At 57.4% G+C, this 68,955-nt stretch overlaps 2 protein-coding genes, 1 long non-coding RNA gene and 1 pseudogene across 3 annotated transcripts; 3 read left to right on the top strand and 1 right to left on the bottom strand.

The window, feature by feature from the left end:
* LOC107968381 (dynamin-1-like) overlaps window positions 1-107 on the top strand; it is a 6,965-nt pseudogene extending 6,858 nt beyond the window's left edge.
* Window positions 108-1,227: 1,120 nt separating this feature from the next.
* LOC107968382 (uncharacterized) lies at window positions 1,228-5,106 on the top strand. Its single transcript, XR_008539357.1, has 2 exons — window positions 1,228-1,761; window positions 2,319-5,106. It is a non-coding gene; the product is annotated as an uncharacterized LOC107968382 (long non-coding RNA).
* Window positions 5,062-8,893, bottom strand: CIMAP1C (ciliary microtubule associated protein 1C). The gene is made up of 4 exons (XM_523118.6): window positions 8,430-8,893; window positions 7,529-7,639; window positions 6,576-6,689; window positions 5,062-5,691 (listed from the first exon to the last, which is right to left on the bottom strand). Exons 1-4 carry the CDS (start codon window positions 8,545-8,547, stop codon window positions 5,210-5,212), a joined length of 825 nt encoding a protein of 274 aa, XP_523118.2. The 5' UTR covers window positions 8,548-8,893; the 3' UTR covers window positions 5,062-5,209.
* An 11,000-nt stretch (window positions 8,894-19,893) lies between these two features.
* On the top strand, window positions 19,894-58,113 carry CSPG4 (chondroitin sulfate proteoglycan 4). The gene is made up of 10 exons (XM_024349291.3): window positions 19,894-20,090; window positions 39,521-39,684; window positions 41,957-45,493; window positions 47,064-47,546; window positions 47,853-48,029; window positions 49,689-49,887; window positions 49,989-50,123; window positions 50,271-50,437; window positions 54,850-55,033; window positions 55,352-58,113. Exons 1-10 carry the CDS (start codon window positions 20,003-20,005, stop codon window positions 57,184-57,186), a joined length of 6,969 nt encoding a protein of 2,322 aa, XP_024205059.2. The 5' UTR covers window positions 19,894-20,002; the 3' UTR covers window positions 57,187-58,113.
* Window positions 58,114-68,955: the final 10,842 nt, after the last annotated feature.

Below are 68,955 nucleotides of genomic sequence, written 5' to 3'. Positions count from 1 at the left end.
CAGCGGAGGTGGTGTGAAAGGAGACTGCGGCCACACGGACCTGGCTGGGATCCTGGTCCCCTCACCTCCAGCTGTGTGTCATCGGGCAGGTCACCCACCCTCTCTGAGCCTCAATTGATATAAGTGCTGAACACATGAAGTCACCGCTTTGTTTCCAATAGAGTTTATGCCCCAAGAGTGCAAAGACATGTCTATCACTCACCTCAGCGCCCCCAGAGCCTGGCGCAGGGTGGGATTCGAAGAATAGCGCCTGCCTCCCAGGGCCTGCCTGGCACTCAACAGACACTGTGTCTCTTCAAACTGCAACCCCCCCAACCTGGCCCCAGCCCTGGATCAGCCTCACCTCGCCTCATTCCCCTCCCATCAGTCCTTCCTGCAGGACACCCACCCACCTGGCCTTGAGGGGGGGCTCCTGCTTACCTCCCCACCCCATCCCTCTCGGCCCCCTTTCTCTGTCCCAGCCTCTCCCTCATGTCGCTCTCTCCTGCCGAGCCCCTACTTGGCTCTACGCTGTTTACAAGACAATGATGACAGTTTTTATTTCTCTGTTTTATCTCCCTTCCTCCCCTGAAGGGAAACGTGCTTCCAATCTTCCAGGAAAAAATGAAGGCTCCGGATGAGAAAAAGCAAACAAAGGACAGTGGGACCATGGGCGTCCCCACCCCCACCACCCGCAGGCCCCACACTCAAACCAGCGCCTGTGCCCACGCCCATGCAGCCGTCCTCCGCCAGGCCCCAAGAACGGCTGTTACTTTGGGGGTAATTGAAAATGTTGATCATTATTCTAGAGGATAAGTAGGTCACAGGGACACAGGGAGCGAGAGAGAGAGAGGGAGCGAGAGAGAGAGAGAGAGAGAGAGAGAGAGAGGAAACCTGGTCATGGGAGAGGATCTGGGGGAGAGAAAGGCCAGCTGGGAGGATGTGGGTGTGGAGAGGAAGAGGGAGCAGAAGGAACGGCAGGGCGGGCAACTCTCCACCAGTGAGCAGGGCCACGGACTCAGGGGGATGTGTCCTCCCACCAGCCCCCCACCGCACCCCGAAAGGAGCCGGGTGGCAGGAGCTCCTGTTTAGTCCTCCCGTACCTGAGCAGCCCCGAGAGTGGGTGTCTCTGAGTGCTGGGAGCAGGAGTGGGGACCTGGCTTGTCTTCATGGGGGTGCCCTCTCACGACCACGTGCACAGCGCCAGAGGCCAGGTCCCAGGCTGGTGGGCTGAGAGCAGCCAGCGGTCCCCTCTCCTGGGGGAATGCAGGGACTCTCCTGACCTCCCTCCCATCACCCATCCCACCTCTCTCTGCATGTCGGGACATCTCGTGGTTTGTGGATTTACTACTCCAGGGCAGTGAGGGGCGCCAGTGAGCCTGGGTGGGCGCGTATCTGTACATAAGATGAGATGCCTGGGAGAGAGGGATGGGGCGGGGTGTTTGAAGGCAGTGGTGGTACCAGGTGTGTGTGTGTGGAGTAAGGTGTGGGTCTGTGCATTTGTGTGTGTGTCTTGCCCCACGTGTGTGCAGTAAGGGACATGTGTGTGTGCACAGCCCCTACCTGTGTGCCTCCAGATGGTGTGTCCATGTGTTCCTGCAGGCAGGGCCCGTCTTCTGCTCCTGGCCCAGGGCCACCATCCCCCCAGGTCCTGGGAACCCGAGTGGTGATTGGCCTTGGGGATCCCTCCAGCAACAGTGGAACAACAGAGACCAGCCCCCACCCCAGCCAGTGTCCAGGAGGCTCGTGGGACTGTGATGTCACCACCAAGCCCTGGCTGAGGTAACCCAACATGGAGCCAGGCCTGTCTTGCCCCCTAGAGAGAAGGGAGGAACCTCAGGTGGGCCTCCTGCCAGGCACTGAGCCTCATCCACCCTCCAACATCTGCTCGTGGCGGGAGAGGGTGAATTCCCACCCTCTCATTGACACAGCCTCAGACCTCCTGGAGGCCAGGGCTCCAGGTGAAGACCAAGTCTTCGTACCCCCGGACCCAGCCAGAGCCTGGCACAGGGCAGGAGCTTAGCAAATGTTTGTTGAATGAATGAATGCACGGATGGGGGCTTTGTGTGTGATCAAGTGCCAGGCTCTGGAGTCTAGTGACCTGAAGATACGGATTCAAGTCCTGCAAGGATCAAACCAGGGCTTCCTGCAAGGTCAAGCGAGAACCCCCTGAGTTGTTCAGAAGGGGCCACGCAGCAGTCGGCCAGACCTGGGAGGCCGTGCCTGACCTTCTGCAAGTCACCTCTCTGGGGGCACTACCACAGGAAAGGCAATGTCAAGCAATGGGACTGCTTCATCCAAAGGTCAATCCCAAGCTAAATAACCCTGTCATTTTGCAGGCCGAGGCACAAGGGAGGCCCCATTCATCTTCCCTGGAGTCGGCATCCCTTTGATCGCGGGGCCATCTCATCTGAACATCTTCACCCGCCCCACCGCCAATATTCCTTCTGAACCCTCCATCCTCCTTCTCCCCTTCCCTTGGGACCATAAACCCACCCCAAGAGTGAGTCCTAGCTCCAGGGCCAGCTCCCAATCCTGCCTCTGTCTGGTGGCAGCTGGGGCCAGGCTGAAGGTCTGTCCTAGACTGAGCCATAAAGGCAAAAATAATACTTACTCCTAATAGAAGTAAAGCACCTCACCCTAGATGAGCCCTGGTCCTGGTCACACACAGAACCTAGACCTTTATTTAGAGATGGGCCATTAATTTGTCACGTGGGCTAGGTATGGTGGCTCAAACCTATAATCCCACTTTGGGAGGCCCGAGCAGGAGGATCACTTGAGGCCATGAGTTCGAGACCAGCCTGGGCAACATAGCAAGACCACGTCTCTACAAAAAGATTTAAAAATTAACCAGGTTTGGTGGCATGTGCCTGTAGTCCCAGCTACTGCAGTGAACCAAGATTGTGCCACTGCACTCCAGCCTGGGCAACGGAGCAAGATCCTGTCACAAAAAAAAATTATCACATGGCCAAAGTTATTTCCAGGCTCTGAGTGCCAGCTTCCTCATCTTTCCAACAGAGGGCCTTCACCTGGGCTAAGTGTTAAATCAGAAAACCCCTATTCAGAGGTTGGCCTGCAGTTCCCTGACCTGGTAACACTGGGGAGCATTGGCTGCTGTCACCTGCCAGCTCCCACCCCCACCCAACACTTACAGACCAAGCATCACTAATTTTTGCAGCTGCCATGATAAATGGCACTGTCAGCAAAATGACATCTTTCTAATCTGCCACAAGACAGACGGGTCCCCGAGCTCCCGCAGCCTCCCGAGAGCCAGCCCAGGCCATCCTTGTTGAGAGGATGGGCAGATGCAAAGCCCAGGGCCTGGGGGCGGGTGGGATGGAGAGGAGACCTCAGGGCCCAGAATCAAGGACATCCCTAGTGGGGTTTACCACAGGCTCTTTTCTAAATATTTAGTTGTATGTGTGCTTTTAAAAATATTCCAAAGAATATTATATGCTCTGTTCCTTTCTGACCAAAGTTAGGGCTTCAATTCAATTTTCTTTTCTTTTCTTTCTTTTTTTTAGACAGGGTCTTGCTGTATCGCCCAAGCTGGAGTGCAGTGGCACAATCACAGCTCACTGCAGCCTTGACCTCCTGGGCTCAAGCGATCCCCCCACCTCAGCCACCTGAGTAGCTGGGTCTATAGGCGCCAGCTACCATGCCTGGCTAATCTTTGTATTTTTTTTGTAGACACGGGGTCTCGCCATGTTGTCCAGGCTGGTCTTGAACTCCTGACCTCAAATGATCTGCTTGCCTTGCTCTCCCAAAATGCTGGGATTTCAGGCTTGGGCCACTGCACCCAGCCTCAATTTTCACTTTAAATTAAAACCTGGAAATTGTTCAGGTTTATAAGGATGAACCATTAGACACTGGTTCTGAGGCGGTGCTCTCTTCCTGTCACCCTCTGCTCTGCGGAACAGTCTGCCTCTGCCTGAGCCATTGGGTCTGGGGGCTTTCTCACCCCCCTCCTCCCTCCCACTCCCTCCCTGCTCCCACCCTCCCACCCAGCCTCTTTGCTGACCTCAGCCGCATCCCCTCCATGCCTCACGCTGGCCTGGGACTGCCAGGTTCCTGTGTCCAGGAGTAGAGGTGAATTGGGGCTCTGGATGCCAAGAACAGAGGAAGGACAAATGCCAGCCCCAGAGACCCTCACCTCCTCAAGACCAACAGGAGCTGGCACCTGTCCGCCCAGCAGCAGCAAAGCCAGAGCAGGTGCCAGCCAGGGTGGGTAGGCACAAGCCTGGGCTTGAAGATTGAGACAGCGCTGCCCCCTCCTGGCTAATTCATGGCTGCTCCTCTGACAGGTACTGCCAGGCTAAGCTGTTGAGGTTGGGGACATAGTGACCCCAAAAACAGCATGTGACAAGCTGACCTTCCCTGCAGTCTGCCCAGCTGGGAGCTGCCTCCCACTCTGCCCATCCTGTCTGAGCTTCTCCCAAAGCATCTTCCGGCCCTCACTCCTTCAGGGCAAAGCCCGAGGCCCCTCCCAGCTGCCCACAATGTGGCCCCGGGTAGCAGCCTCGCCCCCTGCACCCCAGGCCCCTGCTGCTCTGTGCCTCCCCAGTTCCCTGTCACTGCACCTGCATGCTTTGCTCTCACCTTGACCTCCACCTTCGCCCTCCCCAGCAGTCTCCTCTTGTCCTCTTAGGTCCCTCCCCGAGGAAACTCCTCTCCCAACTCCCAACCAGAGGGACTCCGCTCCTCTGCCTGCACCCCGACCTGCCCTGCCCCTGTCTCGGGGACTGCACAGTGTCAGCACAGTCCCACAGTTCTGGAACTTGGGGGAACCTAGACCTCTTCCAGGCCTACCCTGTGCACTGTCTAAAGGGCAATCCTGAGCCCAGAGAGGGGCAGGAGCTGCACAAGGCCACACAGCCTGTAGTGGCAGTTAGGACTGGAATGCAGCTCTCCCGAGTCTCTGCCTGGGGCTCCTTGGAGGACAGACACATGGCTTCCCCACCTGGTGAACCAGAATGGAATTCTTCAAGGACAGGGACTGTATCATTCCTTCCAATGTCCCCAGCCCCTCACCCAGAGCAGGACCCACAGGAAGCAACTGTGAACAGAAAAGGAAAAAACAAATACATGGAAATATATCTCTAATGTCTTCTGTGTGCTGGACACTCAGCAGGTTCCGGCTCTGCTACTAGAAATCTTGGTCAAATTGCTCAATTTGGTGTAGAAAAATAATTTCTGGGGATGAGGGGCAGTGAGTGCCCCAAGAGGGACCTCAGTCACAAATGTCGATGACCAGTGGGCACAGGTGGAGTGAGTGCTTGATGCCCATGGTGAAAGCAGGGATGTGGGGCTTGTGAACAGTGACCTGCTGGACCTCGTGGGAGCCAGGGCCAGGCCGTGGCGTGAGGTCCAGAGGGTAGGCGAAGCGCTTGGCCATGCTGTAAGTAGGGCTGCGGTTCTGATAGATGGATGGCTCAGGTCGGGCGTACGTGGTAGGTCCAGGGCCTCCTGCCACATCCTCCTTGTAGAACCAGTTCTTGTCCCTGGAGGCCAGACTGTAGCAGGGAGCAGCTCGGCTGACAGGGGTGTTGGGCCCCAGCAAGAGTGGCATCTGGTACTGGTTGGGAGCCGGGTTGGGGTCCATCACTCTGTATGGGCGCCGGTAGCCAAACGTGTACTGGGGAGCCCTGCGTTCCCCCGGTGGGTGGATCTTCTCAAAGTAGTACTGGCAGGATGCGAGGGTGGGGTTCAGGCCTGAAAGGGAGTGGCGGGAAGGGAGGGCTCTCAGAGCAGGGAACAGACCTCATTCTCTGCTAGCCAACTGATGGTCCTGGTTATCCACTGTGACCTCAGGCTGACCACCTCAGCAGCAGGGCAGGGACATCCAAATGGTCACTTAGGCCGGGCGCAGTGGCTCACACCTGCAATCCCAGCACTTTGGGAGGCTAAAGCAGGCAGATCACAAGATCAGGAGTTCGAGACCAGCCTGACCAACATGGTGAAACCCCATCTCTACTAAAAATACAAAAATTAGCTGGGCGTGGTGGCGTGCACCTGTAATCCCAGCTATTCAGAAGGCTGAGGCAGGAGAATCACTCCAACCCAGGAGGTGGAGGTTGCAGTGAGCCGAGATCACGCCACTGCACTCCAGCCTGGGCAACAGAGCGAGACTCGATCTAAATAAATAAATAAATAAATAAGATGGTCACTTAGGCCATCCTGACATCAGGATGGCGACACAGTGGTCATCATGTAAAAAAACATAATGTCATCATAACATCCCCCTTGGATTACCCCCAGATGCTACAGTGTCAGCATCCAGACATTGTCCCTCTGACAGCGACACAGAAACATCCTGAGATCACTACAGTCTGTGAGCTCGTTCGCATGACAATATTGCATCCACAACGGGAGCTCCATGTCATCATAACGTCACCTGGTGACATGCTGCATGTCATAACATTGACTTCAAGACATGGTGATGTCAGCATTGCAATGTCGGTGTCTTGCAGGGAGATACCGGCATCCAGACATTTCCAAGGAGGAAGTCTTGACCCTTTGCCCCTGCCCAGGTCCTAAGGGTGCACCCCACACCCCAACCTCCCAACCCCCAACATCTGTCCATAACCCCATCTTACGCAGGTTGGAGATGCGCTCCTCCATGGGGACCTGCGGGCAGCTGGACATTCCAAACCGAGTTATTTTGGGATCCAAGAGATAGCAAGGCCCAGGGCTGCTGTGGCACACCATCCCTGCAGGGCAACCAAGGAGAGGGCCTGGTCAGCCCCAAAGGCTGCCCCACTGAACACCTGGCCTGCCTCCAGGCAAGATCTCCCTCCCACTTCAGATTCTGTGGCTCCTGGGTGTTTGGGGACCCTTGATTTCCTCATCTGTAAAATGGGACTTTTAACACATGACCTGGTATTTTCAACAACTTGCTCAGAGGAACAGTAAAATAACAGCTGCCCAGCAGCTTGGGCAGCCACCCACCCAATCAGGGGTTGGGGCCAATGGGGAGTAATAGCCCTGTGGCTGCTGTGGGCATTCAGAAAAGGCCCAGCCAGGCCAGGGGCTTACCTTGCTGAGGTGGGTATTCTCCCCAGGGAAAGGCCTGACAGGCGCCCCATATCTCAGACCCCTGGGTACATGCCACCACACCCTGCCCAGCAGCATAGGTCATCTGTGGCCTCTGCTCCTGCCCTTCCAGTGGGTTCTAGGCCACCTGGGGAGCTCTGGGGGCCACCACTTCCCCACTGGCCTCCTAGCTGTTCCTGCCTGGCCACAATGGCAAGTGACCCTAGCAGAGCATGGCGACCGGAACTGAAGGGCCCCAGCCAAAGGCCAGAAAAAGGAGACTCTGCTGTGCCAGCTGGACAGGGCCAGGATCCCCTATAGGCTCCCTTGGGAGAGGCGGCTAGGGTATGCCCATGGAGTTGCCCCACCCTCAATCCCCGCTGGCTTCCTCTGGACCCAGGGGGCCCCTTGAGTGTCTCAGATTCCCAGTGGCTACAGAGAATGGCTCCATGTCTCTCCCCTCAACCTCCAACAACAGCTCCAACCCCAGCCGGATGACTGGGGTGGCAACGCTCACGCTTCTCTGAGTGCCGGCTATGCAGGGTATAAGCTGGTGCCTTGAACATGGAGATGTCATGATCTATGTAGCCCGTGCAGGATGGCCGGAGGTACTTGGCGGGCCCCGGACCTGTAAGGATGGACAGGACAGCCCTCAGCCTGGGCCCACCAGGTCAGAGGCAGGGGAAGCCCCAGTACAGCGCACCATGGGAACATTGGGGGTCTTTGTTCTTGCTGCTATCACACTGCCACGAGCCCAGCATCCATCCAGCTGCTTCGTTTGGGGGAAGGCAGTATTTCCAGATAAAATGCAGTTTCCCTTGGACAGACAATGCATAATAAGAAGCTAATAGTTACAGTTAATTGAGAACTTATTCTGCTCCAGGTTCTCCACTAGGCATCCGACGTGGATTATTTCCGTTAAGCCTCCGAACAATGCTGTAAGGTAAATGCTCTTGTTTTTCCCATTTTACAGAATATTGAGGCTTAGAAATATCTACCCACATATCACAAACTAGTAGTGTGAAGATTCTAAGACAATCACCCAGTAGAACCCAAACCTTTAATCCCTGCACTAAACTACTCCCACTTAGAGCACTAGTCAGTCATTACCAACATAGTAAGAATTAGTGTCTGCTGTCCCTTGAGAGTAAAATTGAAGGGAAGTGAGGAAAGCTAAAGCTGAGACAAAGGCTCCTAGTCTTTTTCCAAAGCGGGCCTCACTGCAAGTCCCATGCTCCCCTCCTCCCCCACCCACTTGGACAATCCCAGCAGCCAACACTGCCTGTGAGGGTCAGCTTGGAGGCTCAGGTCTTCTGTAAGGCTTCAAGGAAGCTGGAAGGGGCTTTGCAGGAGGTAGGCTGGAAGGAGTCCTGGAGAGAGGGGAGGGGGCCCAAGCCCAGGGTGGGGATGGCTCTCACCTTTGATCTTGGCCATGATGACAGGGGTCTGCTTGACCTCCTGCCGCGAGGGCAATGGCTCCTTTTCTGGGTGCTGTGCAAAGTACACAGAGCTCCTGGTCCCCTTGGGCAGTTTCATGGCTGGGGCTGGGGAGGGAGCAGCAGCAGCTACAGCAGGGTCTAAACAGCAGTCAAGGGGCTAGAGTATCCCTGCCTGAGACCCCCCACCCCCCACCCCAGACACGGAGGAAGCTGGGAAGGAAGACAGTTCTCCAGCTTGAGCAGCTAAGGCTGTCTGGGGCACAGTCAGCACAGGCCCCAGCAGGCTGGAGCTGGAGATGACGTCACGGCAGAGCTTGGACTGTGAAACTCGTAGTGTTTATTTCCCCTGGTTGCCATGGCGCCTGAACTGCGGCGTGGAAATTCTATGCTGGGAGCTTAGTTATGGAACCCTGACTATCCCACTGTCCCCCATCACCAACGAGGCCAAGTGGCCTGGGGGTCCCCAGGACCCTGGGTCAGGGAAGGGAAATGGAGAGATGGTGTTACGTATCAGCCAGCGCTTCTCTCCCAGTGGGTGCCCTAAGGTTGGGGAAAGGAATGGAAAGGGTTGGTGGGTCATGGGTGAAGGGTTTGTGCAGCACACACAGCCCCCTGGGGGCTCTCTACCCCCTGCCTCTCCCACCTACCTCCCAGGCTCTGGACATGCCCTCCCTTCTGTCAAGTCTGTTTTTCCCCTGGCAAAATATCAAGTCAATTATCACTAAGGTGTGACTGATAGCTCCTCCCCAGAATCCTATCCCAGGGCGTGGTATCTTTAGAGATCCATGTCTAGGTCAATGGATACAAAAAGGAGTGGGAAGCAAATAAAGGAGGACAGAGGGGTGGTGCTGAGCCTTCAAGGGGCTGCTTCCTTTGCCTGTGACCAAGAGCACTCCCTTGGCAGGGGAGCAGTTGGAGTTGGAGGGCGGTATGAGAGGACACATGGAAGGGGAGGGAAGGCAGCCAGCCCCATCTGACGGATGGATGAGCCCCAGGCCTGAAAACATGCTGGGAACCTCTTCATTCCTAAGAACCCAGGAGGCTTTTGGGGGCCTGGGGCCTGTCACCTCCACTGGTTCGTAACAGACTGGGGATTTGACCTGAACCGGGTCAGTGGTGTCCATCTCAGGAACCAGATTACTGCTGGCTTTAGACAGGGTGTCTGTCACCACCCCAGTACACAGTTAAGAAAACTGAGGCCCGGAAAGAAACAAGGACTTGCCCAAAGTCTCCTATTACATCAAAATAGCAGAGATGGAACCAGGACACAAAACCCAGGGCTCTCCTTGGATCATAGTCTCTGATTGAATAGAAACCAAGCCATGCTCTGAACACATTCCAGCCAGCAGGCACAGCGAGGGCTCAGAGCAGCAGGTAGGACAGGCATGCAGGGTGTCCAGAAGCCCCTGAGGGACCACAGGCCTCAGAACAGAGGACAGGGGCCCAGTCCCCCCAGCAGCAGACCCTGTGTGCCCCCGCATGCCCATGGGGCAAGTAAACCTCTGATTTCTGGGTAAGGGAGGGCTGAGCCAGGCTGGGGGTGACCCAGCCTCACTGGCCTCAGGCCAGGGCCAATGCTATGTCCTCAGCCCCATCCGCGTCAGCTTTTCCTGTAGGAAGCTGCGAGCCCTGATGGTACCCCAGTGCTGAGAGGGGCCGGATCTGGGGCTGGGACCCCCACCTTCCTGGTGAGCGGGCAGTCTCCAAGTATTTCAGGCCCCGGGAGCCTCCTGCCTTCCTCCCTCACTGCTTCTGCCCCATCATCCTGGTGCACAGCTCTTCGGGAAACTAGGCCACCCCGCACCCCAGCAGGTCACAAGTCACTCCAATTTGTTCCAAATGCTCCCTTTCCTCCAGCTCTGATGGAGACCCAGCTCACCCCTGGAGGTGGCCCTCGGCCCTCTCCGAAGCTGGCTGCTCCGACATTCACATCCCTTGTGCCTCAGAGTCCACAGTGGCGTGGGTCTCTGGCTGCCTTGGTCCCCAGACTCTGCCCTCCCCATCAAATGCCCCATTCCTCTGGGGCACTGGCATCCAGGTGTGTCCCCCTTCAGCTCCTCAGGGCTGCCCTGGGTCCCTACTCATAAACCTAGTAGCCGTGGCTCGAGGCCACCTCCACCCCACCCCAACTCCTGCCATTACCCTGATAGCTCAGGCCTCCCCAGGGACCACCACCAATGCCCTGGCCTCCCCGTTCCCAGACCTCCTCATGTGCAAACACCTCCACTCCACTCCCTCACAGGCCGGTCCCCCACTGCAATCCTGGGCTTCCCACCACCTCCCGCAGCACTGACAGCCAGTCTCCCTGGGAGGCCATCCCCTGCCCCCCATCGCGGAGACCCCAGTGCTGACCCTGCACTCCCTGCACTTCTGCATCATCCTTCAGGCCCCTCCAGCTTTCACCACCCTCCTCATCCAGCCCCTTTCCTGGAACATCCCAGCCCTGCGTCCCCCAGGTCTGCGTCGTCCATCTGCATCAGGCAGCTAAAGCTGTCAGGACAGTCTCATGCCCAGAACATTGGACCTGCCCTCCTCGCCACCTGCCACCCACCCCCACCTCTGGGCAGCCTGCCCTCCCCCTCTCCCCCACCCCCAGGGATCATCCCCTGCATGGCTCACTCTCCTCTGTTTGCCTGGCCATCCTTCCGGCCCCCCCATCCACCTGCCCCATCAGGCTGGGCTCTGACAAGTACCCCCCATCACAGCCTCAGAACCGCCGTGTCTTTTGTCATCGGCTCCCACTTCCCGCCTGGGACACTGTGGATTGCACCCCTCTCTTTGGACTTGCGCCTCTCATCTGGCTCCCTCCTGTCACACTCTAGATATCCTAAGTCCCCTCTATCTATTCAAACTGTCCCCCAAGCCCACATGCTTCTCCATCACTGCCTGTCCCTCTCTGCCCAGCCCACAGACCACCTTCCCCACAGAGGTGTTTTCCAGTCGTCTCCATTCTCACCTCCCTCTCACACTTGACTTAGCCTGAGTTGGCTCCAGGCCCACTGCTCCACCCGAAAGAGGCTTAACTCTTGCAGGTGGCAGCTGCTTCCAAGGGACACTCTTCATCCTCTAATGCACGGCTTCTCGGCAGCACTGGCAATAAATGCCAGCCCTGCCTCACTCATGCTGCCTGCCCCTCCTGCCGGCTCCAGGACGCCCTCCTGCTTTCCTTCTGTCTCTCGGCTGCCCCTGCACTGGCTTTCTTCCTGGCTTCCTTCCTTCCTTCCTCAACCTGACCTTTCAATGTTGGCATATGCTTATTCATTGCAAAGGGGAAACAGTAACTTTACAGAAGAGAGGCCTGGCAGGCATCACCTCAACCAAGTGATACGAGTCAACATCCCAATGATTGCACAATAGATGTTTGCCTCTTGGTTTTGTTTGTTTGTTTTTTTTGTGGGGGATTTTTGGGGGAGACAGAGTCTTTTGCTCTGTCACCCGGGCTAGAGCGCAGTGGCGTGATCTCAGCTCACTACAACCTCTGCCTCCTGGGTTCAAGCAATTCTCCTGCCTCAGCCTCCTGAATAACTGGGATTATGGGAGCCTGCTACCATGCCCAGCTAATTTTTGTATTTTTAGGAGAGGCAGGGTTTCACCATGTTGGCCAGGCTGGTCTCGAACTCCTGACCTCAAGTAATCTGCCCTCCTTGGCCTCCCAAAACGCTGGGATTGCAGGTGTAAGCCACCACGCCCAGCCAGTTATGTGTCTTTTGATAGGCTGCGTGAGAAGGGCACGGCATCACTTCCTAGGCATTCCTGCCACAATACAGAACCTGAATTTAATCATGAGGAAAACAGACAAACTCAAACCAAAATTTACCTAAAAGAACTGGCCTGTACTTGTCAAAAATGGCAACATCATGGAAGACAATGAAACACTGAAGAACCATGCCAGATGAATAGACACGCAGAAGAAAGCTGAGGTTTTCTTTTGTTATAAAGGATATTTTTGGGAAAATTGGCAAAGCTGGGGAGAAAAAAGTCTATGGCTTAGTTCAAAGTATTGTACCACTGTTAATTTCCCGGTTTTGATCATTGCACTCCAGTTATGAAAGAGAAGGCCCTGTTCTAGGAAATACTGCTTGAGCCCAGGAGATCGAGACCAGCCTGGACAACACAGTGGGACCCTGTCACTACCAAAAAAGAAAAAAAAAATAGCCAGGCACGGTGGTATGTGCCTGTAATCCCATCTACTCAAGCAGGAAGCTCCCTTGAGTCCAGAAGTTTGATGGTGTGGTGAGCTCTGATGGCACCACTGCAGTCCAGCCTGGGCAGCAGAGCGAGACCCTGTCTCATTTTTAAAAAAAAATTTAAAAAGAGGAAAAACTCACTGAAATATTTAGGAATAAAGGAGCATTATGTCTGCAACTTACTTTCAAATGGTTCAGAAAAATAGAGAGAGAGATGGCCGGGTGTGGTGGCTCATGCTTGTAATCCCAGCACTTTGGGAGGCCGAGGCGGGCAAATTACGAGGTCAGGAGATAGAGACCATCCTGGCTAACACAGTAAAACCCCATCTCTGCTAAAAATACAAAAAATTGGCCAGGTGCGGTGGCTCACGCCTGTAATCCCAGCACTTTGGGAGGCCAAGGCGGGCGGATCACAAGGTCAGGAGATCGAGACCATCCTGGCTAACAAGGTGAAACCCTGTCTCTACTAAAAATACAAAAAAAAAAAAAAAATTAGCCGGGCGTGGTGGTGGGCGCCTGTAGTCCCAGCTACTCAGGAGGCTGAGGCAAGAGAATGGCGTGAACCCAGGAGGCGGAGCTTGCAGTGAGCCAAGATGGGGCCACTGCACTATACTCCAGCCTGGGCGACAGAGCAACACTCCATCTCAAAAAAAAAAAAAAAAAAAAAAATTAGCTGGGCTTGGTGGCACATGCCTGTGGTCCCAGCTACTCGGGAAGCTGAGGCAGGAGAATCGCTTGAACCTGGGAGGCAGAGGTTGCAGTGAGCTGAGAATGCACCACTGCACTCCAGCCTGGAAACAGTGAGACTCCATCTAAAAAAAAAAAAAATAGAGAGAGAGAGAAAAGAATTTAAAATGTGGTAAACAATTAACATTTGGGAAATCTAGGTGGAGTATGTGGGAAACATTTGTAATCATCTTGCCACTTTTATCTAAGTCTGAAATTATGTCAAAATAAACATTTTAAGGAAGAGACGTTGGTGTCTCAGGGCTCAGTTGCTGGGTCTTCCTCTCATTTTGCACCACGCTCCTCTCTCCCGGGCAGTCTCATCTCCTCTGGTTGCTTTAATTCCTTTATCGATACCCCAGCAATCCTGAAGTAAAACTTCCCCTGGCTAGACCTTCTTAGGAGCACTAGGCTCACATATACAGCCGCCTGCACAGTGTCACCTGGGTTTCTCACAAGCACCTCGAAATCAACATGCCCCAAGATTTCCTTATGAGATACCCCCCTGGTCCCTGTCCATCTCAATCCATGACACCACCACCCACCCTTCTAAGTGCCCAAGCCAGAAACCGGGGCTTGTCCTGGACACCTCCCTTATCCCAACTCCCACATCCAACCCATCGCCAAGTCACTTTGGGGAGCCTGTAAGTTCCCCAAAACCAGGGTCCTGTTTATTCACCTGTGTCCCCAGCCCTCAGCATCAGCATAGTGCCTGACATATGATCTGTGCTTAAGAAATATTTGTTGAATGAATGAATTTGTTGATCAAGGAATGTCACTTCTTTTCATGGAAGCAGAGTCCTGCTTTCTGAGCCCCAGGCACGTGCCAGGTCTGACTCACTGGACTGCCATCTACGATGTGCTGGCTTCTATCAGTAATCTCTTGCTGCATAACAAATTACTTTCAAAATATAATTGCTTGAAACAGCAACCTCCTTCTGTTGCACACAGTTGCTGTGGGTCAGGAGTTTAAAAGTGACTTTGCTGGGTGGTTTTGGCTCCAGGTCTCTCAGGAGGTGGCAGTCAAGGTGGCAGTCAAGGTGTCAGTAGAGGTCAGACACGGTGGCTCATGCCTGTAATCCCAGCACTTTGGGAGGCCGAGGCGGGTGGATCACTTGAGGTTAGTAGTTCAAGACCACCCTGACCAATATGGTGAAACCCCGTCTCTACTAAAAATACAAAAATTAGCTGGACATGGTGGTGCATGCCTGTAATCCCAGCTACTCGAGAGGGTGAGGCAGGAGAATCACTTGAATCCGGGAGGCAGAGGTTGCAGTGAACCAAGATCACACCACTGCACTCCAGCCTGGGCAACAAAGCTAGGTTCCATCTTAAAAAAAAAAAAAAAAAAAAAAAAAGTAGAGGTTGTATTAATCTTAAGATTTGATTAGGGTTGGCAGATCCACTTCCAAGATGGCTCATTCACATGAGTGGTGAGTTGATACTGGCTGCTGGCAAGAGGCTTCAGTTCCTCTCCACATTGGCACCTCCACAGTCTACTTAATTATCCTCAGATCATGGTGGCTGCAATCAGAAGAGAGCAAGGGAAAAGCTACCATATCTTTTCTGACCTCATCTTGGACGTCACTTCATCATTTCTGCAACACCCTATTGGCTGCATAGGGTGGCTGTATTCAACATGAGAGGGAGCTACCCAAGGGCATGAATGCCAGAAGGTGAGGCTCACCAAGGGCCATCCTGGAGCCTGGCTACCACTAGGCTTTTCACTGTGCAAGGACAAGAGCCAATGGGGCCAGTAGGGGCTGAACTCCAAGCTGGGTATTCTTGTATAGGGTGGTGTCCCCACTAAAGCTCCACACAGGCTAACAGCAGCCCCGCCAGCTTGCTCCAGCTGTCTCTTGGTTGTCAGTCTTGCCTCTCCTCCAAGGGACTCAGGGGAGTCACAGACAGCAGGACCCTGGCATAAAAATCATCATAACCACCAGGCACTTCAGAGTTTATAAAGCTCCGGCGCTTCTGTTGGAGGCCATCATCCAAGCACCTCGGTGGCTGTACATTTTACGGATGAGGAAAGGGGTACAGAAAGGCGAAGTGACTTGTCTGGGGCCACATAAAAAAAGGCTTGGCAGGACCGGGCTCCTGGCTCCTGACCCCACATTCTTTCCACTGCCCTGCCCAGTGGCCAGCTCAGACCCACATCCCCTGACATCTATTGCAAGCCTTATTCCCAGCCCTAAGCAGGTATTTCTCACCCTTCTTCTGGGAGCCCCAACCCAGCCCCCGAGCAAATATATTCACAAATTTTTCATCCAGGTGGGGACTGTCCACTCTCCTTCCAAGAGGCTCTGTCTGCAGGCAGCCGGCTGTCCACTGGGGCAGCACAGCAAAGGTTAACAGCAGGAACTAATATTTAGAAACAGCACTACCCCAGAGGAGTCAGCTGTGGCCAGCTGGTCACAGCCACTGAAGCCACCAGCCTTTGTGAGTGTGGCATGGAAGACGAGTGCCTGCTCCTGGAAAGCAAAGGCTCCAAGAGGGTCCTTCACCACCCCCGGCCCTTGTCCTCCCAGCACAGCTTGTGTGTGGCTCAGAGGCCAGGGCAAAGCCCTCCACTGGCCTCCCTTCCACAGCTGGCTCCTGAGGGTGGCAAACATAACTTTTCAGCTCCCGAACTGTGTAATTGTTGGGACTGGCTGCTCCCTCCCCTCCTGAGCCTGGCTGCCTGTACTTGGAGGAGCCCTGTGTGTGCCTCTGCCAGGAGCAGGATCAGGACCACTCCTAACAGAGGCCCCAGGTCAAAGGCCCAGGCCCAGGGCCCACTGCCATGGAGCTCTTGGCCACAAAACTGCAGGGCCACTGAGCCAGCGCCTAAAGCCCATGCCCTCTTGCACAGTAGTGGCCTAGGTTCTGTGACCTTCATGGCAGAGGGCCAATTCCCTGAGGGCGGGCCCTGGGCAGCAGAAGCACACCCCTGCTTAGGCACCACCCCATCTAGGGCACAGGCACACACCATTTCCCAGCAAGCTGGCTTTGGCCACAGGCTCCTTGGGTGGGGCCCAGGCAACGAGGGTGCAAAACACCCTGGCCAAGGGTGGGGCCAAACCACAGCCACTGCCCAGAGCGGGGACTCTTAGTCCAAGAAGCACTGGAGGTAGGAGTGACCAGCAGCGTCTGGCCAGCATGCTTGGCTGAACTCTGCTGGCAGGGAGGTGGGTATTACTGGGCCCTATGTTGTCTTGTTCTCCAAGAACAATTGGAGAAATGGAGGCAGCACATACCACAGGTCACTGTAGCTTCAGAGAAGTTTGAATCTTCTTTTGCCCCTGGGTGGGAACATCCTTCTTCCTTCTTGTAAGTGTGTTCTAAGCCTCCTTCTTTCCTCCTCCCTCCCACCCTGTGCTCTGTCCCATGCTTGGCTGGGGAGGCATGGACGCACACCTCCTGACCCAGCTAAGCAGGCCCCAGGTGAAACTAGGAGAGCTATGGAGATCAGGATTCCAGGGAATCTTTTGAAAGAGAAGTCGACGAGCACAAAGGAGGGCTAGGAGGGCTTGCTGGAGGAAGGTGAGATGTGGCCAGGGAGGTAGGGGCAGTCAGGGATGGCCACCAAGGATGCCTGGCCAAGCAAAGTCATGGGAAAGGTTGGAGGGCAGAAGGAAGAAGGCCCGAGCCAGACCTGAGGATGCCAGAGAGGCCCAGGTCAGCTCTGTTCAGCACTGAGGCTTCAGGGCCTTGGGTGAGCTTGCTGAGGAGTTGGAGAGGGGACAGTTGAGGAGCAGGCACGGCTGGTCCAGCAGCCTTTGTTACAAGACAGTGGGAGGTGGTCAGGGGTCAGTTCCAAAGGCACACAGGGACCTCGACTTTCTGCCAGTCTGCCTGGCATGATGCTGCTCAGCATTGGTCCAGAGTTCCAGCCCGAGGTTACGGCCGAGCAAAGGCCAGGCCTGTGTGCGCTGGAGCCGCAGCATCCCTTTTTCACTGAGAGCCTCAGTTTCCTCATCTGGAAGCAGGGACACAGTTGGCCAACACATACGCTTCCCAAAGTTGTCAAGAGACCAGGTGAATGTTTTTTGTAAACTGGGAAGCCCCAGCAGAGATGCGCCAGCTGGGTTATTACCACTGTGCTGGTTGCCATTATTTTCCAGGCCTGTGTTTCTCTGCCCAGCTAGCAACAAGGCAGGGGGAGGCTCCCAGCTAATCCAGACTTGAATCTCAGCTGTGGGTGGGAGCGCCCTGTTTGGAGGCTCCACAGACATCTGTGTAGGTGGGGAGCAGGGAAGATGGGAAGGGGGAAGGGCGGGGGAGATGGGGCCAGCGGAGATCTTCACCCAGATTTTTGATTCATAGAGCAAAAAGCCTTCTGTCTTATTTTTTCATTCCTGAAAAGAAAGCTCTTTTCCTCCAAACGTAGTCTTCCAAGCAGACCCCCCCACCCCCAGCCCCATAGCTGGTCAGTAATTAGCCCCTAATGAGGACCAGGTGTCCTACCGACTTGAGGAGAAGGAAAAACAAGGGACAGCCGGGCGCGGTGGCTCACACCTGTAATCCCAGCACTTTGGGAGGCTGAGGCAGGCAGATTACGAGGTCAGGAGTTCAAGACCAGCCTGGTCAACATGGTGAAACCCCATCTCTACTAAAAATACAAAAATTAGCCAGGCATGGTGGTGCATACCTGCAATCCCAGCTACTCAGGAGGCTGAGGCAGGAGAATCACTTGAACCCGGGAGGCAGAGGTTGCAGTGAGCTGAGATCATGCCATTACACTCCAGCCTGGGCAACAGAGCGAGACTCTGTCTCAAAAAAAAAAAAAAAAAAAGGGACAAATTGTGGAATCAATGCCTTTACCGCCACTGAGGCCAGCCTAGCACAGCCTCCATCCCAGGCCTCCTAGGGCACCTGGATGGAAGCTCTTAGGTTTGCCAAAATCCCTACAGAACAGCAGCAATTGGTTTCTTGGTCAACTACAACAGGCATTTATTGTACACCTACTGTATGCAGCAGCCTCTGGAGGAGAAAGTTCAAGCTTTACAACAAGGGAGGTGATATGTGTAAAGCTGTATGTAAACCGTGAATTACAGGGAATGTGCAGGATGACAGAGACGGAGGAGAAAGGATAAGCATTTATTGAGCACCTACTGTATGCCAGGCCCTGGGCTAGGGACTTGAGGTACATTAAAGCATTTAATCCTCATTAACCCAATTTTACAAATGAGGAAACTGCCACAGAGAGGTGAGGGGACTTGTTCAAGGTTTGACAACCAAGTAAGGGAGCTAGGATTTGAACCCAGGTCTCTGGTTTCAAGACCAATACTCATAACCCCCACATGGACCAGGCACCATCACACCTGAGCACTGCACTTAGGGTCAAAGACCTGGCCCCACCTCTCAGCAGCTATGTAGACTAGCTCCAGTCCCTTAATCTCTCTCAGCCTCAGTTTCTTCATCTGCAACACAGGCCTCAGTTTCATTGCAAAGTATGAAGTGCTGGGCTGTTACTGGTCAAAGGGAAGAGCTGGGAAGAGGTTGCAAGGTGGGGTTGGGCTGGAGATGGGCTGGAGCAGACAGATGGAGGGACCTGGATGGAGGAAGTAAACCAAGGCCCGGTAACATTGGGACTGGACAGAGAACACGCAGAGCCTCTAGGCACCGGAAGCTACAGTAACATTGCCCTTTCTCCTCCTGTTTGGGACTAGGCTGATGTTGCTGCCTGGAAGGGAGCCAGCAGAAGGGCCTCAGCCTGAAGCTGTTAGGTAGGAGCTAAATCCAGGGCCAGATTTCCAGGAGGCAGCCTCGGGAAGTTGAAACACCCGGATTCAGGGGTCAGGAGGCCTGGGCTTCTGGCACCAAACGGCCAGGGACCTACTTTCCACCTGGAGTCTTGTAAGAGCCACTTTCAGCTTGAGCTGCACTTTCGTCCTCCATGAAATGGGGGAGGGGATGCTCCTCACCCACCTTGCAAGGTTATTTTGAGGCAAATGTCATGGCGGGACTGAGAATTCTTCTGCCCTGCGAGGAAATCCAGACATCTCTCCCTTACAGACAGGGAGACTGAGGTGAGGCCCTTCCAGGCAGAGAAGGTCACTGTTGCAGCCATGGGCAGTGCCCCACAGGACCTCGGGTGGTGCCTCTGGAGTCTGGAGAAGTTCCCAGGGGACCTCCGAGGCAAAGCAGCCCAAAAGCCGCCTGTGAGGGTGGCTGGTGTCTGTCCTTCCTCCTAAGGCTGGAGTGTGCCTGTGGAGGGGTCTCCTGAACTCCCGCAAAGGCAGAAAGGAGGGAAGTAGGGGCTGGGACAGTTCATGCCTCCTCCCTGAGGGGGTCTCCCGGGCTCGGCTCTTGGGGCCAGAGTTCAGGGTGTCTGGGCCTCTCTATGACTTTGTTCTAAGTCTTTAGGGTGGGGCTGGGGTCTGGCCCAGCTGTAAGGGCCCCCTCACCCCTGCCCCAGAGAGGAACAGCCCCGCACGGGCCCTTTAAGAAGGTTAAGGGTGGGGGCAGGTGGGGGAGTCCAAGCCTGAAACCCGAGCGGGCGCGCGGGTCTGCGCCTGCCCCGCCCCCGGAGTTAAGTGCGCGGACACCCGGAGCCGGCCCGCGCCCAGGAGCAGAGCCGCGCTCGCTCCACTCAGCTCCCAGCTCCCAGGACTCCGCTGGCTCCTCGCAAGTCCTGCCGCCCAGCCCGCCGGGATGCAGTCCGGGCCGCGGCCCCCACTTCCAGCCCCCGGCCTGGCGTTGGCTTTGACCCTGACTATGTTGGCCAGACTTGCATCCGCGGGTGAGTGAGGGGCCTGAGACCCCGACCCAGCCTGGCGGAACTAGAGGGCTTCCTCCGGGAGGGAAAAGGGACAGGAGGAGCCAGAAGTGGCCCCCAGATCGGGAGTCAAGCAGGCTGCGCTTCTTCCACCACTGGCTGGGGTCGCCAGGGGTTCAATCCTGGGGCGGACACGGGACCCCACTATCTCAGGTTATGGGGTTTCTAGCCAAGGCTGTCCAGTTAGGGGCGGGGGCAGGCGCCCCAGGCATGGATTGCCTAGGGCGTGGCTTTGCCCGTTTGGATTGTCTGAGACACCAGTGGGGCCACCCCAATGCTGGCCGGGCTTTGTTTGCCAGGCAAGTTTGGGGTGAGTATGTTGGGGTCCAAAGGGACCCGGCGACAGTGAGAAGTGGGTCCTCCAGCTTCAGATGCCCTGGGCCAGGAACGGGGAGTGCTATAAGGCGGGAAACGAGGAAGGAGCCACTCTGCCCTCCCCTGTGAGGAGCACCCCCACACCCCTCCAGCTGCCCCCCAGCTCTGCCCCTTCTCTCCTCCCCTTGCTTCCTTGCAGATCCGTCTATCTGCCACCTCCCCTCTTCATTCTCTCCTCTCCCTCCTCCTGTTGGTGACAGGCAGGACCCCCCACCCACTACCCACTCTCAGCCTCCTAGAGGGAGAGCTGGTGCCCCTCAGTGGGGCTTGTCCTACAGATAGCTCTGGACCACCCCCTGCCACACCTCCTCATCCCAGCACTGATGCCTGACCCAGCAGAGGCTGAATGGAAGTTCACTTTCCGAGAAGTGCTGGGATATATCCCCTCTCTGTCCCGATGCCAGAAACCCCAACATGACAGCATTCTTCCTTCAGCGAAGGCAGCTCTAGTTATGCTATAAGAACTGTGGCCTTAGGGCCCATCCATCATCACTACCCACGTGTGATTCAGTGCTTCAGCTACACCTTCGAGATCATTCCCAAGAGCAACATGGAGCAAAGGCAGGGCCTGAGCCTCCTTCACAAGGGCCCAGGCCACACCCTTCTCTCCTTCAGATGGAGAAGCCAGCTCTAAAAGAGGGCATCACATGGTTCCCAGAAGGGAAGTGAGTCAAGAGAGGACCCCCGCGGGGTGAATCAGGGCTGGATCCCCAGGCTCCCTGTTCCTGCAGGGACCAGATCCCCTAAGATCTCAGGGCCTGAGGGATGGGCTGGGCCGCCAGGGAGATGGGAAGGGAGCATCCAAGGTGACCAGGGTGGTCAGCTCATTCAGGCCCCAGCCTCCAGCCAAGGAGGGATTCCAGTACCCCCACCTCCTTGGGCTTCAACTGAGAGCCATTCTCAAATACGTTCTTAGCCCTGACAGCATGCAGGCATGGTGCTAGGCTCTCAGGGGCACAGGAAATTGAGAGGCTGAACTGAGACTCATTCAGGAGGCAGAAAGGCAAATTAAATCTCAAACAGCAAAAATCTGGATGAAAAGTACAGAGGGGAGAAAAGCAGGGGGCAAGCTGGGGCAGGACACAGGGTGGTCCTCAAACCAAGCCTTGGTGGATGGGAAGGGAGTCAGTCCTCCAGGCAGGGGCGCTGACTCAGAGGCACCAAGGTGGGCGTAAGCAGAGGGGTGTTGAGACAGGAAGGCCAGCAGCCTGGCTGGGAGGCATATTTCGAGCACATGCCAGGGAGAACCACTGGGCTGGGGCACGGAAGCCTTAAATGGCAAAATGAAGCCCACGGCCTTATGCCCTGTTGGCAAAGGAGATGCCACAAGGGTTTTAGGGCAAGAGAGCAGCATGGTGCTATGGGGTTTTATAAAGTTACACCATCCCCTGCCTTTAGGAGGACTCGGAAATGAGGAGGGGGTGTGAGAACTCCCGTCCAGCAACCCATCTCTGTCACCACTCCTGGTCCAGCTCCCTGCCCTGATTTCTGCAGTAGGGGCAGCCCCTGCCTGAGGAAGGCGTCCCTCCCACCCCTCCCGGATGCCCCTGGCTGCAAAGGCCCTCGTCCTCCCGTATCCGAATGAGGTGTGTTGGGAGGCTCTCCCTCTACTCATCAACATTTGAGGCATCCGGGTCAGGGGGCCTGGCAGTCAGCACCCTAGAGGCCATCTGGGCCAATCTTCCACTTGTATAGAGAGGGAAACTGAGGCCCCAGAGAGGAAGAAAAGTACTCTGAGTTCCACCAAGAACCCCAGCAGCCCAGGAAGAGCCCCCAGCCCTGCTTCGAGGGTGCTCCCAGCCTGCGTCGGGGCCTAGGCTTGGGCCACTGAGACAGTGTGGGTGACAGATGTGGTGTCCAGCTCCTTCTGAGCTGTATGGGAGGCCCCAGCAGAGAGCCAAGCATTGGGGGAGATTGGATTTGAGCTGATACTGGAAGGACAGGCAGAGAAGGAAGGAGGTGACATTCTAGTCGGGGGGTCACAGTGAGCACAGGGCAGGCAGGGGTGGTGGCTCCCACACCTCTTCCCTGGCATCGCTGACTGAAAGGCAGAATGTGAGGGGTTGAAGTGGGACCCAGGTGGGGGAGTACCTGGCAGGGAGGGCTTGTGTGTTACCTGCGTGGGGACTCAGAACTGATGGGGGTATCTTAGTGAGCAGGGCCACAGGGACACCAGGTACAAGAAATTGAAGCAGGGTAGATCCTGCTGCCTCTGAGGATGGTTTGGGGGGACCGATGGTGCTCGGGACAGGCACTGAGCCTTGTGTGCACCTTGTGTGCCACCCCAGGCCTCCGGAGCAGGGCAGGGCCTAGGGGCCAGAGCCCTTGGCCCAGCCCACCCGGACTCGAGAAAAACTGTTCTAGAGCAAGTGTAACGGAGCCTCCCTCCCTACGCCTGCCCGCCCGGGCAGGACAACAAGGGCCTTTTAGTGCTGCCCGCCTGGGGGGCCTGGGGTGGGCCACACCAGGTGGGCCAGGCGGCTGTCAATGACGGCAGGAGGGGAGTGGGGTGCGTGTGGAGCTCGCGGAGGAAGTGTATAGGCTGTGTCTGGGAACTGGGCGTGCTGCCCAGGAGGGGCGGGCAGGGGAGGGGGAGTTGGAAATAGCCTTGACGTCCACACTTACTGGCGCACACAGATGTGGGCACACACACTTGCACACGGCCACTCTCACAGACCTGGACGAGGTGGCCGGGACCAGGAGCCCCGGACAGAGGCTACTGCCTCTGTCTCCAAGTTCCCTATCTTAAAGACCTGGGCCAGTGGCGCTTGTGGGGAAGGAAGTGAGCACAGGATGGGGACAGGGGTGCCACCTGAGGTGTGTCTTCTATTCAAGGCCAGGGGCAAATGAACAAGGGGCCTGTGGGCCTGGGACTGAGGCCTGGTCCCTCCCTGGTCCCTCTGCTCCTTCACTGCCTTTCCCCCTGACTCCCGCCCCATCCAGCTCTCCTCTTGCCTCCAACATGCCCTCCGCCCCAGCATATGTCAGTTCAATAGAGCCTTCCAGAGTTAAGACTCTTCCTCCAGCTGCAGGCTTAGGGCAGGTTTCAGATTTACTGTATTACCATTCCTACTGAGTTTGTATGAGGAATTTTTGAATGAACTGAATTTGTGTGAACAATTTTGTACTTGGCTCCTCCGTGGGGCAAGTGTTCCTAGCTCTCTCCGCTTCTCAGGAGGGTCCGTAACTCCAAACAGGAGAGGACAGAGCTGTCTTATTGCTGTGCTCTTACCTTCAGGGACACCCCATAGTGTGCACTAACCATGTTGTTAGTCCTGCAGCCCCACAGCAGCCCTGCAGGTCAGGAAACAGTCACTGCAGCCTCAACCTCCCAGGCTCAAGCGATCTCCCCACCTCAGCCTCCTGAGTAGCTGGGACTTCAAGCATGTGCCACCACACCAGGGTAATTATTTTTTGTAGAGACGAGGTCTCGCTATGTTGCCCAGGCTGGTCTCGAACTCCTGGGCTCAAGCAAGCCTCCCACCTGGGACTCCCAAAGTGCAGGGATTACAGGTGTGAACCACCATACCTGTCCAACATTCCTATTTTACAGATGAGGAAACTGAGGCTCAGAGAAAAGCAGGGACTGCCTCAGGTCTCTCTTTGGGCGCACAGGCCATGGTGTTCTCACTCACCCCAACAGCAGCGAGCTTCCCCATATCAGGCCAGGTGGACAACCACCCACCAGTGGGCTCAGGCCCCAGCAGGGGAAAGAGAGAGGTCTGCAGGGACAGACAGCTCCCTGAGGACTCCAGATGTTTGTTCCTGTCTCCCCATCCCCCACCAGCCAGCGTTCTCTCCCTTTCCAAACCCTCCCCACTTTCTCACAGCCTAAGCAAATCCCCTTCAAAAAAACCCTCTCCCCCCAAAGCTAGGGTTGCCAATGAAGCCACTTTTGTCTCTGATGTAGGGCGATAGCTGTAGGGCTGCTGTCAAGGTGGCCTGGTGGCAGGGGTGGGCCCCATCAGGGACAGTGCCTATCCTGTTGAGCATTCCTGCCTCTCGCTCAGCTCCTTCCCACACCCAGGCCGGCTCCCAGCCTGTGGAGGAGCCCGCTGGCTCTGCCGGCCCTGGCATGCATTAGCCAGGCCTCCAGCCATCGCTCCTGCTTCAACACTTCAGTGTGTGGCATTCCCGCGGCCTAAGGTTGAGGTGTGTCAGTGACGCTGCCTTCCTTCCCGGAACTTACTGCAGAAACCCCTGACCCCAGACCAGCCCCCCATGGATCCTGGGGAAACCCGGGCTCAGACAGAGGAGCCTGCTTGTTCAGAGTCACACAGTGAGTCCTCAGCAGATTAGGGGGAGGGCTCCCTACTCTTTGGCCCTGGTTTGGCAGGTAGCTTCACCCTCAGGACCAGCAGCTCCCCGGGAGCACACATCCCACCTGCTTTGCTCAGGGGTCTCCCCCATTGTAGGGCTCACAGCCTGGCCCCCAGAGGGGTGTAGAGATCACTGAGCCAACCAGGGATTTTCCGACTGCGCTCCAGCACACCCCAGGGCTCTCCAGCTGAGCCGGCCTGTAGGCGGCTGAGCTTGGGAATATGGGACGCCTGCCCCACCCCAATTCACGCAGAGCCGCTCCACAAACCTGTTTATAGATTGGGTTCCATGAAGATTGGTACTAAGGGCCCTTGGAAGATGTCCTTCCCCAAGTCTGGGAGCCTGGAGGCCGGGAGCAGAAGGTGGTCCCAGCTTCCTCACAGCAGGCCTGGGGCTGTGTGGTCTCTCCTGCCCCAGCTTCCCACTCCTGCCTGCTGCCTGCTGGCCCTCACTCCACACTGGCTGAGTGTCCCTTATCTGAAATGTTGGGGACCTGAAGTGTTTCAGATTTTGGAATTTTTTGGCTTTTGGAATATTTGTTATATATAGTGAGATATTTTGAAGATGGGACCCAAGTCTAAACATGAGATTGATTTATGTTTCATATACACCTTATACACATAGGCTGAAGGTAACATTATAGTTTTTTTTAAAGAATTTTGTGCCTGAGAGAAATTTATGTTAAGTTCTTATGTGTGGAGGCCAGGCGCGGTGGCTCACGCCTGTAATCCCAGCACTTTGGGAGGCTGAGGCAGGCAGGTCACCTGAGCTCAGGAGTTCGAGACCAGCCTGGCCAACATGGTGAAACCCTGTCTCTACTAAAAATACAAAAATTAGCTGGGCGTGCTGGCGACACCTGTAATCCCAGCTACTCAGGATACTGAGGCATGAGAATCACTTGAACCTGGGAGGCAGATGTTGCAGTGAGCTAAGATCGCGTCACTGCACTCCAGCCTGGGTGACAGAGTGAGTGAGGGTTCATCTAAAAAAAAAAAAAAAAAAAGTTCTTATGTGTGAGATTTTCCACTGGTGGCATCCTATTGGCACTCAAAAATTTTGGATTTAGCGGCATTAGGCTTTTGAATTTTCAGGTTAGGGATGCTCAACTGTGCCGTGCTATGTCCTTCTCTCCCCAAATATATCATCCTCCCTGGTCAAGGTGATCCCGTGTCCCACGGACTGGCTGATCAGATAGAACTAGGCCGTCAGATAATAATCCACAACCGCTGGCACCTTTCCACTTCTGCTCAAGCTGCTCCATGCAACCGGCCTTCCCTTTTCCCCCATCCTCCAAGGCTCAGCTCCAGTATCGCCACCCCCAGGAGCCTGTTCTAACCACAGATTGCTCTGAGACCCATGACCTGGATGGCCCCTCTCCTGGGGCCCTGCCCTCCATCTCTGTGGGGTTACAGGCCTTTCTTCCCCTACCCTCACCTGGCCTCTGTCCCCGGTTCATGACCTTCTTCAGCCTGACACCCAGTAAGTGCACACACACACACATTCACACACACACATACATACACTCACACATACACACTCACACACACTCACACACACGCAGTGTTGCTCAGTAGGCAAGGAGAGTGTCCTGCCCCGAGCCAGCAGCCCCAGGGAAAACCCCCAAAATCAGGACACAGTGCCTCGTTCCCCCGCCAGGGCAGGCCCTCTGGCCTGGGCCAGTCCACTCTCTGGGGAGACAGAGGGGGCTGGGGAGAGGAGACGAACTTCCGTTCCCACCTAAGAGCAGCCCCTTCCCCCACCCACATTTCAGGAAGGGGCAGCTATAAATACCAGTGGGACCAGGACACTGATTCCCACGACACCCGCTTCTCCCTGCCCCTTCCCTGTGCACAGTTGCTGGGGCCAGACCAGCTCTCCTGCAGCTAGAGTCCAGCCAGGCAGGCCTGAGGCCTAGCCACACACACACAGAGACACAGACATACGCACACAGGCACACACAGACATAGATACACACAGACATACAGACACAGACACATGCACACAGACACACATACGCACACACACATGCACACAGACATATACACACAGGCACAGACACACACATATGCACACAGACACATACACACACAGACACAGATACACACACACACTCTTACTTCCCACCCTGGTCAAGGAGGAGCAAATCACCCTTTTTGGGAGTCTGCGAGCAGCTGAGAGGGAGCCCCTCCCCTGCCCCTCAGCCCTGACCCAGGCCCCACCTCTCCCTCCTCTGAGTCCTGAGCTGTGGGAACCCACACAGGGAAGCGGGAGGCCAGGCACATGGTGGTGAAACACGGCATTAGAGAGCTCAGGTTGAATTCCAGCCCTGACACTCTATGCATGACCTTGGGCAAGTGACTCTCTTTCTGAGCCTCAGTTTTCTCCTCTCTAAAATGGGGATAAATAATTCCAACGTCTTACGTGTTGTAAGGATTAAGCAAGACACTTTGCCTGGAATCAATGCTCGGTGGACATCTGCTCCTGAAGCTGCAGTCACTCTGCTATTAGCATCTTCTTCCCAGGGTGGAGTGGCCCGGCAACATGGGGACTTCTGCTTAGGAGTGTTTAAGGAAGATTCCGACGCAAAGGCCTAGAGGAGGTGGCCCCGTGAGTCTGTGTGGGACCAAATGACATGGAAAAGGAGAGGTGGGCTCTGGAGAGGGTATCAGCCAGCGGCTGCCTGCCAGCCCAGGACCCTTCAGAAGGTGGGAGGGGGTGGGGGTCTGCATCTCTGTGGCTAACTGGGCTGAGGCCCACACCCCTCTCCCAGTGCTAGAAGAAGCAGGGACAGCCCCTGCCTGGCCCTCCCCAGGGCCTGTTTCTCCCAAGCCTAACAGCCCCTAGGATGGAGCTCACTGGGCCGGGGCACAGCAGGAACCCCCTGTCCCCAGAGCAGGTGAGTGAGGAGAAGAGAATGAGCAGGCCCCAAGACCTTTTATGGGACGGGGGACCCTAGAAGCCTGTCTTTTCCCTGCTGTCTACCAACCCCTCGCGAGTCCCTCTCTGGAGGTGGGGGCTGGAGGCCAGGGCCCAGGGACTTGGGACAGCTCACCTGCCAGAGTCACCATGGGGCTGTTACCACCACTCATGATATAAGCAGTGGTGGCTGCATCACAAGGAGCAGAAATCCGGACTGAGGGAGGGGACAGCCCTCTCCGCTCTGGGCTGCTAGGACCCCTCAGGGGTATGGGTGTATGTGAGCTCAGAGTAGGGGGAGGTGTGGGGAGGTGACTGAGGTGACTGCAGAGTGGGGTGCACAGCTCGGGGCAGGGACACTGGAGAGACCCCGGACAAGGGCAGGCCTGTGCCTGAGCCCTCAGGGCAAGATCCCATTGTGCAGGCCCCCACTGCCTTCACCCACGTAGAGGTGACTCTTCTCCACAGACCCCTGGACAGGGCCCGGCCAGGCCCCCCACCCACATGTTTTAATGGAATCCAGGTGGCTGCCCCTGGCCGAGGTTCCATCTCTGGGCATCTGGGGCCCGTGTGCTTCTGGCCACCCATCTGGAGCCTGGCTGAGCCCCTCCAGGGGTGGGTACTCAGACGGGGGGCTGTCCCTCCAACCGTGGACAGCCCTGGGGCCAGCGAGATATTGTAGAGACCTGAGCCAGCTGGCTGATGGTGCCACAGCCCTTGGGCTACCTGGCCCTGCTGTGTGGCCTTGGGGAGACCCCTGGCCCTATCTGGGCCTCTGGGTGGAATCTTCAGTCTCCTAGGTCAGCTCTAAATTCTGAGCTTGAGCCTCTTGGGAACAGGACAGGGGCCTCTGCCTCTATCTAGAGAGAGCCAGCTGCTTGTCCTGGGCCAAGCAGCAAGGCAGGCTAGGCCTGGAATGGGGCTGAGAAGCAGCCCAGCCTGCCAGGACTCCCTGGCATTGGAAAGCCACTTTCCTAAGTTGGCATGGAGCCCTGGGGCTCCCCCCGGGATGAGAGCAGCGGCTCCTCTCCACCCCCGGTTCCCATCTTCCACCCCCTGGCCCCAGCCCCGCCCTGCCAAAAATAAACCCAGACCACCCCATCTTGTACCAGCCAGACACACCCAGCCCCTCCAGAGCCAATTGAGTCACCACTCAGAGCTACTCCTTTTTTAACTGTCTGAGTCACTGCTTGTGGCTCCATGACACATGCCCCAGGCTACAGTTACCCCACAGCCCCCTACAAGCGCAGCCAAGGGAGGGGTCTGCGTAGAGGCTGGCAGCAGGTGTGAGTCCAGGCCATAGCCTTAGCTTGTGAGCCCTCCAGGCCTAGGGAACTCACTCCATAGCAAGCCAGAGACCAGACCTGTCCCTCAAGGTCCTGGCCGTGCCCAAGACAGCCCTTGGGGATCTTGGTGACAAGGTCAATCTGGGCTCTGCCCCACAACATTGAGTTGCCTCCAATAGGCCTTGGGCCTTCCCTGCGGAGACTGCCGGGAACAGAGGGTCTCCAGCCCCTAGACCCTGGAGGCTGGGGGTGGGCGAGGCCACAGAGACACCTGCTTCCTCCCTCCTGACCGGCTCTACCCGGACTCTGACCACGCTGCCTGGAGCACCATGAAGACTCTATGGGATGGAAGCCACACTTCAGTCTCCCCTCACGGCTTCTGACTGCCCCTGCGCAGGGTCAACCGGGCTGCAGAGCACCCCCGATCTCTCAGTCCATCCCCCCATCCCGCTCTCTCCATCTCTCTGTCCTTTCCCACCCCTGGCTGTGGTTCCTCCATCTCTTTCTGTCTGTCTTTCCTACCCTGTCTCTCTGTATGTCTGCCCATCTCTCCAGTCCTTCTCTGTTCTCCTTCCCTTCTCCTTTACCGGGTTCCACGGCAGTCAGAAGTGCTCCCTGCCGCCAGCACCCCACCCGTCCCAAGGGCCCTCTCTGCCTTCTCAGTAGACATAACAGACCCTCACCTCCTCCCATTCCCACAAGGGACTCTGGGCCCCAGGGACCAATCCTGAGAAATGTTCCGCTCCCCTCACCAGGTCCTCCCCTGCCCCAAAGTGCAGGCTACATCCTGTCCCAGGGAGTGTCAGGATCCCACAGGCACTTCCTTGGGGGTTGACAAAGGCGGGCAGGGGGGTCTGGGAATGGCCCCACCTCCCAGTCCATGCTAGAGCAGGGGCCTGTAAGCCTCAAACCCCATCCGTCTTCTGTCTGTGGCTGTGGCCTCCGGCTATAAATAGGGGCTCGGATTCTATTTTCTTTAAAAACAAGCACCAGACTCTGTCACCACAGGCCCAGAAAAGCAGTCTCTGGCTCTGGCAGTCCCTCGAGCCCTCCCAGGCCATAGTGTCCAGTCCCCTGCCTCTGAGCCCTGGGGCCCTGGAGGGCAGAGGAGGCCTGGAAAGGAGACTGGAGGTAAGACAAGGTGGGGAGGGCTGGGGCGAGCTCCCAGAGGCAGCCCCTCCCACTGGGCCCATGGCCCTCATGCCCTGGTGGGCCCCTCCCTCCTTTCCTCCCACCTCCTGTCCCCAAGCAAGGTCAGTCTTGTCCCCAAGGCTCACAGGGTAAATGGAGAGAGGTGACAACAGCACAGCCCCCTGGGCCGCAGCGAGTGTCTTTGCACCCCAAGGACACAGAAGGTGCTTTGGGCTTTTTTCCTGAAAGAACATGAGGACATTTCACAGGCGGACAGGAGAGAAGAGCTGGCCCAGCAGCAGGCCCAGCCTGAGCGAAGGCAGCAGGTCGGCCCTGCTAGGTGTGCACGGAGTCAGTGCAGAGTCTAGTGAGACGGAGGCTTGGAGTGTCCTTGGAAGAGAGCAGGAGACCCTGCAGGCAGAGTCGAGGGCACCCTGGCCTTCAGTGCCACCCGGGGGTGGGGGCCTGACCCTGGGGCAGTGGGAGCCACCAAAGGCAAGGGAGGCTGAGGGAGTGGCTTTCAGTTTAGGTTAACTGGGGCTGCTATTAGCAAAGGGAGTCAGGAGATTGATTAAGCCAGACCAAGGACGGTGGCCAGCTGCCTTATGGATGGACCAGGGAGCAAGAGAGGAAGATGAAGTTGAAGGAGAATTTGGGGACTGGATGGATGGAACCTGAGTATTAATCAGCAGTGGCCGTGGGGAGGGAGGAGGAGGAGAGTTGAGCACGACCCTCAGGTGTCTACTTAGCAACAGGTGGACAGTCGGGCCTTCACGGGGCTGGCAAGCCGGCTGTAGGGGAGAGGACACTGAGTCCTCCTTGCTTTGGGTGGGGTTGGGCTTGGGGGTTCCTGTGGGTGTTCCTGCCGTGGACATCTGAGGGACACTGGCAGTGGGCCTGGAGCCCTGGAGAGTTGGTGCCAGTGAGAGAGACGTGGTGCATTAGCAGAGGCTGGGCCTGAGGCCGGGAGAGAAAAGGAGGGCCAGAGGGAGTGTGGTGGCGGTGGGCACAGCTCCAGGGGGGCCCACAGGCTGCAGGCTTCCAGGCAGTTGGCAGGTGGGGGTGCTAGGCAGGAACCTATTCCAGGAGGAGCCAGGCCTGCCCAGGAAGAGAGGTCTCAGTCTCGGGATCTCTGATGGGCCTGGGTAGCCCAGAGCTTCACTAGCAAGGACACTGAGGTTTCCTGGTGCACCCCCCGGCAATGCCCTCCCACTGGAGCACCACCAGTGCTGGGGCTTGCTATGGTGGGACAGCTCTGCCTGATAGAAAAACCCTCACACGGGGCAAATGCCATCTCATTTGATCCTTTCATTCCCTTAGATGCTGACGTCACCTCCCTCATCACAGGTCCATGGGCCTCCTGGCTGCACAGATGCCCTGGGCAGGAGATGTGGGCCCTGGTCCTGTCCTCAAGAGCTTCCAGTCTGGCCAGACCTGTGGCCATTTAGGCCAGAGATGGCTCTAGTGTACCCACGGTAGTGGCCACACCTCTTGCCAGTCTGCTGGGCTGGTCAGAGGCCAGATGTGTGTCAGTCCCTCTATCCAGGTCCCCTTTTACAGATGGGGACACTGAGGCCAGGGAAAGCATGGAAGCACATGGCTCTGAGCCGTGTGTGTGTGCTGGGGGTGTGAGCCCTGACCCAGGCATCTGCCCTGGACGTGGACTTCTGTCTGTGGGGTGAGCCCACCCTCTGCCCTGTATTCAGATGGGGGAACTGAGGAGGAGGCACACAAGCTACCGTGCACAAGTTGTGCCACCAGATTTCAGGTCCAGGCAGCCGTCCAGACCCACAGTCACCGTTTCCTCTGTTCTTCCCCCATCCCAACTCACACACTCACTATCTCCAGACCCAGCCCGCCAGGCTGGGGAAGCCCCGAGACGCCGCCCCAGCAGCCCTGTCTTCAGCAGTTTCTGCTGCCAGAGCCAAGGGGAACTCAGAGATGAGCCATGGGCTGCCTGGTCCTGGACACAGCCCAAGAGAGAGCCTGGCCCTCAGCCTCCTGGGGGCAGCTCCCACCCAGACCCCTGTCTCTCCACCCTCCTCCCAGACCTCCAAGTCCCCAGTGGGCAGGGCTGGCACTTATCACTGGCTTCTGGACCTAGTCATCCCCCGCCAGCCCCTGCAGAAGGGCCCTCCCTATGCGGCCAGCCCCAGAGCCACAGAGGGGGGGCTGCCAAACTGCCCAAGGAGAGCAGATGCTTCCCTCCCCTCCTCGCTGCCCCCTCCACCCGGCCCTGACAGAAGAGTCCCCAGGGGACAAGAAGGGAAAGAGTGTGTGTTCCCCAGGCTGGGGTCCAGCTCTCACACCCTCCTCCCACTGGGGCCATTGGCAGATGCTCCACTTCCGATTCACAGGCAGCAAGCAAACCCACCATGTCTCTCTGGGTGCACACATGGTGCATGTGCCCTGCTGACACCCACAGCCCCTAGCTCTGGAGCCACACCCACAGGAGCTTAAGTCCCAGCTCTGCCGCTGCTCCACAGGCTAGCACGGAGGACTGCCCTCTCTGAGCCTCAGTTTCCTCACCTGTAACATGGGAGATGCCTCCCAGGAGCCCTGCTAGGGCTAGGGGGCTGTGCAGGCCCAGTGCCAAGTGAGGGTCCTTCACTCTCCTCTTCCCTGCCAGAAACCCTACCCCAGCCTGGGTCCACTGAGGTGAGGGTCCCAGGTCCTCTAGGGCCAGGAAAGTGGGGGAAAGGAGGGTACGGATGGAGCCTGGAAACCCACCCATCTCCCTGTACAAGAGGGAAAATTATAAGGCAGGGAAAAGCCTCTTGGAACCGCTCCCCACTGCAGCCACCCCACCCTCCTCGCCTGAGGCCTGGGGAGCAGCAAGGCTTCCACAAAGACACCATTGAGGCCCCGCTTCCTCCTCCCCCGGCCCAGCCCTCCCGCCTGGGTGGACTCTGGGCTGCTTCTTCCCTCAAAACCTCTCATTTCCCCTCCTGCTTCCTCTGTGCTCCACAAGGCCCCAGGGTTGGGACATATGGCTGGGAGCCCAGGGCGCAGCCCCTATCAGCCTCTGTGGACCAAGCTCAGCTTCTCCCACCTCACCTGCCCCTGCTTCCACTCATCTTCCAGACGGGTTCCCTCAACTGGAAATGTTCCCCAGCACATGCCCCTCTACGTGGGTGACTCAAAGCGCTTGGTTAGAGGATGGTAGCTGAGGCCAGTGACCAGGGTCAGGGCCCAGCCAATAGCTGAGGAAACTGTTTTCCTCCCTGGCCCCCTTGGCCTTGCAAGGGACCAGAAAGGCAACTAAACAGAAGGTCAGCTGACCTGAGTGTGCGTCTCTTGGCTCAAGAGTTTTTGGTGCTGCCCTGACCCCGACAGAGGTCTCTGCAGCATTTAGACGTGGAGGCAGTCACCTGAGCAGGTGCCTAGCACTCCAGCACCCCACTGGGATAAAGCAGTGTCTCCTGAGAGGATGGCTGCTGTTGTAAGCTCCATGGGATTTGGAACTAACCTACTGTTGTCCGCATTTCAGTAGCTCACGGGACAGGAGAGGAGCAGGCAGTCCTTGGGCCGCGGGGATGGCCCTGGGTGATGGAATCCCAGTCTGGAAGCAGCCAGGAAGAGTCGCTAAAGAGCAGTAAGCCCTGAGGGGTCTGCAGGTGTGTGAGCGTCTCCCAGGCAGCCCACCATGGCCAGTGATGAGCCATCTAGGCCTGGGCCCTGGTGACCCCAGTGTCATCACTGGGCAGGTCGCTCCCCTTAGTCTGACCTTAAGTCTCCCCTGTAACCTACCCCCTTGTTACCCTCAGAGTAACAGGGTTGGGGGAAGGTGATAGCTCAGTGTGGGTGGCTGAGCCTTGGGGGGTCTGCTGGGAGGAGGTTTGAGAGGGGCCCATCCCTGAGTAGGCACACCAGACAGCTTCTCCCTTGCCTGAGGAGCCCAGGGAGACCAATGTGCTGGGGAGGGGACCCCCAGTTATGGCTCAGTATCCAGGGCCCACAGTGGGGCCAGACCAGGGACCCAGCGCACCCCTTCCTCGCCTGCCTTGCCGCCACACACGTGTGTACATGTGACACTGACCCACATTCCTGCACACACTCACCCATGCCCTGCCTGCTGGGTTGGAAGTAGATTGGTGGCGGAAGTAAAATCGGGGAGTCCCTTGGAGGTGCAAGGGGAGGGGAGGGGAACTGACCTGAGGTCTAGAGGGCCAGGTGACCTCAGGGAGGGTCCGCTGCTGGGGAAGCGCACCTGGCCAGTCCATGCTCTCACACAGCCGGCATTCAGCCCCCAGGTGGGCCACGACCCCACCCCTGCCCCGCCACATACACACCCATGAGGGGAGACAGAGAGCCCTTCATCCCGGCCTTGGCCCTCCCAGAACACCCCATCCCACAGCCCCCTCAGACTCCCTCACCCCTGCCTGCCCAGACCTGGAGCCAGGATCTCCCCCCGTGGTGCCAAACCCCGAGGGGCGGTGATGGAGAAGTCTGGCTTCGTCTTGGAGCAGGGCCCTCCCTCCCCAGCAGGCTGGCTGGGCGTCCCCTCCTCACTCCTGTGCACAGCAGCAGGCTTGCTGCCAAGGTCCCGCCTTCTCTGTCTCCCTCGAGTTTTCCTCCTCCATCCCCTTCCTCGGGCCTTGGTCTGTATGTGAATCCAGTCTTTATGGAGGAGGGCATCTTGATTTCTCCTTCTCAGTTTTAATAACTTTCTCCCATGTTAGCTGTCTTCTTCCATTCCTATCACTGTATTGCTGTATTTGTGATTGAGTGAATGAATGAATGGGTCTCTGTTACGCATTCCACCTCTCACCTGCTCTGTCTCTGTGGCACTGGGTGTCCCTCCCCCACATACAGATGTCCAGGTCTCCTGCCCTCACCCTCAACTACGGGCCCAGGCACTCCCCACGGGCCAGCAGCTCCGGGCTCCCAGAATTTCTCCCTTATAAAGTCAGGCGGCAGCAGACACCCAGGAATGCTGCTGCTCCCATGACGCAGCCTGGCTGTGGGGCTGCCCCCAGGCAACCAGGAACATGGCGGGAGTGGGGCACACAGGGATCCATTGCCAGAGAGTGGGGTACAGTGGGGGTGCCTGGGTGGGTAGGGCTCACACGGGTGGTGCTGGGACCTGCTGGATCTCTTTCTGCTTCTCTTCGTCAAATCGCTTCTCCTCTGGAGCCTCAGTTTGTCTGTCTGGAAGGTGGAAGCTGAGTGCCCTGCAGCAGGCTTGAGCTACAGACAATGCTGATGCTGTGGGACTCAGCACCCATGGAGGGTGGGGCCCTGGGCCGGGGCCCTCCAGACTGTCCTAGAGCAAAGGGTGATGTGCCCAGGGACAGCCAGGATGGGGCAGAGGGAAGAGGGAGCCAAAGAGCTAGGGGGAGACCAGGGGGATCAGAGGCAGAGCCTGGCAGCAGGGATGGCCGGAGGCGAAGGAGAGATGGGGCAGATACAGGGACACAGGCAGCCTTCTGAGGACTCAGAAGGAACAGAGCCCACAGCAGCCCTCAGCCTGGAAGAGGCATCTGTGCCTGAGACCCGGCCCTGGCCTGGCTGGGGAAGATGGGGCCCTGGCCGGGGGAGGCAGGCCTGATGGGCAGAGATGTTCCCCTCACGGCGACCCCTTGTCCCCGGAGCCTGGTGTCAGACAGAGGGCTGGGTGTCAGGCTGGAAGCCTCAGGAGCCCATCCACACTCCTCCTAGCAGTGCCTCCGGGGAGCCCGGAGATGCCAGCGCAGCCCTTGCCCTGACAGAGGGGGCTTGCTGGGGACCTTGACCGAGGTTTCCTCTAGCCCCTGAGAAGGGACTTGGCAGGGAAGGAAACAGGCTTTTTCTGTGCCCCCAGGCCTAGGTCTCAGGAAGAAGGATGGAGCCACCCCACCCTCAGGCCCAGACAGCAGTGCCCTGTTTATGGGGAGGAAGGGTGGGAAGCCTGAGGATGTACCCACCTTTAGCAAACCTCTCTATGGGCGCTGAGCAGGAGGGGCAGGAACCCTCCAAGAACACACAGCCCCTTTCATGGAGCCAGGCCCAGCCAAGTAATGGCAGGCGGGCACCGAAGGGCAGGACAGGCCCGGGCACAATCATTGCTCTGTCCTGGCAGCTCCCGGCCCACACACGCGCACACACACATAAACACACAGCCTTACGCAAACCCAAAGCACACCCCCAGCAGCCACCCACATGCTTGCGCACACACAAATACACATCTATTAATATACAGCCCTGGACGCTCACCGACGCGCCTTCCAGAGAGAGAAACCCATACACACAGCACTCTTCCTGCCCCTCCCACGGGCCCCCAGACCTGTGGGGCATCCTGCTCCTCTCATGCCCAAGGCTTGGCATGTCCAGGCACCCCATGCCATTAACCTTCCCCACATCCATATGGACAGCAAACTCCTAGATCAGGGAGAGACCCCCAGGACTAATCCCCACAGTCAGGAGGGGGAAGGGGTGGGAGGGACTGTGCCCATTTTACAGAATGGTGACACTGAGGCCTGAAGTGGGCCCCTTCTCCTGGCTCAGAGGGCAGCCCACGGGGCTGCTACAGGTTTGGTCTGCTGTTTTGATGAATCATGGGTCCTCTTGACCCAGGAGAATCAATGGCAGGTCTGATCTAGCCTGTGCCAATGTCTCCCCACAACCTCCTCCATCCCCCCCCGACCCCAGTCACGCAGCCGAGCCTAGCTTGACCCATTCTACTTTTCCCTCTACTTCTCTTCCTTCAAGTTAGCCAGAGGCTTTAGCGGGTGATGGAGCAGAAACCCTCCTAGCCCCACCCAAAGGGGACCTGTGTACTTCCTGCCAGTCTCACTCGGCCTTGCTGCTGTCCTCTGAGACTGCCTATTCCTCCCTCTCTGTGACTGTACACCACCGTCACCTCCTCCAGGAAGTCCTCTGGATTGACTCCTAGCTTATTACATCTTAATTCTGCACACCCTCTCCATTTGAAGCCCCTCTTCAACTGCCCCCCAACCACCTCCAGGACAGGGATTCTGAGTTCTTGCAACTGAAGCCCCTCAGAGAGTGTAAGAGGGGCAGAAAAAAGGAGACCAGGAGGTGGTGGGAGTGGCGCTGTCAGAGTTTCCAAAGCCCTGGCCAGCAAGGCCTCAGAGGCCTCTGTTGGGATGGGGGGCTGCCTGGCCACGCGCTCCAGCAGCACAAGACAGCCTGTGTGAGCCCCTCCTGCTCAGCCCCACAGGAAGCAGCAGGGCCCAGCCCCTCAATGGACCCATTCAGACCCCAGTGCTCTGGAAAGTACCTCTACTTCCTGCCACCCTCCCACTCTGGCCAAACAGGCTCTACTCTCCTCTGCTGGGAGGGGGCTGCAGGCAGGTGGTTCAGTGGTTAGGGCCAACCATCTAGTTCAGTTCCTGCCTGGCCCAGAGCCCTGATGTTGACCTTGACTTGGTGGGTCTACATATACCTTTAGTGCAAGGGTGGGTAGGGGCAGGGACATGTGCCCCCTTCTCTGTGGGTGCTGGATAGGTAAATGTTTAGCAATGGGCTTTCTTGGGGAGGGGGATCCCTGATTTGCAGTATTTGCCTGTTTTCCTGGTATAAATGTTCTCACTGTGGGCAGTATCACCTGGCTCTCAAAATTCTGAAAATTCAACAGTAGACTCCTGGCAGCTGCTGTCAGCCGCTCCAGCGGGTGACGGTGGTGGCTCCATCCTGCAGGGCCATGTGCCCCCACCCTTTGTGCTATGGCCTCCCTCACTTTAGTGTGCTGTGTTTTGCTCTTAGGAATCAATGTCTTTGCAGATAAGGCACCCCGGTAGGTGGCCGCCACCTGCAGTTCCCTGGTCTGTCCCTTGCTGGCGCCAAGCTCTGCTGAACCTGCTGGGCCGCCCCCGCGCAGATGGTCTGCAGGGCTCCCTTGATTCCCGTAGTTTCGCAGACAAGGTGCTGGTATTGCCAGCAGTGCTGGCAGGAGGAGATAACTAGAGGGGATTTAACTCAGCCCAAGGGGTTCTTACGGGATCTTTCTTGGACATCCCTCCCAGTGGGGCTGGCTGCCCTTAGGGTGTACAAGTCTCCGACTCCTCCAACGGCTGAAGCTGCTTACTCAGGCGGATGGCAGCTGGCTCAGGCTGGCCAGGGACCAGCACATGGGGCTGGTGCCGGATTATCCCTATCAAGGCCGTCAGCCTGTGCTCACTCTCGGGGTTTGAGGGAAGCCCAGCAGGAATGAATCACCGTTTTTAACCCGTGTTTCTCTACCCCCCAGCCCTGGACATCTGCAGGCAAAGTCAAAGTTATATTTGGCTCTTATCACCACAAAAGGCATGGACCAGAAATTGTGGCAGTGGGTTGGAAGTCAGGGAGGCTAATCTGGGGAAACTGACTGGAGGAAGCAGCAATTCAAAAGAGGAGGAGTCCCGGTATGGGACAGAACGGGCCCTGCATAGGAACCACTAACCCCAGGCAAGCCCAGACATGGCCTTCTGCCTGGGGAGGCCCTCTTTGGCCTGCCCAGCAGACCCTCAGCCCCTCCCAAGCCCTGGCTTCAGCCTCAGCCTGCGTGGTGGCCTGGGGAAGTTGGGTACTCAGCTGTTCTCATCCCTGGTTCCTTGGCCACAGTGGAAACAATGGGGCCGGATCTGACTGCTCATCGGGGACTGTGAATAGCTCTCCAGCAGGAAGCAATAGCAAGGGTAATGGAGGAAGTGTGGGCCCACTTTGGTTTGACACTGCACATGGTTCCCATCTGGCCTCAGAGCCTTTGCTCCTTGGCAGACTCAGGCCAATAAGCTCCCGCCCCCACGCTCAATGGCAGCTGGAAGAATGGCCTGAGAGAGAAGCGGGGATAGGTGGGCCATGCTGTCACCACCCCCAGATCCCAGTCGTGGCCTCAGCCAACCCGTGGAGGCGGGGCATGGCACAGCAGGCGCTGCACAGGAGCCCAAGCACAAGGGCACTTAGGAGAAGGAATCTGAGCAGGGATCAGTCTGGACTGGGGGTGATTCTCCAGAAACTCCATTCCTTGGGGCTGTGACCACCAAGCCAGATGATCAGGCCAGTTGCGGTTCCCTTTGGGCTGGGTCCAGGAGCCAGACCCACGAGGGAGACTCCTCTGGGGCCCAGGGGAGGTGAGTCAGAGCTGGCGGAGGCCTCTGGCTCCAGGAACCTCCAAGGAGGAGACCTGAGTTGCTGGGAATTTCTGGGTCTGACCTCCTGTAAATTCAAGGTCTGGGCTGGACACAAGGTGAGCCTGTGCCTTCTGGTGCCAGGACCAAGAAGATGCTGGGACCCGGGCAGTGCTCAGAGGCAGCACTATACAGCAGAACCATGAGGGTGCGCCAGCATGGACCCCTTTCTGCAACCCACCCGTCCCTCTTTGCGGCACCTCGCCTCCTCCAGGCAAGAGTCTGAGCCTTGACCACAGCTCCCTCTCTCACACAGCTTCCTTCTTCGGTGAGAACCACCTGGAGGTGCCTGTGGCCACGGCTCTGACCGACATAGACCTACAGCTGCAGTTTTCCACGTCCCAGCCCGAAGCCCTCCTTCTCCTGGCAGCAGGCCCAGCTGACCACCTCCTGCTGCAGCTCTACTCTGGACGCCTGCAGGTGAGTGACGTCCCCCTGAGATCTGGGCGGGATTCAGGGTGGGATTCCTTCTCTAGCTTTGAGTGAACCCCAGCTGGCTGTGTGACCTTGTGTAAGTCACTTTTATCTTGGGGTCTTAAGTTCTCCACTGTGGGATGGGCAGCAGCAGCCCAGAAATGGTAAATCCTTCATGAACTGGCTCTGCCCACTGGCTCCCTCCAACCATGTTTCCCGCCACAAGCCCTCGCTGGCCCTTTGTGCTCTGACCACCCTGAACTGCTTTCAGTTCCTGGCCATCTTACAGTCGCTTGCTGCCAGGCTCTTGATGCACACTCCTTCTGCCAGGTGTGCGCCTCTCCTGTTCCCTGCACATGCCTAACTCCAGCCTCTCCTTGAAGTCTCAGTGTGGGCATCCCCTCCTCCTGGGCTAGGCCCCCTCCTGAGCCCCCATGACCCCTGTGCATCCCGGTGGCACTGCACCAATTTCTCTGCAGCACCACGGTCTGTCCACGACAGTAACAGCACCAGTACTGCCTCAGCTTCCTCATTTTTCCATTTCATCCTTCAAGACGCCACAAGCTTTGTTAGCAAGGAGTCTTGTGGCTTTCTTGAGTCTTCCCCTAAACCATGAAGAGTTTAAGAACCCAGGGTCTTATTCCAAATTTGTGCCAGGCTGGATGCAGTGGCTCATGCCTATAATCCTACCACTTTGGGAGGCCAAGGTGAGAAGATCACTTGAGCCTAGGAGTTCAAGGCTGGCCTGAGCCACACAATGAGACCCCATCTCTATTTTTAAAATAAAAAAAAGGCTGGACACGGTGGCTCATGCCTGTAATCCCAGCACTTTGGGAGGCTGAGGCGGGTGGATCACCTGAGGTCAGGAGTTCGAGACCAGCCTGGCCAACATGGTGAAACCGTGTCTCTAATAAAAATACAAAAAATTAGCCGGGCATGGTGACACATGCCTGTAATCCCAGCTACTCAGGAGGCTGAGGCAGGAGAATCACTTGAACCCAGGAGAAGGAGGTTGCAGTGAACCGAGACCGCACCATTGCACTTCAGCCTGGGCAACAAGAACCAAACTCCGTCTCAAAAAAAAAAAAAAAACAAAAAACAAATTTGGGGCAGCCATCTCCTTCCACACCCCATGGGGAGAGGACTAGGGCTTGGTCAGTCTGCTGCTTTCACTGTTAAACACCAGCGTGGTGCAGGCTGGTGCTGATGGCTGTCCAGTTCTGTAGGTACAATGATGCCACACCCCTACAGAGATGCTCCATACCAGGACTCCAAAATTATAGTTCTTAGTGCCCTGGTTCTGCAGTTACCATACTCTGCCACCTCCCATTCTACCATCTGGGAGCACCGTACCAGAGCCATTTCTGCTGTCAATGTCATGGAGACAGAACTATGTCCTTCATCTCTCCCCAAGATCTCCTTCCACCCCAGGTCAGGGAGCTTTTTTTCAGAACACAGAGTATTTAAATTTTAATTTAAAAATTAGCCTATCCCTGAACAGTGAGCCTGGCTGCCTTCAATGACCCCAAGAAACTTTGCCCTGTTGAAGGGGACTGATCAAGGGATTCCCAGTTACCCATTATTCCAAAGTTGAAATCCAGATTCCAAGACAATATTTCTGGCACCTCTCACTCAAGGAAAGAGGGGAAGAATTTAAAAACACAGGTTGGATTTCTAGGAGAGCATCTTGCTGTATGTCATCAGTTCCTTGTGGGCGAGGACCACATCTGATTCACATCAGGGTCCCCAGAGCCCATCCAGCCCTGGCCCAGAGTTTCCTTTGGTGAGTGTTTGGAGGATGAATAAAGAGATGGCAGGACGGCAAGAGGAGTGGCACCAGAGGCCCTTGTCCTAGGTTTTCCACTCTGGGGCCCCAAGTGTGGGGAACTCACTATGCTTTTTTTTGTTTGTTTTTTGAGACAGAGTTTCGCTCTTGCTGCCCAGGCTGGAGTGCAATGGCATGATCTCAGCTCACTGCAACCTCCACCTCCCGAGTTCAAGCAATTCTCCTGCCACAGCCTCCAAAGTAGCTGGGATTACAGGCATGCGCCACCATGCCCAGCTAATTTTGTGTTTTTAGTAGAGACAGGGTTTCTCCATGTTGGCCAGGCTGGTCTCAAACTCCCAACCTCAGGTGATCCGCCTGCCTTGGCCTCCCAAAGTGCTAGGATTACAGGCATGAGCCACCACTGCAATCACGCCCGGCTCTATGCTTTTATAAGGGAAATGATGGATCCAAAGTGCTGTCCACTATCTCCCACTCCCCATCTCTCTTCAGGTCAGACTTGTTCTGGGCCAGGAGGAGCTGAGGCTGCAGACTCCAGCAGAGACGCTGCTGAGTGACTCCATCCCCCACACTGTGGTGCTGACTGTCGTAGAGGGCTGGGCCACATTGTCAGTCGATGGGTTTCTGAACGCCTCCTCAGCAGTCCCAGGAGCCCCCCTAGAGGTCCCCTATGGGCTCTTTGTTGGGGGCACTGGGACCCTTGGCCTGCCCTACCTGAGGGGAACCAGCCGACCCCTGAGGGGTTGCCTCCATGCGGCCACCCTCAATGGCCGCAGCCTCCTCCGGCCTCTGACCCCCGATGTGCATGAGGGCTGTGCTGAAGAGTTTTCTGCCAGTGATGATGTGGCCCTGGGCTTCTCTGGGCCCCACTCTCTGGCTGTCTTCCCTGCCTGGGGCACTCAGGATGAAGGAACCCTAGAGTTTACACTCACCACACAGAGCCGGCAGGCACCCTTGGCCTTCCAGGCAGGGGGCCGGCGTGGGGACTTCATCTATGTGGACATATTTGAGGGCCACCTGCGGGCCGTGGTGGAGAAGGGACAGGGTACCGTATTGCTCCACAACAGTGTGCCTGTGGCCGATGGGCAGCCCCATGAGGTCAGTGTCCACATCAATGCTCACCGGCTGGAAATCTCCGTGGACCAGTACCCTACGCATACTTCGAACCGAGGAGTCCTCAGCTACCTGGAGCCACAGGGCAGTCTCCTTCTCGGGGGACTGGATGCAGAGGCCTCTCGTCACCTCCAGGAACACCGCCTGGGCCTGACACCAGAGGCCACCAATGCCTCCCTGCTGGGCTGCATGGAAGACCTCAGTGTCAATGGCCAGAGGCGGGGGCTGCGGGAAGCTTTGCTGACGCGCAACATGGCGGCCGGCTGCAGGCTGGAGGAGGAGGAGTATGAGGACGATGCCTATGGCCATTATGAAGCTTTCTCCACCCTGGCCCCTGAGGCTTGGCCGGCCATGGAGCTGCCTGAGCCATGCGTGCCTGAGCCAGGGCTGCCTGCTGTGTTTGCCAATTTCACCCAGCTGCTGACTATCAGCCCACTGGTGGTGGCCGAGGGGGGCACAGCCTGGCTTGAGTGGAGGCACGTGCAGCCCACGCTGGACCTGATGGAGGCTGAGCTGCGCAAATCCCAGGTGCTGTTCAGCGTGACCCGAGGGGCACGTCATGGCGAGCTCGAGCTGGACATCCCGGGAGCCCAGGCACGAAAAATGTTCACCCTCCTGGATGTGGTGAACCGCAAGGCCCGCTTCATCCATGATGGCTCTGAGGACACCTCCGACCAGCTGGTGCTGGAGGTGTCAGTGACGGCTCGGGTGTCCATGCCCTCATGCCTGCGGAGGGGCCAAACTTACCTCCTGCCCATCCAGGTCAACCCTGTCAATGACCCACCCCACATCATCTTCCCACATGGCAGCCTCATGGTGATCCTGGAACACACGCAGAAGCCGCTGGGGCCCGAGGTTTTCCAGGCCTATGACCCGGACTCTGCTTGTGAGGGCCTCACCTTCCAGGTCCTTGGCACCTCCTCTGGCCTCCCCGTGGAGCGCCGAGACCAGCCTGGGGAGCCGGCGACCGAGTTCTCCTGCCGGGAGTTGGAGGCCGGCAGCCTAGTCTATGTCCACCGCGGTGGCCCTGCACAGGACTTGACGTTCCGGGTCAGCGATGGACTGCAGGCCAGCCCCCCAGCCACGCTGAAGGTGGTGGCCATCCGGCCAGCCATACAGATCCACCGCAGCACAGGGTTGCGCCTGGCCCAAGGCTCTGCCATGCCCATCTTGCCCGCCAACCTGTCGGTGGAGACCAATGCCGTGGGGCAGGATGTGAGCGTGCTGTTCCGCGTCACTGGGGCCCTGCAGTTTGGGGAGCTGCAGAAGCAGGGGGCAGGTGGGGTGGAGGGTGCTGAGTGGTGGGCCACACAGGCGTTCCACCAGCGGGATGTGGAGCAGGGCCGCGTGAGGTACCTGAGCACCGACCCACAGCACCACGCTTACGACACCGTGGAGAACCTGGCCCTGGAGGTGCAGGTGGGCCAGGAAATCCTGAGCAATCTGTCCTTCCCAGTGACCATCCAGAGAGCCACCGTGTGGATGCTGCGGCTGGAGCCACTGCACACTCAGAACACCCAGCAGGAGGCCCTCACCACAGCCCACCTGGAGGCCACCCTGGAGGAGGCAGGCCCAAGCCCCCCAACCTTCCATTATGAGGTGGTTCAGGCTCCCAGGAAAGGCAGCCTTCAACTACAGGGCACGAGGCTGTCAGATGGCCAGGGCTTCACCCAGGATGACATACAGGCTGGCCGGGTGACCTATGGGGCCACAGCACGTGCCTCAGAGGCAGTTGAGGACACCTTCCATTTCCGTGTCACAGCTCCACCATATTTCTCCCCGCTCTATACCTTCCCCATCCACATTGGTGGTGACCCAGATGCGCCTGTCCTCACCAATGTCCTCCTCGTGGTGCCTGAGGGTGGTGAGGGTGTCCTCTCTGCTGACCACCTCTTTGTCAAGAGTCTCAACAGTGCCAGCTACCTCTATGAGGTCATGGAGCGGCCCCGCCATGGGAGGTTGGCTTGGCGTGGGACACAGGACAAGACCACTGTGGTGACATCCTTCACTAATGAAGACCTGTTGCGTGGCCGGCTGGTCTACCAGCATGATGACTCCGAGACCACGGAAGATGATATCCCATTCGTTGCTACCCGCCAGGGCGAGAGCAGTGGTGACATGGCCTGGGAGGAGGTACGGGGTGTCTTCCGAGTGGCCATCCAGCCCGTGAATGACCACGCCCCTGTGCAGACCATCAGCCGGATCTTCCATGTGGCCCGGGGTGGGCGGCGGCTGCTGACTACAGACGACGTGGCCTTCAGCGATGCTGACTCGGGCTTTGCTGACGCCCAGCTGGTGCTCACCCGCAAGGACCTCCTCTTTGGCAGTATCGTGGCCGTAGATGAGCCCACGCGGCCCATCTACCGCTTCACCCAGGAGGACCTCAGGAACAGGCGAGTACTGTTCGTGCACTCAGGGGCCGACCGTGGCTGGATCCAGCTGCAGGTGTCCGATGGGCAACACCAGGCCACTGCGCTGCTGGAGGTGCAGGCCTCGGAACCCTACCTCCGTGTGGCCAACGGCTCCAGCCTTGTGGTCCCTCAAGGAGGCCAGGGCACCATCGACACGGCCGTGCTCCACCTGGACACCAACCTCGACATCCGCAGTGGGGATGAGGTCCACTACCACGTCACAGCTGGCCCTCGCTGGGGACAGCTACTCCGGGCTGGTCAGCCAGCCACCGCCTTCTCCCAGCAGGACCTGCTGGATGGGGCCGTTCTCTATAGCCACAATGGCAGCCTCAGCCCCCGCGACACCCTGGCCTTCTCCGTGGAAGCAGGGCCAGTGCACACGGATGCCACCCTACAAGTGACCATTGCCCTAGAGGGCCCACTGGCCCCACTGAAGCTGGTCCGGCACAAGAAGATCTACGTCTTCCAGGGAGAGGCAGCTGAGATCAGAAGGGACCAGCTGGAGGTGAGGAGTTGGAGGTGGTGAGCGGGGGTGTGGGCCAGGTAGAGGGCCTTCTCCCAGCCTCCATGCCAGGAACACACGTGACTTGGGCTGTGGCTGTGGTGGCTCCAGGTTACATGTGTGCACGTGCCTCAGATGTGCTCCCATATATGTTGTGCTCCCAGGAGTTTCTGGGGAGCTTGCTATACACCCATCCTCCTGGGAGTTGTGTGCGCCTCCAGAGGTTGTGTCCACTCATGTCCATGACATGGCTGAGCATGCAGATTCCTGGACCCCACCCAGCCCTACAGAATCTCTGACGTGGAGCCCGAGAATCTCCATTGCAGTCAGTTCCCTGGGAGGACGTCACGGGTCCTGAGCTTTGGGGATTGCTGACCGTGGAGACAGGCCACTACTCCTCAGACCCTCATGTCCCCCACTCTTTTCTCAGAGCCCAGACCTGGGTGGCTTCTGCCCACCCAGGAACCCCACAGAGCAGCCACAGGCCCTCCAGCAGGCTCACTGACTTGCCGTGTGACCTCAGGCCAGTCCTTGCCCGCTCTCGGCCTTACTCTCCTACACTGCTCATTTCGGAGACCCTTCTGGTCTGCATGTCTGGAGCTTGGGGCCGACAGCAAGCCAGCAGATCTGGAGTCAGGAAGGCCTCGCGGGAGGAGGCAGCGTTTGGGCCGGGCTCTGAAGAGCACAGGCCATCGTGAGCAGAGAATGGGGAGTGGTATTCCAGGCAGAAGGAACATTCCGGGCAAAGGCATAGAACAGGAATGTGAGTTTGGGGGTGGTTTGGCCTCTTGTGGCTGGCCCATCAGGTGAGGGAGCCCGTGTGGCCTTTGGGGCGTGAGCTCTGTAGGGCCTGAGCTGAAGGCGGCTGTGCCTCCAGGAGGGGTGGGGCGGGGCGCCCTCTGATGGTCCTGGGTGGTAATAGCAGGGGCTGGGGAGGTGCTGCCTGCAAACCAGCCGCAGGCCTGACAGATCCTGAGCAGGGGGACCTGTGTGTGTGCGTGTGCACACGCGCATGTGTTCATGTGTGACCACGTCAGCATATGATGAACTCGTGTGTCTGTGTCACTGAGCCTGGGGACATGTGATTATGCACCTCCCTGAGGGAGTGCATCTCAAGCTGTGTGACCGACCCCCTGCAACCATGTGTGGGGTGGTCATTAACATGTGACCAGCAGCCGGGGCAACCCAGTGAAACCCCATCCCTACACAAAAAATTTAAAAATTAGCCGGGCCTGGTGGCACATGCCTGTGGTCCCAGCTACTTGGGAGGCTGAGGTAGGAGGATCCCTTGAGCCTGAGAAGTTGAGGCTTCAGGGAACTGTGATTGTACCACTGCACTCCAGCCTGGGTGACAGAGTGAGACCCTGTCTCAAAAAACAAAAAATGTGACCAGCCGCATGTCTGGCTGCTGTGTGTGTGAACCCACGTGTGTGTTTGTGTGTCTAAATGAGCAGTGGTATCTAGAGGAATAAGTGGGGCAAGATCAAGCCTGTTCCGGCTGCTTAGGGCCACAATGGACCCCTCTGAGACCCCCTCTGTGGCCCCCTGTGAGTCCTCATGACCTCTTAACCAGGCAGCCCAGGAGGCAGTACCGCCAGCAGACATCGTATTCTCAGTGAAGAGCCCACCGAGTGCCGGCTACCTGGTGATGGTGTCGCGTGGGGCCTTGGCAGATGAGCCACCCAGCCTGGACCCCCTGCAGAGCTTCTCCCAGGAGGCAGTGGACATGGGCAGGGTCCTGTACCTGCACTCCCGCCCTGAGGCCTGGAGCGATGCCTTCTCACTAGATGTGGCCTCAGGCCTGGGTGCTCCCCTCGAGGGCGTCCTTGTGGAGCTGGAGGTGCTGCCCGCTGCCATCCCACTAGAGACACAAAACTTCAGCGTCCCTGAGGGTGGCAGCCTCACCCTGGCCCCTCCACTGCTCCGCGTCTCCGGGCCCTACTTCCCCACTCTCCTGGGCCTCAGCCTGCAGGTGCTGGAGCCACCCCAGCATGGAGCCCTGCAGAAGGAGGATGGACCTCAAGCCAGGACCCTCAGCGCCTTCTCCTGGAGAGAGGTATGGCTGTGAGAGAGGCCCAGGGGCTGCAGCCCAGCTCTGGGGGCAGAGTGGAGGGAGCCCTGGGGACTCCCAGTCTGGGGGTTATACACAGAGAGGAGACGGGGAGTCACATTTCAGAAGCACCTATGCTTTAAATACCATATATCTTTTCTTCCTCACAACTCCTCGGAGCCAGAACTTATGGTCCCCATTTTCTACCAATGGAAAATGAAGCCCTAAAAGAGTCAGTCTCCTCCTGCACCCAAAGGCAGGCCATGAAGGGTGCTGCTGGGGCCTGACTGCCAGCCCTGGGCCTGCCCCTAGGTGGAAGAGCAGCTGATCCGCTACGTGCATGATGGGAGCGAGACACTGACAGACAGTTTTGTCCTGATGGCTACCGCCTCCAAGATGGATCGCCAGAGCCATCCTGTGGCCTTCACTGTCACTGTCCTGCCTGTCAATGACCAACCCCCCATCCTCACTACAAACACAGGCCTGCAGGTGAGAGCATCCCTGGGACCACCCCCATGTCTCCTTCGAGAAAGAGGCCAGCGTCCCCTACTTCACGGCACAGAGCTCCCCCAGCTCTGATCCTCAGTTTCCTCCTCTGCAAAATGGGGACACTGCCACATGCCTCACGGGGTTGTTGGAAGGAGAGAAGTGAGATTGTGCTGAAATAGAATACAGGTGGGAAGTTTTTTTATTGGATGTTTGCAAGTATGGTAGGCAGACTTCTGAGCGGCCACGGGTGGCTCTGCTGTTCCTTCTTCTGTGGCTAAGGACCAGAACATCTGACAGAATCACTTACAAGCCCTTAAGGGCAGGCATCAGGGCAGAAGCTGTTAAGTTTCCCACCTTCACCCAGCACGTGAAGGCTACGGCTTGGGTCCCCAAACTCCTGCACAAGGCTGTTCCACGCCCAGCAGGACAGTGCAGGGAAGGCCCTGGTGAACTTCACTCAGGCAGAGGTAAGGGCCCCACTCTGCAGGTGGAAGTTGAGGCCCAGACATGGGATGGAACTTCTCCATGGTTGCAAAAGTAGTTCTGGTGGAACAGAAAGGGCATGGCTTTATTAAGCCCATATGGCAGGGCTTTGAACGCTAGCTTCTGGGGTGCATCCTCCCCGGTCAGCAGGAGCCACTGAAGTTTCCATAAAGGGCTGACTTGGGCTGTCTCTGACATGGTGGTCTAGGATGTGCCCGTAGCGGGTGGCCTGGTGGTGCGGAAGCCGCCGAAGAGTGGGACACAGTGCTCTGGAACCACAGGCCAGGACGGCTGTGTGGCAGCACGGCCACCAGGTGGTGCCATCTACCTGTGTTTGCTCCAGAAGCCTAGTGCTGGGGTCCTGCCCCGCAACATTATGGCCCCTCCTGCCAGGGCTAGGCCTGAGGGCTCCCTGGGGCCAGGGGAGGAAGCCCAGGAATGCCAGAAGGCTCTGTTTTCCGGGCATGTGAGTCCCACTGCAGCTCTGCCCGCAAGTAATTGACCCAGCAAGACTGGTACCAGGACCTCAGGAACAAGGCACCTGCTCTGCTTGCAAGTGGGAGGCCTGAAAAGGGGTCCCCTTTGCCCAACATGAGGAGGGCCCCTAACTGCTCTGGAAGCACCTGGGCCCATCCCACGCTGATTCTGTGCTGCAGAACAGTGCCAACCATCAGCCCCCCACTCTCTGCGCCATGCACCCCTCCCTCAGCTGGAAGGAGGGCCCATTTCTAAAATCACCATTCCCACCTGTGCCCAGTCCCGGCCAGGCACACACGGAGGCTCTGAAAGGAGACCCCTGCCCCACCAGTGAGACAGATTAAGGAGCACTGTTGGTCAGCGTTGGGGGTTTCTGGGAGTGAGAACTTGGTGAGGGTAAGAGCTGGGGCCTTCCTGGGTAGGGGACATAAGCTGGCCTTGAGAGACACGCAGGACTAGGGCAGATGGAGAGCAGGGAGGCTGGGCCTGGAGGGTGACCTTCCCTGGGGCCTTCCCTGGGGTGACAGGGAAGGTGAATGCGGGAGGCCTTTGTGCAGGGGAGCCAGAGTGGCGCCAGCCTCGATGCCACCTGAGGGCCTGAGCCGCAGCAGGACTGGAGCCCTGGTGGCAGCCTAGGGCCGGGGAGGAAGGGGTGGGTGAGTGCGGCAAGGCAGAACCTTCACAGGCCTGTGTCCCCAGATGTGGGAGGGGGCCACTGCGCCCATCCCTGCGGAGGCTCTGAGGAGCACGGACGGCGACTCTGGGTCCGAGGATCTGGTCTACACCATCGAGCAGCCCAGCAACGGACGGGTAGTGCTGCGGGGGGCGCCAGGCACCGAGGTGCGCAGCTTCACGCAGGCCCAGCTGGACGGCAGGCTCGTGCTGTTCTCACACAGAGGTGGGTGCTGAGGGCCGGGCCTCGGGTTCCTGCTGCCCACGGGGGTGCCCTGAGATGGGGAGCCGGCTCGGGCCAGCTGGACCCAATGCCCCTGTCCCCAGGATCCCTGGATGGAGGCTTCCGCTTCCGCCTCTCTGACGGCGAGCACACTTCCTCCGGACACTTCTTCCGAGTGACGGCCCAGAAGCAAGTGCTCCTCTCGCTGGAGGGCAGCCGGACACTCACTGTCTGCCCAGGTGGGTGTGCTGATCATGGGCATTCCTGGGTGCCAGGAGCTGGGGCAGAGCTGAGGGTGGCATGCCAGGGTCATGCTGCCTCTTTGCAAACACAGGCCTGGACCTGGCTCCCAGTCAAAATCTGATATCCCCTTTTGCCTCTGGCAGGGTCCGTCCAGCCACTCAGCAGTCAGACCCTCAGAGCCAGCTCCAGCGCAGGCACTGACCCCCAGCTCCTGCTCTACCGTGTGGTGCGGGGCCCCCAGCTAGGCCGGCTGTTCCACGCCCAGCAGGACAGCACAGGGGAGGCCCTGGTGAACTTCACTCAAGCAGAGGTAAGGGCCCAACTTTGCAGCCACCACTCAGATGCCCCCAGCCTCAGGTGGCCGCTGTGCCATGGACATCATGTGGACATGGATGCCAGCTCCAGCATCACTGGCAGCAGACGTTCCCGGGCCTGCCATTGTCCACGCGCTAGTGTCCTGTCCTCCAGGAGCTGCCAGGCTGGCAGGGCAAGTTCATGTTCCCAGAAGGAGGGAGAAGGATGCAGAAAGTCGGGGATACAGGGCCCTAGAGCAGGGCTGGGGTCTTGGGGTATAGCTTCCAGAAGGAAGCTACAGCCAGACCCGAGGGTCTGGAGAGGGGGCACCATGTGGGGGCACTAGTGGTACCCCAGTAGCTGATGAGGGGCAGTGCTTGGTGGGGGATGGAGTTGGACGTGAAGCAGCGGCTGGGCCTGTGGGCAGAGGTGTGAGCCTGGGGCTCAGGTCAAGTGCTAGCCAGAGGCAGAGTGGATCCTAGGGGCAGATGAGCTGATGAAAGGCAGCTGAGTCAGCCAAGAGGGTGAAGCCGCTGTTCATCCGTCCTGGTGGCTTCAGAGACCACCAGGAAGAACTAGAGCTCTCAGCCATGGGTAGCAGCAGACTCTGTGATAACTGTGCCATGGGGGCCAGCCCAGTCATCACTTAAATGAACACCTCTCCCTGAAGACAGAACAGGAGTTGTTCCATAGCAGGGCAGAGCGGGGCAGACTCTTCCATGGGCCATCCCAGGCAGGCGGCACATGTGATGCTCCCGCCAGGAGGCTGCACGGGCATCTGGACCCAGCACATGATGACAGTGAATTCTGGGTAGGGAGTGGTCTTGTGGGGCGCAGAGCTGACTCTCACTCAGGAGCCACAGCATATGGTACTGCCCCAAGTACCTCCTGAGGGGTCCCCCTGCCAGCCTTCAAAAAATGGCAGAGCCCACCCCAGCCCCCTTTCCTAGCTCCCTTGCTGGGCGGGGACTCCTGAGCCTGGCACTCTCCCTCCTGAGAGGCGCAGATGCTATTCAGCAAGTGCAAAGCCAAAGTCCCTGCCCAGCAAGTGGCTCAGATTTGGGCATCTGGAAGGAGGTGGCTTTGACAGGTGGAATAAAGTTTCTTGGGCTTCTCACATCAACACCTCCCAGTCCCGGGTTCTGTATTTCCCTGGCTCCCCACTCCTGCTATGGCCCCCTCCCCACAATGAGATATTTGTCAGGCTGGTGTCTGCAGCTGCTGCGTACCCTCAGTTGCTAGGAGCCTTTGTCAAGAATGCCCAGGAATGGAGAGGACATGGGACCAGGCCATCAGCAACCCTCTTGCACTCTATAGTCCCACGTTACTCAGAGCTTCCCCGTGCCCCAGAAATATGAAGGACTTGATTGAATGGACACCAGGGGGTCAGGCTGGCAGTGCCACCCAGGAAAGCAGGGAAGAGGCTACGTGGGCTACCTGGCCCACTCTGGGAGGAGGGCAGGACTGGGTATTGTCTTGACAGCAGCCGTGTCCCACAACACTAAACTGGGCAGGGAAGGGGTCAGGTGTCCCCATTTTTCAGATAAGGAAACAGGCTCGTGGAGGGCAGGTAACTTTATTCAGAGCACATGGCGAGTAAGAGGCAAAACTTCTGCCTGCGAGTCCAGGATTTCCTTCAGTGGAGGACACTGCTTGCTCCCCAGAGCTCAAGACCCTGTGTTTTGTCTCACTCCCACCCACAGAGCTCCTGTACCCAGGCATCAGCTCCCACTCCCACTCCTGGGGGCTCCATTTCCTTCCTGCCCACCATTCAGCCTGGGCCAGAAGTTGCCACTGGCAACTCTAGTCCTGGGCCAGATCTGTCCCACAGACGTGTTTATTTGGCCTACACAAAGCAGCTAATACTTTGAAGTTAATTGTCAACATATAACCTTTGGGAAATTAAACAAAAAACTTGATTCCCATTTTCTTAAAAGGCCTATGTTCCCTCTTACAGCGAAAGCAGAGGAGCAGCCACTTCCTTTAGAACAGGTGCTAGCCCCTATTCAGATAGCTCGGCTCTCCTTCAGACTGGGCTCAGCTGCCCTTTAGCCCAGGCTCTGCTCCCCTTAGACCAGGCCCTGCCCCCACCTCAGACTGGGCCCTGCCTCCCCTTAGCCCGGCCCTGCTCTCCCTTAGCCCAGGCCCTGCCCCATCTTAGACGGGGCCCTGCTCCCCTTACTCCGGCCCCTGCTCCCCCTTACTCCGGGTTCTGCTCCTAGAGTCTTCGCAGGTTAAGACCCTGTTAAGTTTCCATGTTACTATTGTGCAAGTCCTGTTTTTCTCTGAGAAGAAAATAGTTCCCAGTGTTTCCTAAAAGGGGAAAATAAGGCCGGGCGCGGTGGCTCACAGCTGTAATCCCAGCACTTTGGGAGGCCAAGGCGGGTGGATCACGAGGTCAAGAGATCGAAACCATCCTGGCTAACATGGTGAAACCCCATCTCTACTAAAATACAAAAAATGAGCTGGGCATGGTGGCACGCATTTATAGTCCCAGCTACTCAGGAGGCTAAGGCAGGGGAATCGCTTGAACCTGGGAGGTGGAGGTGGAGGTTGCAGTGAGCCGAGATCGTGCCACTGCATTCCAGCCTGGGCGACAGAGCAAGACTCCGTCTCAAAAAAAAGGCGGGGGGGTGGGGAACAAAAGATAGGCCAAAAGAACACATTTTGATTGGAGGTGGAGAAAACCTTTTTTCTTCCTAGAGCGAAGAATATTCTTTGGTGTTGAACTGCAGGCAGCACCATAGAACAGCAGGTGTGTCTGGAGTGGAGGTGAGGGGAGTTGAGGTTGCAGGGGTGATATGGTCACAGCCAGGCCTTAGTGGTCAGATGGGGAGACACTGCACTATGTGAGCCAAAGAGCCCCATAATCTTCCCTTTCAAAAGGCTCACTCTGGCTGCTGTGTTAAGAACAAAATGTAATGGGCGGGGGACTGCAGCTGGGACACAGGAAGCTGTTACGATAATCCAGGTGAGAGATGAGGTGGTTTGAGGGAAAGTGAGGATGCAAGGGTGGTTCCAAGGGTTTGGCCTGAGCCCTTGAAAACGGAGCTATAGTCTCTGAAGCAAGATGACTGTAGGAGGTGGGGGCCGATCGGGAGTGCAGCCGGGACAGGTTGAGTTTGAGGTGTCTATTAGATATCGGCAGAGGTGGCTGGAAACATGAATCTGGGGTTCAGGGGAGAGCAGGCTAGGCTGGAGCTACAAATAAGGGGGTCTCAGCACAGCTGGCATTTGAGGCCAGGAGACTGAATAAGGACCCATGGAGAGTGCCTGTAGACAGAAAAGAGCCTGGAGACCTGGCCATAAGATGTTGGGGAGAAGAGGAGGACCAGCCAGGAGAGTCTGTGAGGTAGGAGGAACCCCAGAGTGAAGTATCCCAGAGCCTGTGGCTCTCTTGGAGGAAGGGTTGCTTGGCGGCACCAGTGCCACTGAGCAGTTAAGAGGAGGCTAAGAGCCGACCGCTGGATCCAACAACACGGAGGCCTCTGGTGCCCTTGGCAAAAGGAGATGTGGCGATGGGGGAGCAAAATCCTGGGTAGAGAGACCCAAGAATGCCTGGGGGAGAGTGTGGACTATGCTTTTTGAAGTTTTGCTGCAAAGAGAAGCAAAGGGGCAGGGGTGAAGTTGGTGGAAAATGTGAAGTCAAGAATAGTTTTTTCTGGCCAGGTGCAGTGCCTCCTGCCTGTAATCCTAGCACTTTGGGAGGCCGAGGCAAGTGGACCGCTTGAGCCCAGAAGTTCAAGACCAGCCTGGGCAACATAGTGAGACCCTGTCTCAACAAACAATAAAAAAAATTAGCTGGGTGTGGTGGCATGTGCCTGCAGTCCCCGCTACTTGGGAAGCTGAGGTGGGAGGATCGCTTGAGCCCTGGAGGTCGAGGCTGCAGTGAGCCATGATCACGCCACTGCAGTCCAGTCTGGGCAATAGAGCAAGACCCTGTCTCAAAATAATAATAATAATAATTAATTAAATAGCTTTAATGTAAGTGAGACAAAAGAATAGCATAGTTGCATAATGAAGGGAATGATGCATCTGGGGGGAAACTGACACCATATGAGAAAGCCAAGAGACAGAAGTGGTGTCTTCAGAAGGCAAGAGGGGATAGGATCCTGTGCACAAGAGGAAGTACTCGCTTTAGAGAGCAGCACAGACAGATCATTGCATTCCCCAGAGGTCAGAGAAATTAGGCGATTTCCCCAGGGTGGCAGAGTTGGGGTTTGAGCCCAGGCTCCGGCTCCAGAGCCCAGCTCTGCACTGCATTGCCTGATGTGACCCAGTGAGTTAGTGAGGGAGACAGCGGGTCACACGCACAGATCTGGGCACACCCAGGAGAGCCCAGAGTGGGGCCTGAGGAGACAGAAGTGCTCAGTGTCTGGACAACACAGGCTGGACCTGCCTCTCACCCCACGATGGTGTCTCCCCTAGGTCTACGCTGGGAATATTCTGTATGAGCATGAGATGCCCCCCGAGCCCTTTTGGGAGGCCCATGATACCCTAGAGCTCCAGCTTTCCTCGCCGCCTGCCCGGGACGTGGCCGCCACCCTTGCTGTGGCTGTGTCTTTTGAGGCTGCCTGTCCCCAGCGCCCCAGCCACCTCTGGAAGAACAAAGGTGAACAGCATGATAAGCTGGCAAGATTGCGGGGAGGGACAATGGGAGAGGCCCAGGAGGAGGGGACACAAGGCCAGGGTCAGCAGCTCCTGTCTCAGCCCCCAGGACCTGGGAAGTCACAGGGAGGGTGAGTGGGGAAGCTTTGACATCACAGCGGGGACATAGTCCTTGTCCTCCTGGGAACCCTGAGCCCCACCCTGGAGGACCTGGCTTGATGGTTGGGGGGAGGCACATCCTTGCCCTGAGGCACCCCCAGCTGAGGGTCCATCACTCTCCCCTCAGTGGGCTGGACCCTCATAGCCTATGTCCCACCCCCAGGTCTCTGGGTCCCCGAGGGCCAGCGGGCCAGGATCACCGTGGCTGCTCTGGATGCCTCCAATCTCTTGGCCAGCGTTCCATCACCCCAGCGCTCAGAGCATGATGTGCTCTTCCAGGTCACACAGTTCCCCAGCCGGGGCCAGCTGTTGGTGTCCGAGGAGCCCCTCCATGCTGGGCAGCCCCACTTCCTGCAGTCCCAGCTGGCTGCAGGGCAGCTAGTGTATGCCCACGGCGGTGGGGGCACCCAGCAGGATGGCTTCCACTTTCGTGCCCACCTCCAGGGGCCAGCAGGGGCCTCCGTGGCTGGACCCCAAACCTCAGAGGCCTTTGCCATCACGGTGAGGGATGTAAATGAGCGGCCCCCTCAGCCACAGGCCTCTGTCCCACTCCGGCTCACCCGAGGCTCTCGTGCCCCCATCTCCCGGGCCCAGCTGAGTGTGGTGGACCCAGACTCAGCTCCTGGGGAGATTGAGTACGAGGTCCAGCGGGCACCCCACAACGGCTTCCTCAGCCTGGTGGGTGGTGGCCTGGGGCCCGTGACCCGCTTCACGCAAGCCGATGTGGATTCGGGGCGGCTGGCCTTCGTGGCCAACGGGAGCAGCGTGGCAGGCATCTTCCAGCTGAGCATGTCTGATGGGGCCAGCCCACCCCTGCCCATGTCCCTGGCTGTGGACATCCTACCATCCGCCATCGAGGTGCAGCTGCGGGCACCCCTGGAGGTGCCCCAAGCTTTGGGGCGCTCCTCACTGAGCCAGCAGCAGCTCCGGGTGGTTTCAGATCGGGAGGAGCCAGAGGCAGCATACCGCCTCATCCAGGGACCCCAGTATGGGCATCTCCTGGTGGGCGGGCGGCCCGCCTCGGCCTTCAGCCAACTCCAGATAGACCAAGGCGAGGTGGTCTTTGCCTTCACCAACTTCTCCTCCTCTCATGACCACTTCAGAGTCCTGGCACTGGCTAGGGGTGTCAATGCATCAGCCGTAGTGAACGTCACTGTGAGGGCTCTGCTGCATGTGTGGGCAGGTGGGCCATGGCCCCAGGGTGCCACCCTGCGCCTGGACCCCACCGTCCTAGATGCTGGCGAGCTGGCCAACCGCACAGGCAGTGTGCCGCGCTTCCGCCTCCTGGAGGGACCCCGGCATGGCCGCGTGGTCCGCGTGCCCCGAGCCAGGACGGAGCCCGGGGGCAGCCAGCTGGTGGAGCAGTTCACTCAGCAGGACCTTGAGGACGGGAGGCTGGGGCTGGAGGTGGGCAGGCCAGAGGGGAGGGCCCCTGGCCCCGCAGGCGACAGTCTCACTCTGGAGCTGTGGGCACAGGGCGTCCCGCCTGCTGTGGCCTCCCTGGACTTTGCCACTGAGCCTTACAATGCTGCCCGGCCCTACAGCGTGGCCCTGCTCAGTGTCCCCGAGGCTGCCCGGACGGAAGCAGGGAAGCCAGAGAGCAGCACCCCCACAGGCGAGCCAGGCCCCATGGCATCCAGCCCTGAGCCTGCTGTGGCCAAGGGAGGCTTCCTGAGCTTCCTTGAGGCCAACATGTTCAGCGTCATCATCCCCATGTGCCTGGTACTTCTGCTCCTGGCGCTCATCCTGCCCCTGCTCTTCTACCTCCGAAAACGCAACAAGACGGGCAAGCATGACGTCCAGGTCCTGACTGCCAAGCCCCGCAACGGCCTGGCTGGTGACACCGAGACCTTTCGCAAGGTGGAGCCAGGCCAGGCCATCCCGCTCACAGCTGTGCCTGGCCAGGGGTCCCCTCCAGGAGGCCAGCCTGACCCAGAGCTGCTGCAGTTCTGCCGGACAGCCAACCCTGCCCTTAAGAATGGCCAGTACTGGGTGTGAGGCCTGGCCTGGGCCCAGATGCTGATCGGGCCAGGGACAGGCTTGCCCATGTCCTGGGCCCCATTGCTTCCATGCCCGGTGCTGTCTGAGTATCCCCAGAGCAAGAGAGACCTGGAGACACCAGGGGTGGAGGGTCCTGGGAGATAGTCCCAGGGGTCCCGGACAGAGTGGAGTCAAGAGCTAGAACCTCCCTCAGCTCACTCCGAGCCTGGAGAACTGCAGGGGCCAAGGTGGAGGCAGGCTTAAGTTCAGTCCTCCTGCCCTGGAGCTGGTTTGGGCTGTCAAAACCAGGGTAACCTCCTACATGGGTCATGACTCTGGGTCCTGGGTCTGTGACCTTGGGTAAGTCGCGCCTGACCCAGGCTGCTAAGAGGGCAAGGAGAAGGAAGTACCCTGGGGAGGGAAGGGACAGAGGAAGCTATTCCTGGCTTTTCCACTCCAACCCAGGCCACCCTTTGTCTCTGCCCCAGAGTTGAGAAAAAAACTTCCTCCCCTGGTTTTTTAGGGAGATGGTATCCCCTGGAGTAGAGGGCAAGAGGAGAGAGTGCCTCCAGTCTAGAAGGCATAAGCCAATAGGATAATATATTCAGGGTGCAGGGTGGGTAGGTTGCTCTGGGGATGGGTTTATTTAAGGGAGATTGCAAGGAAGCTATTTAACATGGTGCTGAGCTAGCCAGGACTGATGGAGCCCCTGGGGGTGTGGGATGGAGGAGGGTCTGCAGCCAGTTCATTCCCAGGGCCCCATCTTGATGGGCCAAGGGCTAAACATGCATGTGTCAGTGGCTTTGGAGCAGGCTAGGCTGGGGCTCATCGAGGGTCTCAGGCCGAGGCCACTGCAGTGCCAGTGCCCCCCTGAGGACTAGGGCAGGCAGCTGGGGGCACTTGGTTCCATGGAGCCTGGATAAACAGTGCTTTGGAGGCTCTGGACAGCTGTGTGGTGTTTGTGTCTTAACTATGCACTGGGCCCTTGTCTGCGTCGGCTTGCATACAGAGGGCCCCTGGGGTCGGCCCTCCGGCCTGGCCTCAGCCAGTGGGATGGACAGGGCCAGGCAGGCCTCTGAACTTCCACCTCCTGGGGCCTCCCAGACCTCCTGTGCCCCCACCTGTGTGGGCAGGTGGGCCAGTCTTCGGGTGATGGGACCAAACCCCTTCAGTTCAGTAGAGAAAGGCTAGGTCCTCTACAAAGAGCTGCAAGACAAAAATTAAAATAAATGCTCCCCACCCTAGATTTATTAGCCTGAGTTTCGACCTCCATACCCCTGTCCTTCCCCAGCCACCTCTCAAGGGGTTGCAGCAGCAAAGTGAAGGGAGTGGGGGGACTTGGGGATCCCAAGGCTGGGACATGGTACCAAGGGGGAGGGGGAGGAGAACCACCACAGGTGCCTCCTAGAAACTTTTACAAGGAAGGCTTCTGCTGGTGTCCACCCTCCCAACAGGAGGACCAAGTGTGCTGCTTCTCAAAGCCAGAGGAAGCAGCAAGGATTCAGAAAAGCCAGGCATCCCCGCACGTGGCCTGAGAGGCCAGCATTGGGTTACAGAGGGGTTCTGAGGCCGCGGCATCTCCAGAAGGCCCTCTCTGAGTTACTGAGTCACCACCCTCTAGACCTCTCTTGAGGGTGTCGCAGGGTTGGGGGCAATGGAGACAGATTCTGGGTCCCAGGGGATATGCCTGGCCCTGACAGTAGACTGAAGAGAGGAAGAGAAATGTGAGAGGCCTCTGAGTGCAGCCAGGGTCAGTGGGTGGGAAGCCCTGGCCAGCCTCTGGCAGTTGACCTGCATCTGGGGACCAGAGTCACCTCTTCCCTGCGTCCCAACATCTGAAACATTTGAACCAGGAATGAGAGCAAGAGAGAAGTCTCCTCCCCACCCTGCCCCTGGACCGCCCCTCCTATGACGCTTCTCGCATCTCAGCGTCCAGCCTCCTAGGTCCTCCTCCACTCTGAGAGGCTTCGGGCAGGAGGCCAGGTACATCCTGCTGTTAGGGCCCCCAGAGGACCCAGGGGAGACTAAGAGTCAGGGAGGGGAAGAGGGCTGTCACACAGCAAGGCGCTTCTTGCCACACTGAAAAGCAGGACTCCCCAGGGAGGGTGACCAGGGCCCCAGAGATCCCTCTGCACCCTGAGCTCACCGTGCACAGGGCTCCGCGTGAGCCTGCTCCGTTCCTTCTACAAGCCTGGTCTCTCTGGCGCCCCAGGCCAGCCTGAGGCAGGGGCCTGGCCAAGGGTGTCTCTACACCACATCCCCTCCCAGGAGCTCAGGCTGGAGCCTCAGGGCCCTGATATCTGGAGCAAGTCTCTACCCAGGGTGACCAGTTTCCCTGGAAGTGTAAGCTGAGAAGAGGGTGAGAGACCCAGCAGGCAGGATCTGGCCTGGTCTCCGATTTCCCCCAGAGGACTGAGGACACACTCTGTTCACATAGCCTGGCCCGGCCTGCCCTGCCCCCAGGGAGCTGGCACCAGCTGACACCGTTCCAGCTCCTCTGAGCCCATGCAGGACAGTGGGCTGGCACCCAGGGCACTGTGCCAGCAGCTCTGCTAGGACCTGGGAGAGGGTCTTTCATGGGCACACCAGAGCTGAGAACCCAACCTAAACGTGGGACCTTGGTTTATGTAAATCCCTTTCCCCAGGGCTTAAGGGGCTTGTCTCCACTTTACAAAGTAACTCACCATCCCCCTCCTTTAAGGAGCCAGTTCCTCCCAGGCGCTGGAGATAACAGCCAACCCATGTGCAAGTGTTCAGGAATGTCTGGGAGCTCCTGACCCTCTCCACACAAACAAACATACACAAATCCATAATGTGCCTTTGTGCACGCCATTGTGTATATGAACACAGGCTCATGCATGACCTTCAGACACACAACACAGAGATAAATACCTACCTACCTAAGACACAAACGCATACGCGGGGGCACACACAAATTTCAGAAGTATATGCTCCTTACCTGGGGCCCCCTGCAGTCCCAGCTAGCCTAGTCGCGCAAAGGAGTCAGGATTTTCTGCCCATTAAGGCACTCAAGCTGACATCAGCAGAATTGCAAAGTGAGCCCACAGGTGGGGGAAGGGGACAGGGTAGGAGTTGCCAGAGGGGCCCAGATCCCCAGGACCCCAGCTTAGAAACCCTGCCCACCACCCTAAGTGGCTCAGTCTCTCAGGTGCTAGAGAAGGGGCTCCCTCTGAGCCCTTCCCTGCATCCTAGAAGCCAGTCCTTTAAGCAGATTGCTCTGGCAGCCAGGGAGCCCACTGAGCTGGCACACTCATCCCCCAACAGGAAGCCAGAGAAGTGCTTCTGCCACCCCACACCGACCTCCCCTGACCAATGAGAACTGCCAGGGCTGCTGGCATCTTCCTCCAGGCCCTGAAGATTCCAGATCTCAAAGAGGTGGAGGTTCTTCCTGGGCAGAACTCCAGACGTCTCTGGTTGGATCTCCCATTCCTGGCCGTAACATGTCGGGAAGCCCTGGTAAGTAGTTGGGACCAAGGTAGAGAACCAGACCCGCTGGGCTCCTCTACACAGCTCCACTCCGACCCTAGGGCCTCTCATAGGTAACGCCATCCCTGTGGAGTTACCGCTAAGATTGGTCAGGCAATAGCCAGAGCATTTTGTGCCAAAAATGCAGTGGAAGATGTAGATAGGAATCCAATCAGCCCTTCCTGAAGAGCCGCAGGCATGCCATTGAATAACTACCTAACCCTGACATGTGCCTTCACCCAGCGGTGTGAGCAGGCCAGTGAGGGGAAGCGCAGAGTGGGAGGGCTCACTGCCTCTGTCTGCTTCCTCCTCTCCTTAGAGAAGGCTGGTCCTTTCCATGGAAGGCCCAGCCACATGGCAGCTAAAGCTGGGCATGTTCAGCTACATCCTGGTTACATTTCTATTCTCAGTGTAATGAATTACAGTATTTAACTGATGGCTACTAGCCTCACAAAGGGCATCAGCTCCTTGGAGGGCCCTCTGTGGCCACCAAGATAATTGGTGGGTTGTGTTGTGTTCCTTCATGTTCCAGATGTCCTGTGAGCCCCTAGAGACAGAAGCAACCCTGGATTAAATCGCCCAGTTGCCAAGAAGGACTTTTTTACCCAAACACAGCCTCAGCAGGGGACTAGGATAGTTACCCTGCCTGCCAACCTGAGATCGGCGCTCTGTTAGTCCAGAGCCTGGAGCTAATCCCAAGGCTTCCTTCTGATGCCTGGTGAGATTGCAAAGGACCCAAGAGACACAGTCTCTGGGTCTTGCAGACTCAAATGCAATGAGTTGCCTAAGTCTTTGCTGCTCAAAGTGGAGTCCATGAACTGGCAGCACCGGCATTACCTGGGAGCTTGTTGGAAGTGAAGACTCTCAGGCCCTACCCCAGAGTAGCTGAATCAGACTGTGTTTTAACAAGGTCCCTGGTGATTAGAAGACACATGACACAGTGTAAGTCCTGACTGAAGTCTTCCTCTCACCCTTCAATTAGGGGACACTAAAATGGGAGAGGCAGGGCCCAGACCAAGATCATACAGTGAGCTAGTGGCTGAGCTGGAAGAGGGGTCAGACCTCGAGCCCTGTCCCAGGGTTTTCTATTCCACTTCAGCTCTCACTCTTGCAAAGACCCCACATCCGCTGCAGGTTTGGAGGGATGGGTTCTGACATGGGTTCCTTCCCCAGGGGACTCCAGTGAGGACAAGAGAGGGAAGCAGAGGAGGGTAAGACCAGCAGCCAGATCTGATCCAATGGGGAGGCTCTGCAGGAAACAGCCTACTCCCATCCTTACCTCCCAAAGATGGGGCCCTGGGAAGTGCAGTAGCCCCAGCACCCCACCTTCTGTAATCTGGCTGCTCCTTCCCTTCCTGTCCCTTCCCTGCCCATCTGGTCTCACCTGTCAGGGGAAGAGATGAAGGGAAGTGTCCGGCCAATGTCACCAGTCAGTGCCTGTGTCACACACAGGGCCTCCCCCATGGAGGAGCAGGGCAGCCAGCAGGAGAGGGGAAAGAAGCCACCTGTCACACTGCCAGCCAGGCCTGGTCAGAAGGAGGGCATGGGACACCCAGAGCTCTCTGTCCCGCAGAGGTGCCCCACTGTCTCTCCTGTTCACAGAAGGAATGCTGGTCTATGGCCCCCAGCCTGTGGGCTATCCTGGTGCTGGGAGTGCCTTTGGGACCCCCACCAACTCCACTCCCCTCCTGGGTTGTTGAGCCAAAGCCCAGGTGAAGGCCCCAGACCCCACACCCTGCAGTAGGCATCGTTCAATTCTATACACTCCACTAAGGCAGTGTGTAGCCTGGCCTAGCCACTGCTGTGCCCATGCTGGGTACACAGTAGATGTCCAGCAAACATCTACTGCCAGAACACAGCACCCCCTTCCCTCAGACATGCCCTCAAGCCAAGAGGCCTCTGACCACCCATCCTACCCAGACCTCTCCTGGGTTCCCACTCTGGCTCCCCTGCTCCTCTCACCCCCAGGGTTGCTGGCTGGGCTCTCGATGGCTGCTCTGGCCCCAGATCTCTGCTAGGGCCCAGGCTGACCTGGCCCCAGGCCCTGAGTTTCTGTGGGGTGGATTTAATCTTTCCCTCCCAGACGCTTCAGAGCTCACTGCACACCTCCTTCAGACTCGCCCGTGGCTCCCTCCCACCCAGACACCTGAGGTCATTCTGCCTGAACGTGTTCTGCCTATAGGGTCTATCTCAGAACCCTATGGGCAGAACACGTTCACCAAATCACACGTGGGGGCTCACCACAGAAAGAAGCAAAGTTAAGTGGGGCAGGAGGAGGAGATGACCCCAAACCCCCTTACACTCAGCCTCCCCCTGCCCAACAGCCCTCCTGAGAACATCCAGGCTCATGGGGCGCTGTGCCAGCCGGGCTAACCACTCACAGGGCTCACTTGATCCCAACCTTCGGGGGCAAGGGGCAGAGCAGAGCCACGGATGCCCTCACCTCTCTCCCACCCAGACGACCCTGCATTCAATCAGGGGGCCCAGAGAAGAGGTGTGACTCAACCATAGTCACAAAGCAATTCACCGGCAGAGCTAGGCCTCCTAGAGGCTTGAAACACTTCCAGATGCCAAAGATATGTCTCTCAGCAGTGGGATGCCCAACACCTGGAGAGGCATCGGGGCCAGGCAATGGGCCAGGGATGCCAGACATGCTGGCCAGGGCAGAGACCTTCAAGAACCAGACTGCGGCAGGGGAGCCTTGTTGAGTCTTGTTGGGGAAGGTGGCGCCTGTGCTGGGGTGACCTAAAGAGCTGCTGGGCAGGTGGGCGAGGCTGGCAGAGCCTGAGCGCTCCTGGAAGTCAGTGACTCAGGTAGAAAGGCCCCTTCTGAGTCAGCCCTGCTAAAAGGTTGCCTTGTGAGTACTGCACCTGGACAAGCAACTGGGGCAAGGCCCAGGGACTCCACGAAGGTTCAAGGCCCCAGGACTTCTGCTCCCTAATCTGCCCTGAGAAGCTCAGAGTCTGGGGGCAGAACACATGAACTGAAGGAAGGAGGGCAGAGGCAGTGACTGTCCACTTGGTGAGCTTGTACAAGTCCACCCACCTGTTCTAACTCAAGAAGGGACCACTGGTTCGAGAGAGTATTGAGCCAGGCCTGGGAGCTCAGTGCCTGCTTTCTGCCTAGAAGCCCTCCTCCTGTCCCTTCCAGCATTCATGCTATGTGTCTGGCCAGAGGGCCCCAGCCCAGCTTCTGCCCTCTCTCTGAGTGAAGATCTACCAAAACAGTATAACTGACCAAGGTTTCTTTCCAAAGGGTTAGTGTTAAGGCAAAGCTCTTAGAACAGCCCCTCACACACAGTAAATGCTCAATAAATGTTGGCCTTTTTGTTGTTGTTGTTCGTTTTTTTGGGTTTTTTTTTGTTCGTTTTGTTTTGTTTTGAGGCAGAGTCTCACTCTGTCGCCCAGGCAGATGTGCAGTGGCACGATCTTGGCTCGCTGCAAGCTCCGCCTCCGAGATTCACGCCGTTCTCCTGCCTCAGCCTCCCGAGTAGCTGGGACTTCAGGCGTCCGCCACCACGCCCGGCTAATTTTTTTTTCTGTTTTTTGGTAGAGACGGGGTTTCGCCGTGTTAGCCAGGATGGTCTCGATCTCCTGACCTCGTGATCCACCCACCTCGGCCTCCCAAAGGGCTGGGATTACAGGCGTGAGACACCGTGCCCGGCTTTTTTTTTTTTTAAATACGGAGTCTCGCTCTGCCACCCAGGCTGGAGTGCAGTGGCGTGATCTCAGCTCACTGCAACCTCCGCTTCCCAGGTTCAAGCGATTCTCCTGCCTCAGCCTCCCGAGTAGCTGGGACTACAGGCGCATAACACCATGCCCGGCTAATTTTTGTATTTTTAGTAGAGGCACGGTTTCACCATGTTGGCCAGGCTGGTCTCAAACTCCTGACCTCAAGTGATATGCCCGCATCTGCTTTCCAAAGTGCTGGGATTACAGGCAAAAGCCACCACGCCAGGCCGACCATTCTTATTATTGGTGTTATGATGGTTCCTCCTATTGAATGGCCCAGCATATGGGTCTGGCATGTTGTAGGTGCTTGACAAATGGTAGAAGCTGACGTTATTGTTATTATCATAATTTATGGCAGCTATCTCAGTGCCCGACACATAGTAGGTGCCGAACAAATGCTCAGTCCTTCTTTTGGATGGCCGAATGCGTGTGTTCCCCATCTGGCAAAGAGAGACGCAGGGACATTCTTCACTGGGCTGTGGCAGGGAGTGAAGTGAGGTGTGCAGCAAGGGATCCAGTTCTGGGTAGGAGCAGCTGGCAGTGCCACTCTGCCCTTCCTTCCTGCACACCCACCTCACTGATTCGGAAGGCTCTCCCTGAGGTTGGGGGTGGAGTGAGTGGGGACCATCTGGCCTACATGGTGGGGAGGTCTTGGCCTCAGGGATCCAAGAGGGAGGAGCCCCAAAGAACCTGACTGCCCAGGTGGAAGGGGCAGGCCCCTCCTGGAACACAGGGGCTGTCTGGGCTGGGCCCTGAAGAAGGAGGAGAGCTGAGCCTAAGGCAGGGTGGGAGGTGGGAAGGACAATGCAGAGCCAGAGGACGCGGACCCTGGCCTCCAGGGTAAGAAGGGGCACTGGAGAGCAGGCTGAGAAGCCACTGTGGAGCTCCTGGCCCGACAGCGAGGAGCCCCTGGAATGAACCCGGTGCTGGGCTGAGAGTGAGGTCTTACGCCACTGCCCGCCTTCCAGGGCCAGCCCTTTAAGATGCAGAACTTGCAGGGGGGAGAGGGGGCACTGCTGGGGCACTGGACCAGATGTCTACACCCAATTGTCCCCAGCTTAAATGGCCTCAGTTGCCCAATTACCCAGCAGTCACCCTAGAAGCCTTTGGAGCTGGCCAGGATGGGCCACCACCACGCCTCATACACACACACTCCACACCCCACCCAGCTGATGCCGGCCCAACTGGCTGGGTTTCAATGCCAGGGAGGAAAGAGGCTGCCTGCTCTACTGGTGGGGACAGCACGGCGCCCTGCTAGTAAGGAAGGTCAGGAAGGGGCTCTCTGGGTCCTCCAGAGGGCTGAGCAGACTGGTGCACACCCCTCTTCCACCCCTTCACACCCCATCCCTTGCTGAGAAAGAGGGAAATACTTCCCAGAACGAGTCATTGGGTCCCCAGGGGTGTGGGAAATGACATCAGGGAGTAGGCACGCATTTAGCCATCAGCTGCTGTGGCAACGTACACATGCACACGTATCCACAGGACTGCCACATGCAGCCGCGCACAAAGGCATGTGCAGACACTCACTGACACGGTGGTGGACATGTGCAAACCAGCACCTACACACATGCCCTCCCCAGAGACCTGCAGACACAGCCATGCAGACCTCCTCAGTCACCTACTGGGAGCCAGGCACTGTGCCGGAGCTGGAGATACAGCAGTGAGCAAGACAGACAGACACCAACTCCCCAGAAAGCTGCTTTCTACTGCGGGAGACAGACCAGAAACAGCTACATTTAAAATATAACCTTTGAACTGAAGTATCCACACATGAGACTGTGTGATGCTGGAGTCCACTGGAAGGCAAAGGGTGTGGGGGAGTAAAATAGGGACCCAATGTTGAGAATTGTTGGAGCCAAGAGGTGGGCATGTGGGGTTCTGTTATATTCGTTTCTCTACTTTTGTGTATGTTTGAAACTTTTTTTTTTTTTTCTGAGACATAGTCCCACTCCTTTGCCCAGGCTGGAGTGAAGTGGTGCAATCTTGGCTCACTGCAACTTCCGCCTCCCAGGCTCAAGCGATTCTCCTGCCTCAGCCTCTTGAGTAAGTGGGATTACAGGTATGCACCACCACGCTCAGCTAATTTTTGTATTTTTAGTAGAGATGGGGTTTTGTAATGTTGGCTAGGCTGGTCTCAAACTCCTGACCTCAGGTGATCCGCCCACTTCAGCCTCCCAAAGTGGTGGGTATGAGCCTCCGTGCCAGGCCTGTATTTGCTTGGGAGACTGAGGCAGGAGAATCGCTTGAGCCCAGGAGGCAGAGGTTGCAGTGAGCCGAGATCACGCCAATGCACTCCAGCCTGGGTGACAAAAATAAATAAATAAGAGTTAAATACATACACATTTATAATTGGCAGCTGGTAATAAGTAAAATGAAGAAAAAATAAGGCAGGGTAAGGAAACAGAGGGACGAGGAAGTTTCATTAGATTTCAGGGTCAGGGAAGGCTTCTCCAAGGAGGTGACATTTATGCAGAGATCTGAATTAATTGAGGTGAGAACCACATGTTTATCTGGGAGGAAGAACATGCAAGACAGAGAAGACAGCAAATGCAAAGGCCCTGAGGTCTGAGCAAACGCAGAAGAGGAAACCAGCCGACCAATGAGTCTGGAGTTCCATGACCGAAGTGCAGAGGGGTCTGACGCAAGACCAGGAAGGAGCCTTGTGGGTTGTGCTAGGAGTTTGGAAACTTTCCTAAGTATGGCAGGAAGCCCTGAGGTTGAAAGCAGGGGAGAGACATGATTTGATTTAGAATATGGTTTTAAGGCTGGGCGTGGTACTCACACCTGTAATCCCAGCACTTTGGGAGGCCGAGGCGGGTGAATCACTTGAGGTCAGGAGTTCAAAACTAGCCTGGCCAACATGGTGAAACCCCATCTCTACTAAAAATACAAAAAAAATTTAGCCAGGCAAGGTGGTGAATGCCTGTAATCCCAGCTACTCGGGAGGCTGAGGCAGAAGAATTGCTTGAACCCAGGAGGCGGAGGTTGCAGTGAGCCAAGATCAAACCATTGCACTCCTGCCTGGGCAACACAGTGAGACATCGTCTTTAAAAAAAAAAAAAGAATATGGTTTTAAAAGTTCACTCTGAGCTGTGCACAGTGGCTTATGCCTATAATCCCAGCTATGCAGGAACCTGAGGCAGGAGAATCACTTGAGTCCAGGAGTTTGAGACTAGACTGGACAATATAGCAAGACCCTGTCTCTAAAAAAAAAATACATATTTTTATATATGTGTATATGCACGTGTGTGTATATGTATAAATATATATATATATACATTCACATGTTTTTGTAAAAGATCACTCTGGCCCCTGTTAGACCATTAGGGAGCAGGAGAGGCAGCAGAAGGGCAGCTTGGAGGCTGCTGCAATAGTCCAGGTAAGCCTAGTGGTTTGGACCCAGGTGGTGAGAGCATTACATTTGGGGTCTCATTTGATGGACTAACAAGGCTGTGCTTGTGGATGGGATGTGGAATGAGAGAAAGAGAGGAGCCAGGCATGAGCCCAAGGTGGGCCTGAGGTTCAGGGGGAGAGGAATTGTCTTTTCCAGGCTGAGGAACACAGGGAAAAGCTCGTGTGGCTGAATGACTATAGGTACCAAGCGCCAGCGCCACCACAGGGACATACACGCAGGTAGGTACAGGTGCACACACTGACAGGCACCTGCAACCACACAGGTGGGTCCACACACTCCAGGTACCAGATGCAGGCAGAGACTCCATCACCCCACCTCTGCCTGCCCCACCTGACACCCCAGCCCAGCCCCAGGGCCAGAGCCCTTTTTGGCTCAGCACTCACAAGCCCCCTTCCCTGAGTCTCGACATTTTCCTGCCAGCTCTCACTGCCCCCATATTGTCTCCTGGAGTAAGGAGGCTCCTGACTGAGTTCTTCTCAGAGACCAGAGTCCTGCTCCTGCCCCCGGCTCACTGCCCATGGCCTCACCTGTCTAGCCCCCTCCTCCACAGCCAGAACCTGACCCCATGCCCCAGCCTCGGGCCTTCCAGAAAATTATCTCTCCACAAATATTTGCTCAGCACTCTCTGTGGGCCAAGCCCTCTGACCTTTCACCCACTGACTTGAAGGAACACAGCCACCTCCACCCAATACCCACCACCTGCCCCTCACGGCCACCTGCCCCTCTCCCTCCCCATTCCCTTCGATTCCCAGCACCCTTGTGTTCACACTGCAGCAGGACAGTGGCCCCCGCCACGCCTAGCCCCCCAGCCTTCAAAAGGCAGCCTGGTGCAGTGGGAAGGGCACGGCTCCAAGTGCAGGCAGACCTCAGCCCAGGCCTGCCATGGGGCAGGTGTGCAATCTCGCAGTGACTCAATGCCTCTGAGCCACCGTCTGCTGGAAAATGTTGACAATAGGAGTTCCTACCTTCCAAACAGTCGTGGTACCAGCACAGAGGACTGAAAAAATGGTAGCTCTTGTGCACTCAGGCCCACCCAACCTGGCTGACCTGTGTGGCTTTGAGGATGCAGCCGGCCTGAGGCAGTGACAGCATCCACACTCGTGAACTCGTGGCCATGTGTAATCGTGATAACCATCGCTTGAGTGATGCTGGAGG

This window comes from Pan troglodytes, chromosome 16 (assembly GCF_028858775.2).
Source record: "Pan troglodytes isolate AG18354 chromosome 16, NHGRI_mPanTro3-v2.0_pri, whole genome shotgun sequence".
NCBI classification, from domain to species: Eukaryota; Metazoa; Chordata; class Mammalia; order Primates; family Hominidae; genus Pan; species Pan troglodytes.
The sequence above is the reverse complement of the archived record's forward strand: the minus strand, read 5'-3'. Positions and strand labels throughout refer to the sequence as shown.

Bases quoted from the DNA above. Each gene is read 5' to 3' on its own strand.
- CIMAP1C (XM_523118.6), bottom strand. From the start codon at position 8,547: ATGAAACTGCCCAAGGGGACCAGGAGCTCTGTGTACTTTGCACAGCAC. The intron at 7,640-8,429 runs GTGAGAGCCATC...CCATCCTTACAG, and splicing joins CATCATGGCCAAGATCAAAG to GTCCGGGGCCCGCCAAGTAC. The intron at 5,692-6,575 runs GTAAGATGGGGT...ACTCCCTTTCAG, and splicing joins GGAGCGCATCTCCAACCTGC to GCCTGAACCCCACCCTCGCA.
- CSPG4 (XM_024349291.3), top strand. From the start codon at position 20,003: ATGCAGTCCGGGCCGCGGCCCCCACTTCCAGCCCCCGGCCTGGCGTTG. The intron at 39,685-41,956 runs GTGAGTGACGTC...ATCTCTCTTCAG, and splicing joins TCTACTCTGGACGCCTGCAG to GTCAGACTTGTTCTGGGCCA. The intron at 49,888-49,988 runs GTGGGTGCTGAG...CCCTGTCCCCAG, and splicing joins CGTGCTGTTCTCACACAGAG to GATCCCTGGATGGAGGCTTC.